Source organism: Cololabis saira, chromosome 23, assembly GCF_033807715.1.
Source record: "Cololabis saira isolate AMF1-May2022 chromosome 23, fColSai1.1, whole genome shotgun sequence".
Lineage (NCBI taxonomy): Eukaryota > Metazoa > Chordata > Actinopteri > Beloniformes > Belonidae > Cololabis > Cololabis saira.
This window is the reverse complement of record NC_084609.1, coordinates 22,995,465-23,067,553: the sequence shown is the minus strand read 5'-3', so window position 1 is coordinate 23,067,553 and position 72,089 is coordinate 22,995,465. Positions and strand designations below refer to the sequence as shown.

The window sequence follows — 72,089 nt, the reverse complement described above, 5'->3', positions numbered from 1 at the left end:
ATTCACATCTCCAATTAGAGTTACTGTATCAGATATAAGTATAAAGTCTGGAAATACTTATGCAAAAAAATATATAATTCAAATATACCAGCTTTTTCTACTTGTTCAGCTTCAAGAAAATGTTCATGGGATTGTGAGTGTGCACCAACTGTTGACAATGCATGAAAGGGGGAAAGTTTCAAACCCCAGCAGTTGAAAAGGAAAACGGGATTGCCCTAACGAACCCACTGCACCTCGAAGACAGCCAAACTGTCTCTCTTTGGGCAGTGAAATAGGCTGTAATCACCCTAAAAATCTAACTGTCCAGTCAGGTTTAAACATTTGCGCTCCATCTTTTTCTCAATGTTCTTATTTTCCTCTTAATTGTGTAAAAACATATAAATCTTCTGATTGTAGTGGGTATTATTATTAAGTAACTACAACATCAGTACAGTTTATGAAACAAAAATTAAACCAAATAAATGAAAAAATCATGTGGGCAATATAAGCACCCCCCCACTGCCCCGATAGGATTTAAGAGGGTAAGCTACAGCCAGTTGCTGCTGAACAGAAGCCTTTGATGAACTGATCACCAGTAGTTTGATCTCTAGACCTTTTAAGATGGTTAACACAATGTCAAAGGGGGAAAACATAAAAACATAAGCAACGGTCTTAAATAAATAATTATTGAAGCACTTCAATCTGGAAAGGGTTCTAAACCATTTCTAAACCATTCAGGGTGCAGGGTTCCTCAGTAAGAAAGATCATTGGGAAGAAGAAGTGTATATGAGTATGTGCACTGTATATGGGTGTAGATGCATGAATGTATCAATGTGTATGTGTGCGTACTGTATGTATGCTATATATGATTTGCTGGTATAAAGGTTAGGGCATCTATAAGCTCGTTAGCTTCAGCCCTAACCCTTTCGGTAAGACTTATGTACCCTTTCTTGTTTTGTTGGATGGACATTTTTCAATGATTGCTGATCGAAATAAACTCAAACTCAAACTCAAGCTCAAACTCAAAGAAAGCTCTCAAGAGATCTGCCGTTCTCAAAATAGATACCTACTCTCTGGGACATCCCAGAAATAAAAAACGAGACGCTTCGCAGTCATTGAGTCAAACATGAACTCTCTTATTAACAGATATCAAGCCTGATAGAATTTACTGCACTGTTGTTTAAAGCAGTGATTCTTAACCATAGGGCCGCGGCCCACACTTGGGCCGCGAGCGCCATCTAGTGGGCCGCGAAAAAAATTCAGTTTTGTACGTGTGGGCCGCGGGGGCCGCGGGACTGCATAGCAACTCCCGACCAAATGAGGAGAAGAAGACCCTCAGCTAGCTGTACGTGTAATAGTAAGAGAAATGGTGTGTATTTACAGAGAAAATCCTTCATTTTGCACAGAGTAGGTTTAGATCCGCCAGGATCAGGGATCGATTAATTGGGTCTGCGCCCAGAGCGAGCGAGCAGGGCGTGCTCATTTATCCCGGCGCGTCCCCGCGGCCGGGGAGGTCGGCTGAGGCTGCCGCTCGGGCGGCGGCTCCGTCGTTACTGCTGAAGGATGGTAGATGTAGATGCGTGGGCTGTCGTGTCTGCTGGACTGGACTGTTCGGGCTTTCGAAAAAGCATCGGAAAGTAACTGCTGCAGCGCGACCAGAGAGCTGCGGTGCTGGCTCTGCCCGCTCAGGCTCGCATGAAACCCGACACGCGCAGTCCTGACAACTTATTAATGTAAATAAAACGTAGTAAGTTACTTAGTAAGTAATTAGCTTGACTCTTACAGAGATGAGAAACGTAACAGGTGGGAAGGAAAGTTCAACCCGGAATGGACAAATTCATCCTGTTCAGTCTTCCCACTGGGACAAAACCAGTGTCTCATACGTTCAGAGACCGAGGCGTTCAAAGTGCGAAAGTGAAACGCCACTGAAACAAAACACACAAGTTTTTCATCAAACATATCCACTCAAGTCTGAACTGAAGTCACAGAAAATAAACTGACCATCTTAAACATGTTTGGGTCCAGATACAGCTGTGAAGCAGCTTTCTCCACAGTGAACAGAATTAAAACTAAATATCGTTCCAGGTTCATCAATGAGCACCTTCTTATGTGCATGAGAACCTGACACCATCCAGCCCAGATTTAAAGTCCTGGCAGGAGAAATTAGAGCTCAGTTCTCTCACTGAACGACAGAAAGTGAGGGCATAAGATTAAGGGGAAGAAAGAAAAACTGCAAAACTGTTCAATTGTTAAGATGTGTTTATATTAATTTATTATACAAATGTGTTGAGACAATTAACAAAGAAAAGGGGAAATTCAAACTGCTGGTAAAGAAATAAAATAAGATAGCATTTGAAAAATAAAAAATCTATTTTATTTTTAAGAGAAAGAAATATGTGTAATTGAAGTTACACATGTTAATGGGCAAATATGTACTTTTTTAATATAACAGTCAGATGCAGATGTTGATACAACTATGAGGCTACTTGAATATATATATATATATATATATATATATATATATATATATATATATATATATATATATGATGTTCTGGACCTTCGCTTGAGTACATTTTCTCTAAATGGACCTCTTAAAGTTGAATACCCCTGCTATACAGTGTTAATATTTAACGGGCCCCGGGCCACTCTGTACTGAAAAAATTGGGCCCCGAGGTCAGAAAGGTTAAGAACCCCTGGTTTAAAGTGTATCATTTTTTTTTTAAAGATACCGAATACAGGGGGCTCTTACTCCTGCACACATGATTGATTGATTGATTGATTGATTGATTGATTGATTGATTGATTGATTGATTGATTGATTGATTGATTGACTTACTTAGCTTCATGTTTGTTAAATAAATAATGACAACGTGAAAAACATTTAATGTTGTTCAAATAAAGCTGTTTTTGATCAATACTATTAAGGTTGATAATGTTTTGTTTAATAGTTAAATCTACTGAACAACTTTCTTTTTTCTCATCAAACAGAACAACATAGGTATTAAGCTGGTTTGCACATTGGCTTTATAAACACACATGATGTGTGCAAATACCTTTGAAGACCAGCTGCGTTTCCCACACATGACCTCCTTGAGTGAGCTCCTCTGTTTTATTCTGACCAACACGGGCTCCAATCAAAGGCAGCCGTGACTCTTTTTCTTGTTTCTTGAGGACATTTCACCTATCATCCAGGAACCCTCCATCTATCCTCCAAGACTGAAGGTGAAACGTCCTCAAGAACAAAGAAAAATACTGCAATACCGTTGATTCAAGCCCTCGAGGATGACCTGGATGACCGAGCATCTGCATCAGCCAAAACACTAACAGATTTATGAAAGATTTTTCTCTTGAAATCAGATGCTGGCAGCTAAAGGGAATAAAGATCCGATGAAAGCAGTGATCGTGAACAGTAAGTGAAAGATGCCGAACTTAAAACAGATACAGCATTGCTCGGTATATGTAAATGAATGAACCACCTAATATATCGGGTTTCATCATTATGAACAACTCTCCTCATACTACAAGACCCTTCCAGCATTGTTAAAATCAAAATATTAATTACTGGAGCTTTAAAATCTCAGCTCTAACCAAAAAAATCCAGGTTAAAGTGAACTTTCTTCATATAACGCTGTTCTCTATTGAACTCTAACACAGGAACTGTACCAGTAGCTGGTTCTCTTTTTCACAGCAGTTTTTTTAACTAGATTTGTATTTGAAAGCAATGAAATGAGACGACAGCAAAAACATGAGTACCGTCTTTCATTTCTGATATATCAGATCAATATAATCTAATCGTCTGCATGAAGGCATGAATGGTTCCCGTCAACACTCCCTTCATTCATCGTTTCATAAGTGAGGAAGTGACTTTTCACAACACACGAGCAGATGTTTACACGTGTTTCAATGGAGATGCTAAAATGAACAAATGATCCACTATTATCTGTTTCATGCATCGCATTTTTTTCTGTTTGCGTTGCAGAAACATTGAGTTTGTGATCGTGGGAAACAAAAGCTCCTGTCGGGGAGGATCTGGGGGAACATCCTGCACGAGCTGCGCGCTCTTATCTGAGCTCAGCAAAAGTTCCCATCGATCGGCCCGTTGATTGTGCGTCCGTCAGCCTACCTGTCCGGCCCTCCCTCCACCACTGCCCCCGTACCGCCTACTCTCCCACCGCCGGCCTCACCCCCTCCATCCATCCTCCTCCGCCCAAGGCCTCATTGATCAGCTGCGGCCTGGCTCCTGCCCCGCTGATCAGTCAGCTTGATGCCTTTTGTGTCTGGGTGAAGTGAATAAACTATTGGGCCAATCGAACAGGAAGCGAGGGGCCAGGAGAGCTGATGCTTAGCCCTTGAATGCGAGATGGAGTAGAACGGACGGGATGAGGGGAAAGATGAAAAAGAAGGCTCGGCAGGGAAAGACAAGAGGATGAGGGCATCCAACTGGCTGTCAGCGAGATCAGAAAGGGCACATAAAAGGGTAGAAAATGAACAAAATGAAGGACATGAGACAAAGGGGTGGAGGGTGGTTGCATGCACACACACACACCCACACAGACACAGACACACATTCAACACTCAGCTCGTCTCAGCAGGCCTTTCCCACCAGGCTCAGATCACAGCAATGACAAGCTCCTCAGATAAACACCAATCAAACCGCCATCCAATCCGTGTTGAGACTGTCAGCGTCCCCGCGGTTCCTCACAACTGTGAACGTTGGGAATAATTGCATCCATGAGACTGCATAAATTAGCCAGCAGTTGTAGCAAATTCACAGAGCAAGTGGATGAGGCCCAGGCACAAGGATCAGCGCCTCTCAAATGTTTCAGCAGAGCCTCCAAGTCTCAAATGGGCCAGATTGATGAGCAGGCCCCGGATAAAACCGTCATTTCCATTTTCAGCCCCTGTCAATAAGCGTTTAATAACTGGGGGGAATACAACGGGAAGAGGGAATTTGTCGTTATCATGAGTGACGCTTTTATGATGCTATTTTGGAGCAAGGTGACAGAAAATTGCACTGATGGATGCACAGATTGATGATGCATTTGGAGGATAATGTGGACACTTGGTGGAGAGAAATAAGTGGATGGTCGCTCTGAGTAGTATCACTTGAATGCATTTATTCACACCCAGACAATTTCAAGAAAGAGTGATGGCTGTGAAAAAGAGCCTTTGATTTAGTACTGCCGTGTGAGATTAAAAAGAAAAGAACACATGTCTACAAATTGAAAATACTTAAGACTCACAAATATTTTCAGTCACGTAAAAGGTAAATCATACCTTGATGTGACAGTGCGTGCATTTCTAATCATTCTTATAAAAAAAACTTAACACATAAACAAACATTTAGCCAGTTTGGAGGCACCTGGTTTGATTGGGGATTGGTGCATTTTATTTCTGTCCTCCATGTTTTCAGTCAATCGGTCCTTAGATAAAAAGAGCTTAGAAAGATTATCCCCCTGGCTTGCATGCTATTATCATTAATCAGTGTGTTATTGAGTGCTCTGTCCTTTCCTGTTTCAAGTTCAGGCCTCCCTTAATCCACAGATTTTGCCCAGAAGACACACACTCGACTCTGGGAGGCTCAGTGCGGCTTGAACCGTGTCCACCCTCACAGGCATGAATCGATTTTCCAGCGAGGCCTCACCCATCTCCCGATCAAAATGCCCAAACATTGTGACTGGCGGTGTAAATTCCCCCGTACGGTATCTGGAGATGCATCGTGACAAGTTGTTACAAAGGCCGGAAGGATTTACAGCCTATGATGTGTCAATATTCATATAATAATACTACTGAAAGCAAAGGCCCATCGTCCAATCAGAGGTCACCGTGTGTTACACATGAATACCGCTTATACTTTGCTAATAAGATCAATAACAGGAAGAAAGATGTATTAAGAAGTGAATGAGTGGTAATATTTGTGAATATATAGTACCAGAAAGGGGCCTGAGTAGGAAGCTGAGGACATTTTCCTCTCCCATTAGCTGGCTAATCACAGGAAGTTTTCCCACCTATAAAAATGCAGGTTACAAAAGTGTTGTAAACTATAAAAAGATGTCTTGAAGTTGTAATAAGAAAAAAATCTGTTTTCTGTTTCTTTTTAATTTAATTATCATCCACTTCAAAGGCGTGCTGATTCATTGCTTTCTGAAATAGCTTTTCTTGCTTACTTGATCTTTTTAAAACACAGTTCAAAGACTTTTGTTTTTCTTCTCTAGCTTTTAGATGCTGAACACGATGTCTTGACTTTTGTTGTGCAGCTCATCGATTTGTTTACTTTTATCTGTGTGTCACTTTTTTCTGTGTGTTGATGTTTTATTTCCATGAGGCAGTCCCAAATGCAAAAGACAGGGAGGCAAGAGTAGCGAACAGTGACGTTATTAATAACTCGGGGTGCTGCATGTGCAGGGAAGTCCAATAGAAACTCAGGAACGCTGGCAAGGAGTAACCAGGATATGTATAATATAAAATATAGGCTAGAGGCTTGGCTACAAATTCTGCCAACAGTTGTATTAGTTTGCCGTCCAGATCATCAACCCCACTAGGCTTGTCTGTTTTAAGGAAGAGTCTTTTTAATTCCAGCAGCATTAAAATCAAAATTACATTGTTTGTCAAACATGATGTATTTCCTTATTAAGGCACCTGACAGCTCTCCATCCTTCTGATTACATCCACCTTACATTTGAAATAATTATTGAAATGATTTGCAATATCAACAGGTTTTGTGATACATTTTCCTTCAACTTCAATAAAAGAGGGGGTTTTACTCCATGACATGTGAAGCTAGTTTCACATTGGTGCGTCTCTGTGTGGGAAACATCAGAAGAGCTTGGTTTTCTTGGTTTTCTTGGTTTTCTTGGTTTACCACGTGACTTTGTCAGCCATCCATCTTTCTTTTCATGCGCATGAACAGCCATTGTGACACACACACTCACTAACGCACGCACACACACACATACACTAACATAGATGAATGTATCCCAAGTGTTGTTTCATTGTCTATTAACACTTGTGTAAATAAATTGAATCATTTGAATGAGAGAAGTTGTTTTTGTTTGTTTTATACATATTTGTCACAGCTGCTGGTTGCAAAGGCCTGTGCTCGGACTCCTTCCTTCACTGTTATTCTGTAACGCCCCCCCCCCCCCCGGAAACAGACTGGCACATAGGTAATACTTTACTTCACTAACTTTGAGACTGATTTAGCTGTTTAGTTATTATTTCCCTGTTAAAGTCAGGTGGTGCCCCATTTTGATTGATTCATTTTGATAAGTCAGCTTCTTCATTAATTATTAATAAATATCGTAGGACAATTATTAATAATTATCTACTAATTGAACCAGCACCCCCTTTGTGGCACAACAGTATGCAAAACTTTTGTAACAGTGAAGAAAACGGATGGACTGGGAAGGGGAGGAGAAAGCAATCTAAACATGCACACAGGCTGACAAGAGACAGGTGGCAACATTTAAGTGAAACATGCAGGGAAACATCGGGCCCCTGTACAACATTGTGTCCCCTATGTAAAAGTTAAGTGTGATGGAGGAATTTGAACCCTTTCACGTGACCTGTTGCAGTGCATTAATCTGTTACACTTTAAGAGAAAAACCAGCAATATTTCTAGATCTGAATTTTTAAATTGAAGTTGAGCTAATAAAATCAACCCAGTTAGGGCAGGGAGAGGGGGCCAAAGAAAGCCCAAAGGAAAAAAAAAAATCTAAATGAGGAATGGGAAAAAACCAACAACTCTGACAGCAACACAGAAGGTGTTGCTTCACAGCTCTTAAATTGAGCCCCCTCTAGTGGCTACAGGGCCCCATGCAACAGGTCTGTTTATGGGAAGAAATCACTCTCAAGACGGGCCAGTTTTGAAAATTCATAGTGCGTACGTTGTATATAAAGCAGAATTAAATATATACATGTACTTACAGTGGTTTCCGTTGGTGAGAAATATGTCACCTTAAAATCAAGTCATGCATATTATATAATATGCAATGTGAATAGTTCCACGCTAACCGTGGGCTCTCCCGTATGCACTGGACGCATCCCTAGAGACGGCGTCCGTCCTCTCTGAAAGGAGGGACGTCAAGTGTCCCTGAACTGGGTTGTGGTTCTGTGCATTGCAGAGGAGCCAAACAAATCGGGCTAGCTATTGAAATCGGACATTGGAGACGGGACAGTTTCAAAGTGCAGGGCCTGTTTCTGTAGCAAGCAGGAAGAAATTTGATTGGCTGTTTCTGATGTGATGAAGGCATGTCAGAAGCACCACCTGTTGAGCCTTGATGCAACCCTGCTGCACAGTAAAGTCTCACTGTGTTATGGGATATAGTATGCAAGATAATCTTGTCAGGTGCACATCAAACACTTTTTCTGGAAGTAGCCCACCATTCAGGTATTTCTCACATACTTCACATTGTGCATTTGCTTGCATACTGCATATTACATTTTAGCAACTAGCAATACAGTGGATAAATATTATATATATATATATATATATATATATATATATATATATATATATATATATATATATATATATATATATAGTGTGGACTGAACTGAAAAACACAAAAAAATGTTTTTTAAGAAAAAAGGTAAAGAACATATACAAAAATTCTAAATCATGGCATAGCAATAGAGGAGCGTTAGGTTTTATGAAATGACTCATACAGGCGCGTCTAAGAGCCACTATTAAAAAACCACCCAGATGACATTCCTTCACACAATCATTACATCTTGTATCCCTGTCCAATGGTGTCCAGAAGCAGTTTATTTTACATCCATTGGTACTTCCACCTGCAAATCAAAGTTAGATCAAGTAGAGCCAGACTGATCCTTCATATCGCAGAGGAAAAGAATTAGTGAGGCAGGCCAGGCTAAGCTGAACCAACAAGAAAGGACAGGAGCTTATACACAGGGGAATAAACCAAGTGATAATCTGTATCCACACCAAACAAAAGTGCTCATGAGGGAGGTGTTGAACCCGCAGCAGCTCCCCAGCTGCGCGCTGTTATGCAGTTCAACCCGAAGCTGGGAAATACGCAATCACATGCAATCCCAGGCGTTTCCCGGGCGTACCGCGGGGAATTGATGTTGCTAGGCGTGTTTGTGCCGGGGTACAAATCATGCTGTCGGTTTCAGCACACCTGTCAAGGAGGCAAGACATCAATGCAGCGAGACGCAGGCGCACCGACCTAGCCTGAGTGGGGGTGGGGGGGCGTTAGGATGGCGTTAGGATGGAGACGCGTGTGTGTTGTCTGCCCGTGAATAAATATGACCTGTGGGTGATCAATAATCTCCATCAAAGAGAAGCTTAAAGCTTTATCACATTAACTCTACACTGTCAGAAGGCAGGAAACAAAAGCCCACAGCCCCCTGGGCGTGCTTTATGTGCACAAACATACCTGCACGAAGATGCTTGCAGCCGTGTTTGCTTACAGGTAAAGAATGAAAGCTTAAACCGTGTTTGTGTGGGCCGCTGTTTACGTTGTTTAGCATACTTCAGGCGAGGCTGTGTGCCTGACTGTTGACTTCACTTATTTACATGCTGTGATTTACTCACACATACAGCCTGGTCAAATAGATAGAGATAATCTATGCAAATGTAGCTCAGTGTTTCCTCAATCAAAAGCTATTTAGCAGCCTGTGTATCCTCCAGTACGTGTTCATTGAGACAGTTCCCACTGGGCCTCCAGTAGCGTTGGTTTGGTGATATGAGACTGATTAAAAACATTGCAAAGTGGTTTGTTAAGCTTCAAGAACACCAGGAAAAAAAAGTGTTTTTTTTTTGTTGTTTTTTTAGTGTGGAGTGAATGCAAATATCACCAGGGTGTAGAAGGCTTGTTTCATTTGTAGTTGTTGTTAGACATGGAGTACTGTGTGTACCTGTGAAGGAATGTTTTCCCGTTGGGAGGGAGATGAAGTACGGCAGTGCAATCAATATTTGGAAGAGTCATATAATACGTGTGATTTTATCCCTGATGTCAAACCATCAGCTTGAGCCGATGCAGTCTGACAAAGCACTTGGCAATTTGTTTCTCAATTACCAGTTCACAGAAATACTTAGTGTGTAGAAACTTGAAAAATAAATCATCTGATCTCTGTGGGTCTTGGTATTGTGCAAATGCAATCTCCAAAAACAGCACCATGTCATTATTGAAGCAAAAATCAAAAATAGGGGGAAAAAATGAGGTGGACAATATCAAATACCCCCTTGAGTCAACAGCTTGTAGAGGCATCTTTAGCAGCAATTAACTATATGACTTTAATCTAAGCAGTTCTTTATTCTTTGGAGCATAACCTCAGTTTATTTAACTTTTTGGACATTCACTCATGAATATAGCACTTTTAAGTTAAGTTGAATTCAGATCAAAGCATAGAATCTATAACAAAGAAATAAAAAACATCTTTAACTGAGAGTGGAACCATTTTTCTCAGTTGCACTTTTCTTGTCATCATTTCTAATACCATCTCTGTTTCCCAGCCATCTTTCTTATGTCCGCGTTTCTTCCTTTTGGGCGGTGCAGTTCTGAAATTCTAGTCAAGTCAGCAGCGCGTCAATCTACTGTGGTCAGGCAGGACATGGTGGAGATGAATATACTGTATATACCGGTGAATTAATGCCATAATAATTTCACTTGATTTTCCATGAAACATGTTTAGTGAAACAAAAGTCAGCAGCGGTTTAATGTTGCAAGTTACGTATCAAACTTCATGTCTCTGCTGTCCATGAGCCGTCTCCAACAGGGGATAACACTGCTGATTCAATTCAGCTTTATTCATATAGCATCGATTATAACAGAAGTTGTCTTTAGGTGCTTTTCAGAGACCAGAACATGACCCCCGAGCAATTATTACATAAACATAACATAAACAGTGGCAGGTAAAAACTCCCTTAGTTGGGAAAAAAAAACGTAAGCCAAACAGTGGCAAGGAAAAACTCCCCTTTAGGAGGGAAGAAACCTGGACCGGGACCTGGATCATAAGGGGGGACCCTCACGCCGGAGGCCAGACTGGGCAGAGGAGGAAAAGAGGAAACAGACAGAGAGAATGAAGAACAGAGAAAGGAGAGACACAGACACAATGGTAAGTTGATAATTACTTTGTTTATAAGCCTGTTCTGCCCTTTTTTCGCTTCCAAACGAGACTTTTTCCCCGTACCGGGTGGTTGAGGTGCTGGTAAAGTTCTCTTCCTGTCACCGTCTGTTTCGGTTCCTGTTTTATTTTGAAACCTTTCTTTGTGTTTCAGTTTTGTCTTGACTTCCCTTGTTTCCATCTGCCCTGTTCGTCTGCACCTGTGTCTCACAACCCTTCTGTGTATATCTGGTCTTGTTTTTCCCTTGCTCCCTGCTGGTCCGTACTGTTTGACCCCTCCATGTTTCAGATATGGTTTTTGGCTAAAGCACTTGTGTTTTTGTTAACCCTGCTCTGCAGTGTTTTTGGTTTGTTTTTCATAATAAATCACCTTTTTGGAACTCCTTCCTCCTGGAGTCTCTCCTGCATTTGGGTCCTTAATCAACCACAACCTGACACTTCCTGAGAGCTTCAGCCGTCCTTGCTGTTTCTGTTCTATCCTAAAATGGTAACTTGAGGGCAGTACCTACATGATGGACCGCAAGTTCAAGTTTGCTAACAAACCGTGCAACCAGGGCCACCCTTCCCTAAACGCAGGATACGCGTTGTGCGTAGGGTCTCATCCTCCAACGGGGGCCACATTTTGCGCAAGGGGACGCATTTGCACGGTTGCGCATATGCGCAATGGATGATTTCCTCCCCCTCCGTGAGGTGGAGGAAAGAAAAGAGACCTCTAAACTGACCGCGCAATGATTGGCAGCACTCGACATCTGACCAATCAGAGGGGTGCGCGTGCAGGCAGGCTCCCACAGAGCTACAGATGGTGAGATTTCAACATGTCCTCCAAAAGACATCACAAATCAGGAGCGAGCGAAAGAATAAAAAAAGGCAAAACACGAGGAAACTCGTGCTTCACTTGAAACTGGGTATGTTGTTGAAATAAAAGTTTTCAGCACAAACACCTGATCTGCCTCTCATTGACAGGAATCAGCCTCCAGTCTCGGTCTAGACTGGAGATTTTTGTTTTTCTCTGATAAACACTTTGAACACTTTGTTAACGTCCCATGCATTCACATTCCCATGCAGTTGGTCATCTATAAACTATAAACTTTAGCCAAATTGGCTATATTTTCATGTCAATTTAGATTGTTAAGAAGTTTGACTATTTTTGAGGAGATAAGCGTGCATCTGTAAAAGGCACACGTGCATGATTAGTTCAGATGTCAGACCTGCTAGACCTGCTTTCAGTTTTTTATGGCAGATTGATGTGGTGGAAGTTACTTTCTTTTGATGAGTAATTGATCACTATTTGTGACTTAGATTTTTTTATTTCAGTTTTCAGTTTTTTTTCATATTTATTCATTTATTTCAGGTTAAATTTTTGAATTCAATATTTTTTTTTTAATATGAATTTTATTTGACTCATACAGTCAAACTACTTTATCTAAATTTGTTATTATTGATACTGTAGGTTGTCAAGTTAAATGGCATGTTATACGGTCATTTTGTACCAATGATACATTTGGGATGGGGAGAGGTTTGAGGGCGGGGGGGCCTCCAAATAATATTTCACTTAGGGCCCCAATTTGGTCAGGGGCGGCCCTGCATGCAACGTCTTTGTGCCATCATGTTGTACTGAGCTGCTATGTTGTTCGTTAACACCACACATGGCAGAAACTGGTATTACGAGACTGGATGGACCAAAGCTAGTAATTTAGCATGCTCAGTAGTTATCTCACCAGCCAAACGCATTATTTTTGTGAGATTTGTGCCGTACTTGCAAGTGAGTATGAGATGTTTATGCTGAATTTCTGTGTTTCTTGCCAAACATGGTGCTGGGCATCAATTCAATTTTTCAATTCAATTTTATTTATCAAGGCCAAAGGACTCCACTTTGGTCTCATATGTCAATAGGAAATTGTGCCAGAAGTCTTGTGGTCTGTTCAAAAGCAGTTTTGTGAACCTCAGTTGTATTTCCATGTTCTTAAACAGAAGAGGCTTCCTCCTGCCAACCTTTGAAAACAAAACATTCTTTTTGGTATTTCTCATAAACTTCAACATTTAAGATGCTCAGTGTTAAATCTCTAAAGGTTCTAAAATGTAGTTCTTGGTTTTTGTTTCTCTGAGCACTGAAAGGTCTGGATTTTGGCTAAATGCGATTGATCATCCATTCCTGGGAAGATCTGCTGTGAATGTTTTCTCTCTGTGAATAATCCTTCTTACCGTAGAATGTTGAATTGAAAATTGTTTGGAAATCGTTCTATAATCCTTTCGAGATTGATGTGCATCACATTTTAAAACATTTGGCATTGGGTTATAAAACACGTGGAGCAGTGAACTACCAAAACATTTGTTTTTTTAGAAGTCTATACACCTGCTAAATAGATCATCGAAGAGGCTGATGATTACCAGCAGTAAGCAGTAAAGGGGTATTTAGGATTTTTTTGCATTCATGAATAATGTTGAATAAAAAATGGCACAGTTACAAAGTGTGGATATTCATCAGAGGTTGTGTTTACTTCACAGCAGGACCGTTTACCATCAGATGATTTTTTTTTCTATGGTTTAGCACTTACACACGAAACATACAAAGCTTAAAAGAGAATGTACCAACTTTTGCACATGATTGTTAGTTGTTTTCCTCCTGTTATTCCAATATCTCAGGTATAATCTGTGGGGAATTACAAGGTTAAAGCCTAGATGGCAATTTATTGGTAAACATTGATTATATGTTCATCAGTAAGTGAAATCACTGACTGAACTATGTAAAACTGAGCATTTTCAGCTTTGTGTGATTTAATCCTTTGAACTTCCTGTAAAAATAAGGTGATTTTATGCAGGAAAACACGTCGATGAGTCACTGTTTTATTCAAACGTTAGTCCATGGTCAGCATTTTGAAAACAAACCTTATATAGCGGTTTTCACAGCTCTACACTACCTCAAGGATGCATGTTGGTTATGTTGGGATCAAAATAATCTAAAATGTGTCCTTCTGCTTCCAGGACGCCCTGCCACATGCCCACACCTCGTCACACCTTCATGGTGGTATCTTCTTTCAGAAATCTTATCAACACCCTTCCTTTGTGTGAGCCAAAAAATAATTTGCGTCCGCGTTGCTTTCGATGCACTTCCCCTCTCCTCAACATACGGCTGAGCTCAGAGCCAAAAATCTGCCTCTCCTAACCAACCACACACCTCCCCCTGTTCTCGCCAACCTCTCCTCTCCCTCTTTCCCTCTTCTATCTCACCCTCTCCTCCTTAGACGAGGTCTCCCAATTCCTGTCATGCTAATTGGAGCTGACAGACACAGCTAATTATACGCAGATAATCTGCTGCATCTGACTAATTATAATTCCCATTAGCTGCCGATAATGCTCATTAGATTAACTTTCACTAGAAGAAAATTGGAAATAATAGGTCGGGCTCAGCACGGCATCTTCTTGGTAATCATGGAAAGGATCGGGGGAGGGGGTTGGCTGGAGGCAGGTTGGTTATCCTCGCTGGCCGCGGTGGAAATAGATACAACATCTGATCCAAATGTCTGATACACCTCCACTTCTGCTGTTCTGTTGAGGGGGACAACGCAGAAGGGACACCTGTGGGTTTTTTTCAGGGAAGATGGGAAAACTTTGTAGGACCGCTCCCCCTGATTGGCTGACCACTCATCCTGCAGTCAGCTCAGATACTGCTGGAGTTGCCTGTGAGCTAAAATCAGGCAACTTGTACAGATACCTCTAATGAGCCATGAACCCCCAAGAAGGGAAACCCAAGCTGGCTGCAGCCCATGAGCCCACCCTGGAGCTGGATGGTTATAAACCACCAATCACACGCTCCTATTTTACTATTTATTCGTGACCCACTCGTTCTGCTGCCGAGCGATCTGATCTCACTTTTGCTGCTTGACAGCTCTGCTGCTTTGGTTCAGCGCCACTGCCAGCTACCAGCTGCTTAGATGTGCTTTTACATATTGCAGAGAAGGATGTTATTTAACCTCTGATGTGTATGCACCAACAAGTGCAGGGAGGTCATAGAAGCCGGCGTATTCACTGCTATAACCTATAAAGCCGTTCCACCATGTCATCTTACCCAGCAGTTTCTGTAACTGAAAACATGAGCTTCGTAGAAGCTGCTAAAGTATAATGACATAAGTTCACAGCAGTTCATGCAGTTGATGTTTTTTGTGCACTATTACGGTGGCCCACAAGGGCCAAACGCACTGCAACGGCCTAATGCGTCTCAGTTAAGGAAAACGGCTTCAAGTACAGAAACGATTCAAATTCACAAACTCAAAACGAGGTACAAATAGAGGAACGTGGTGCAAATGAAAAAACATGCTGCAAAAAACAAAGACAAATGCAGCATCATCAAACGTGCTGCAAATAGAGAAACGATGCAAAGCACAAAACGATATAAAACCAGAAACCTTCTTCAAAAGAAACTATAGACTCAAATTGCATTAAAGGAATCTCAATTTAGGATCTCAAAATAAAGCAAGAATTATTACATATGATAAAATTAAATTCAGTTTGCTTGAAGGACTTCTCAAAAGTTAACAGTTTCCCAAGGTCTCGATGAAATATTGCTGACATGCTTTAGATAAATTACAGCAGAAGTCCCTAACATTTGTTCGACCACTTAATTGCACTACTGTTCCACCTTGGGAGGAAATTAACACGTGCAAAAGGGAAAAAAAGACTCCACAATTCTGGGATTTCAGTGTAAAAACAAATAGCAATACAGTCTATGTTTGTACACTGCTGTTCACGCCCTCCACCCCACCATGCTTTTACTGCTTGTGTCACGTTAATAATTAGTTTTCTGTTACCAACTTCCACCTGTCTGACATCTGAGATGGCTCAGGAACGTTTTGGCGCCTCTCTGAGGCGTTTTTGAGTAGTTAAGAAAAAACATTTTAGTTAATAGTCCTTTCATGCACCCAAATATATGCTCTTTAAGCCCTGAAAAGTTTATTTATTGGGCAAATGACTGGCAATTTCCTTAATCGGCAGTGGCCAGTCAACAGGCAGGCATATGTGCGGGCGGCCTCATGTTGTTAAACACACGACACCGTCTCTTGGGTTTTAACGGCAGACCTCAGTGCTTCATTAACATTTGGAAGTAGGAAGAAAAAGGTCTTATCTCCCAGGGAGAATTAGGTAAGGAGTAAATACTTATCTTTAACAGCCCAATGTATTTAATTTGTTAGACAGGGAGAAGATACTGCAGCCAGATACTGTATGTTGGCCAATAAAAAAAAGAAAAAAAAAGAGTCATAAATATGCCGTTGGCTCTAAACCTCTATATCTGAGTACATGAAATGGCAAGATCCAGTGATATGACTGCCAAAGCTTAAAGAGCAAACGGACACAGAAACGGCATGTTATTTATTGATGCAGTGGGGCTCCAATGAGCCCACCGCCCGGGGAACACAGGTCTTAAAGCACACAAATAAGATATTGATCGCATTGAGGGGTATGAAGACAAAAAAAAAAGTAAAGTTGTATTTAACCATAAAGTACCTTACTAGTTCTACAGAGTGGTAATATTCTCTTTATCACCACCCAGCTTTTACTGCAGATGCCCCCAACACACACACACACACACACACACAAACACACACACACACATACAACATTCAACATGCTGGATGTTCCCATGACAACCATTCAAATCACCTGTTGGGAGCATGGCCGGTATCACTTCAGGGTGTTAAATTGAAAATACTGATCTAAATGATCAGCCATTCTATTTTCATTAGGCTCTGTGCGATATTGTATTGCTCCCTGAGAGGACCAAAAGGACTTCAGTATCTTTCGCTTCACTTGCGTGGCGACATCTTTTTATCCAGCCCCGTGAGGCCGCACATAATCCACGGCTAGTGTGCAGCACGTGTGCCTGCTTCTGCTTCTGCACGTGCCTATTATTTGCAATTTCCTAAATTTGATCATCTTAACCGGAAAAAAGGTAAATATCGTCAGAGGGGATAAAAATGACGCTCTCAGCATTTGTTGGAGCCAGCCACACACGAACTATGTCGATTAACACAAGAGCAGAAGTGATAACAATATCCAGTCCCTTGCGTTTTAAACTACAAGTTATAACAATAGTTTGGCAAAGAGGGAAATAAAAGCAGGTAGCGTTTGCATGAAATGATTCAAGCCCACTTCCCATTGGTTGTTTCACTTTTCAGGAAAACGCCCTGAAGTAAAAGTGTCAAAGAAATAAATAAAGAAAAGAAAAGAAAAATTACAACAATATGATAATTTTGCTCAGTCACTGCTGAAAAAAGATGAATTAATAAATAAATAAAAGTGAGCTTGACATGATTCTGCATCTCATATATGGGTACCTTCAGGCTGTCCAACTTTCTGTCACAAAATAAAAAGTCTGATTGTGCACGTCTGTGCAGAACAGCTGAGCTGGGAGTTCGTCTTTTGAGGTGGAAAAAGAAAAAACTTCAATGAAATTACTCACCAAAACATGTCTGTCAGTTAGAAAATGCTATTTTTCCAAAACCGATTCTGTCAAAGATTCAAACTTTTGTTCTTTCAAGCTGCGCTCATTGAAGCTGACTCTGCAGCTGAGGGGATACTGGGAAAGGCAGAACGTCGTTCTCTGCACTGCATGTCGAATGTTTATTAAAATAAGGGTTTAGAACGTTTAAAAAAAAAGTCAAGTCAAAGGACTAATTTCTAACAGTTATCAATGCCCTTTTAAAAGATCTTCTTCAACAATTGTATCTCTTCTGACATGACAGGGGCACGAAAACCTACCATGGTCTTAAGATTGGTCGGGGTGCAGCTGTGGGCCTTTTATCTTCCTTCATTGATTATGGAATTATGAATATGTTAATCTGGCCTCGCCGACCCCTCGGCCTGCCGGCAGATGACTCTGGCCGGCCACATCTCTGTCTGTGGATTCTGTGAGGTGGACACTTCTAATATTGGGGTAATTCATCTGTAAATGTTTGAGCCACAGAGCAAATCTCAGGCAGAGGAGGAGGAAGGTACATTTACTAGACGCGGTGCCAGTGGGAGGATCATAATAGGAATATATTTACTGTTTATTGATTTCAGCTACTTTAGGAGTTTAATAATGGATAATATGAGCTGACTATTATTGGCTGATAGACACAAGCTAACTTCTATGATTGAACATTGTTCAGTGGTTAAATCTGTTACATACATTCTCCTGTGAAGATGATGAATGGATGGATGGATGGATGGATGGATGGATGGATGGATGGATGGATGGATGGATGGATGGATGGATGGATGGATGGATGGATGGATGGATGGATGGATGGATGGATGGATGGATGGATGGATGGATGGATGTTAGATGGACAGATTGAGGACTGATGGATGGATGGATGTTGGATGGCGACTGCTTGGCGACTGCTTGGCGACCGCTTTCCAAAGTTGGAAACTTCTACAATGAGAAATTAAAGTAATATGTAGATACTGAGAGGAAAATAAAGGAATTAACTTGTAAAATGGTAGGTTGGCCTATAATCGGGAACCTACGAAAACAGTTTCATTGAGAATTTAAGAAGTTATGATGGTGCTGGTTTGCTCATCAACGTGATGGTGAATCTTCTGTCTTCTTTGAGACAGTTTTCTGTTATCATACAAGAACAGCGATTATAGTTTGGCTTAGCCGACTGAAGAGTGTGTAACTGTACTTCCAGCCCTTTTCTATTCATTTCAGGATCAACTGCTAACTATTTTAAGCTTTCCAAAATATTCCAATTGCTAGCTTTATATCGGTGCCTGGAACAGAACTATAGTTTGCTGGGTTTTAGGAGAGGCCAAAGTGAGTTGATGGCTACTCTTTTCCTACTAAACGAAGCCTGAGCATATTTTTCTAAGCGTTAAACTTTACATAAAAATACACTGAATAAGATTGTATGTTATTGCAGCCATATGTTTTTGAAAAAAAATTCCAAGTAACTTCTGCTCTTTGCTTCTACTGTCTGCTCCACTTCTTGTAAGGTGCACTTCCTTCTCATGTCCTCATTTTCTCGCATTGAATGCAAATAAGATGCAAGTACAAACAATCATGCCACAGCAAAAGCTCTCATCATTTGTATATGAGCAATATATTCACGACACCACCAAGAATCAAGCAAGGGTCCACCTCTGACCACCTGTAAAGGTCCAGGTGGGTCAACCCATCTTCTCACCTCTCCTTCTTTGAATAGGCAGCGTGATATGTGTTACAATTTCAGCGCTTGTCCTCACATTCAAATAGGATTTTGCAAACTGTTCTCTGAAATGATGGACAGATGGACAAATGCCCACATACACACACATAAAGGTCCAATAGGGCATCCAAAAAAAGAGATATAAACTTTAAAAAAAAGAGTAATGTACTATTCTCCTATTTTATGCATTTGCACAGAAAAAAGGGCATAAAAATAAAGAAATAAAAACAAACAAACCACCTCAACCAATCTAACAGTAGCAACGGTAGTAATTGCGTTTTTTCATTACCATCCAGCTTGTGAGCTGTTTTTTTTTTCCCTCCATGTGGAAAATATAACTCCTCATTATATAAAAAATAAAGAAACACATTAAGCCCAGCATGTTTCAGACAGCGCTGTGGATGCCGGATGCAGGAAGCCACTTTTTTATATTAATTGTGCTGTATTTTCACCAGTGGCATTAGCGGATAAAGTTATTCTTTAAAGTTTTGATATAATGACACAGAAATAAAGATGCATTGTGTTATTGATTCGTGAGGTGATTAAAGAAAATGTAACACTGACATGTGTTGATTTAGAAGTGATTTTTACTTTGTCATAAGTATAAGTATATGTTGAATATGCCGAGAGTATTACAGTGTTTAAGAAGTGCATCAATACGTTTTTAACCAAGCATGCCAACTAGAGAAGAAACATTTGCTTTGAAAATGTTTTCCACATCAAAGAAACATTTTAAAGTTAGAACAATTGAAGAGGTGCAAACCTTTGTCCGGGGTCTCTGCTTCTAATTATTTTGTCATATGCAAGTCCTGGCGCAGTTTTGTGGAAGCAGTGGCCATGAGCTCTGCTTTTGCATCAACTGACATATTCAGTTATCAGCTTATACAGAATTAGAGCAAGTTGCAGGAAACGGGAAGTAGATTCCTGTCAGTCCTTTTTATACACCTGTTCTAAACGTTTAAAGTGTAAGTGACCCTGGTTTGTCTGCAGGAACCCTAATCCACCCTATCATGTAACTGGAACGTAACTCATCAGAGCCGGAAAATATTAATCCATAAACATTAATTGCCATTTTACTGCAAAGATGCCCCATTCAAAATGGCTTTGGTACACATTGTTTTGGTCCGTAATCAAAGTTTACATCCCTTACCAAACAAACCCAGGGTTAGTTCAACTCTTGCATGTTCCAAGAGGAATATTTTCAGAAAATAGTTTGACATCCAAAAATCAGCAGTAACAGCTATCTACATGCTGTGAAATGGGGCAAATCTCCGTCTAATGGTAAATTATTACGAGATGTGGGATGCCGGCAGCTGGTAAACTGTGCTCATGTTTTAATTAAAGTGTTCAGAATGGACTTTAATTACTTAAATATGACCTCTAAGGAAGTAAATCTCATTTTTGAATTCCAACAAATGTAGGCTTGTGTGTCTCTCTGTGGCTTTTTGATGGACCAGTGATCACGATCATAACAAGACTCAAGCTGCTTTAGAAAGCAGATGGATGTCTTAACTTCCTAACTCACCAAATAAGTTTTAATTATTCTTGGATGAAGCTAAGTAGCATTCAACACGCTGGATTATCACCGTTCACTGAAAACAATCTGCAAGGTGTCATCAAGTCTCACAGCTTTCAATTAGAGTAAGAAGAGAACGTTTTTAAAGAGTACAAATAAATAACAAAAGAAAACAAGTGTGAGTGCAACAAGTTGAAACTTCATTTCAGGTCCTATCTGATACTTATACACAAAATAGCCCCGGTGGTGCCCAAGCAGGTGTGAAAACCATCTTCTTGTACATGGTGAATCCCTTTACTGTTGCATTGCAATGATTAATATGCAGATTGATTGCAGAAAACGAAATAAAATCCTTGATCGTCACAGAAATCTTGTAGCATCTAGTTAACATGTACTGTACTGAAATGGAAATTTGCTTGTTAATTTTTTTTGGCTGAAATGGCTGAAACACTGGCTGAAATTTTTAAAATAGCAATAGAAATTTTTAAATGGCGTTGGCGTTGGCATTGGCGTTGGAGGTACAATGACAAAGCACATGTGTTTACCAGAAGACCTGAGGACAGCTGAAAGTCTGGATGATTTTAAAAGGCAACTCGAGACTCAGATTTATAATTTAGCTTTTAATTAAGCTTTTATGATTCTTAATTTATAATTTAACAATATTTTAGAGATTTATTCGATATGTTTAAACTACATACTGTATATACATATTTTATTTGTAAATAAATGTATACATATTTTAACTCCACCCACATTTTAACTTTTATTAATTTGTTAAATTGAATATTATGTTACATTAATTTATATGTATATATATATATATATATATATATATATATATATATATATATATATATATATATATATATATATATATGTATATGTGTGTATATATATATATATATATATATATATATATATATATATATATATATATATATCACTGTTTCTTCAGAGTCGGGACAAAATGCATTCTGAAATTGTTTTTTTGAAAATTGTCCTTATGTTCATATGAGTTGTATATTCAGGAAGATCAAGATGTGAGCTATTTAACCAAATAAAGGTGCAGGCTGTAGGTATTTATGTATTTTTGACAAATTCACATATATACCACAATGCCTTGATTTTTATCAACTCCGTCACTGACACTAAAAAGTGTTTAATTACTATTATTCCATCCCAACAAGAATCTAACATTCTGATTTGTGTTCTTATAGTGTTAAGTCACTGAAATAGGCAGGAAAATACAATATAAATACTTCTGGCTTAATTACACAGGGTTCTTCGTACAGGAATTCCCAAATATTTGCATTTTCATACTTCATATTTGATTTTAATAGTATTTGAAAACATTCTAAAAGTAAATAAGACAAAACAACATGTTTATCTGATGATACTTTATTACTGTACCAACAAAAATCTGAAAAGCGAATTTGATTCCCGCCAAAAAATAACAAAAATATACATTTCATTGTGCTGATTTCGTGATGACGGAGTTGACAAAAAATGACGGAGTTGACAAAGGAGAACAATTTATCTTTTAAAATTTATTGAGGATATGCTACCTACTTTACTGAACAGAGTATTACTCCTCCTGCTTGAACATACATCTTGAGTCATAACAACTGTCATTAACGTTACAATAAAATGATATGTCAACTCAGTCATCGATAAAAAGTGACGGAGTTGACGATGACGGAGTTGACGAAATGGCATGTTTTTTTCCTCTGCGCAAAAATACACTGCAGCTAGCTAGCTACTTTTTTGTCAGTTGCTAGCTGTCAACATGTCTTCACTAAAATACTTAAATTTAATCCACTAATGTTTTTTAAAACTTTCACAATGGATACACGGAGTTGATATTTTCTGGCTGTGACCATAGAAAAATTAACATTGTTTGTTTAAAATATCAAAAAATGTAAAACTTACCAGAGCATGTGTGCTACTGCTGCATTCACCACAGCCAGGAGAATGAAAAGGGGTCCTCAGGGAAATAGCTGACCATGCTATTATCTGATTTAAATGAGGTTAATGAAAACGATGATGGAGTTGACAAAAAGTGTGACACAACTTCGATGGCCATATTTTTATGGAAAATCTTTTTTTATGTTAAAACTCTATGTTGTCTTAAATACTTTTAACCCTTATCTTTAACTTAATATGAATTTTCTCACAATTTAAGAGGTTTTTGAAGTTTTTTTTAATAATTGAATACTGAGACCCCTTGACTGTGACAAAATAATTAACATGGGTGAGCTTACTACTAGTCATACATTTGAACAAATACCCTCAAAAATTTTTTTTTTTAAGGCTTAAACTTATCATCAGCATTCAGAATTCCTCTTGATCTAACTTTGTAAGCATGCCAATTGTTACACATTTCTTTACTTTTTATTTGAATTAGACTTTTCTACAGTGCACATGTTTTGTCCCGACTCTGAAGAAACAGTGATATATATGTGTGTATATATATATATATATATATGTGTGTATATATATATATATAATATATATATATATATATATATATATATATATATATATATATATATATATATATATATATATATATATATATATATATATATATATTATATATATAGTAAGTGTTTTCTCGAAAGACTGAAGATGGTGTTTCCTCTATTATTGCTGTATTTTTAGCAACGTTTATATGCATGTTGTTGTTTTTATGTGTGCAATTGTAATATGTCGTGGGGGGGTAGTTATGTAAAGCACTTTGTGTCGCACCAGTTGTATGAAAAGTTCAATACAAATAAAGTTTGATTGATTGTCCAGCTCTGTTCATACCAGTCAGTTTAAGGGAGAGGAGCTAAGTCTACCTCTCCCCCTCTCTTCTGCAGGTCTGTGTCAGGTCTCCTTTTGAAATCAGCGTAACAACTTTGAGCTTCCAATACATTGCAGATGTACAACAAATACTGGAAGATGTAAAAAAAAAAAGGTGGTGAAGTTAACGATGCGGATGCCTGATAATGCTCCCCTGATGTGGTTCTGTGATGTCACCGTGCCCTACAAATGCAAACAGCTCATTGAATGACAATGCTATTTTATCACAACATTATTAAGTTGGTCGTCACTTTATACATGCAAACATAAAGTATCAAACACACCCCTACACCCCATAAAAAGTCCCCTATAAATGAGAAAAAAAGTTGCTTATAAGCTAACTGGCAATACAGTTAAATCTGCAGAAGCTAAGCACCAAATCATTCTTCATCATTTAACAGGAAATGGTGACGAGGGCACGCCAGCAGAAGCTAAAAAGGCTGTGATACTGGGTGAGAGGATGAACAGACACGTTTCAACCACATTTATGAAGCATTTCCATTCCCATCCTCACTAGATTAAAGGCCTTTAACAACCATCTCTCTCATATCCCGTGCTGTAAAAAGCAACACAGTAACACTTAAAAGCGCAGCTGTCAATTTTATGTGTCCTCGCAGAGCCCAGAATGAATACGGTTTTTATGTGCAGCCCCACAAGCCCTCATCATTGGTCATTGCAGGGGTGGGGTTTGGGCTAATGGCAGTTGTGGTGGTGGAGAAAGAGCTCTCAGTTTATCGGCCAGCGGAGCCCTGTGAGATTCACGTCTAATGATTACTGTCGTCCCTGGCTGGCTCTCGTCCACCGCCGCTGCCCCGTCGACATCCAGCGCTGATGAGAGCTACAATAACCACCTTGAGAGGTGCTTAGCTGCTCTAATGATGAGGCTGCGAGAGCGCCGGAAGAGGAGGATAGGGAACTAGACCGTGGGAGTGAAAAGCTCCAGCCATCAAAACTAAGTACAACCCTGACCTCTTTGAGTTTTACAGTCAAACACACAAACACGCGAATAAGTGCACTTCATCAGGAAGCTTTATTTCAATCTTGACGTTCAGTCTGCTCTCTCTTGACTCTTAAAGTTTTCCTTTTCTCACACATTTTCTCCCTTATTATCAAGAAAAATGTGACAATAACTCGCACTGCAGTTATTGTCAATGCGTTGCTCCTGTCCCGCTTTTCGCCCCATTTGCATTCGCTCCGGATCCCAGCTGAATGCGACCGGGATTTCTTTAAGGGGAAACAACACAAAGACATTTTCAAAAGGGAGCTCAAGTGTCTAAAACGAGCTTCCACCAGGAGAAAAAGGACTGTAGCATCCTATTTGCATGAGCAGACAGAAGGTTAATAACACACAGCCCTGCTGTGACGAAGGAGGAAAAAAGAACATGGTGTTGGTAGGAGGGATGGAAAGTGCTGATCCTCCACTTCAGGCTCCTGAGAATCCATCTAAGACACAAGGGAGGAGTGTGGAAGTAATTACAGGCCTGGATATGTGATAGCTTTCATGTACGGCACCGCCTCCCTTCTTTTTCACTGCAGAACTTCATGTGCCAAAATCCATGTTGAGGTGAAGTGGCAACAGCAGCCGCAAAAATGAGAATATCTGTGATTTTCAAGCGTGTTTGGTCCGACAATAAAGGATAGTCAGTGATATTTAAATATTTCAAATATGTATCACTCCCATCAGATGGTGGCAAATACGCACCGTGCTGACATTAAACAACTAAAGAAGAGCTCAGACCAGTTCCAGGTGTTTTGTAAAACCAACCATCCTAGTTCTGCAAAGTGTTATAAGGAAATAAGATTTGTTTCAGTTCCTTGACTGGCCACTAGAGGCTGGCTCAATCTCCATTGACTCTCAAGTTAAAATGTTCAACTTTAGAGTAGAAATAAACATATTTACAGCCTGGTCCAAAAAACGGTTTTGGTCTCAATCATTTGATTTTACACCTATGACAACTTTGAGGGGGGGGATATTTTGTTGTTACACGCCAGGAGAGTTTCAATCAAGCAAGAAATGTATTTGATTGACAGCCGACTGAGCCAATGGCTCGCCATTATCACTTCCTTATCCGCTTAGTTAAGATACTACGGTACAAAAACCTCGAGAATTAGGTCAAGGTTCAACGTTCAAGGTTTACTTTATTAATCTCCCACGGGAGAAATTGATCTCGGAGTAGAGGCCACAATGCTGCAGTACAGACAGACACAGACGGCACACTAACATCATCAAAAGCACCATCATCATTAACGGAGGCATGTGCAACACTTGCAACAGCACTGTACAAATCAACAAACTAGTGCAAAATGTTAAAAGATGATGCTAGCATCATCAGTCTTTTTAAGTTTACTAATTATTCTCAGGTCCAGTGCAGACTTGAGTCAGCTTTTGTCTGGAGTCAACCATGCACCATGTCATTTGAGAGCAAAACGCCCCAGATGTGAGCACGGCTAAGAGATGGCCCCGTCGCTGAACCCAATGGACAAACACAAGAGATCCACAAGTGATGAAGTTAATTTTGCTGTGCAAGAAAATCTCTGAATATATATTCAAGCATTCAACTGTTATTTTAACACAATAAAAGTCCTGGGTGTCACTTTAAGAGATGAGTATCGGTGCTGCACAAAATCCAGGAGAAGCTTTAATTAAAAAAAAAATATAAGAGTAATGGGGAGCTGGTTGTGTGGTAAATCACATCAAATATGAAAGATACCAAGTTGTTTGCTAACAAGGAGGTTTTTCAGAGCCAAGGAGAAGAACAGGCATTAAAGTAAAGTCAAAAGAAAAGAAGATAACATCTGAAATCCCTTTAGCCGAGCCGTGAATGCAGCTCCTTCACAAAACTATTCAGCCACAATACAGGAACAGAAAGGATGTCGACAAAAAGAGTGCAGTTCAGTGGTCACCAGAGAGAGCTGGTCAACAGCCAGAGGCTCCGGATTAATTAAACTCTCTATTTCAGGTATTTCTGCTGTTATTTTTTTTTTAGGCTGCTACACCTAGGCTCTCTCGCTTCTTTTTTGTTCCTTTGGATTGCACCAGCCCAGATACAAGTGCACTGGGAATAAGGTATGAATAGTTCTTCTTCTTCTTTCTTTTTTCAAGTCTGACTCAAAGTTACAGCTTCCAATAATGAGATGCAACTAAATCTACACTGGAATAGTTTGGCAAAGATGGTTTTTCAACTGCATGATGAAAACAAAAGGGGGGGGGGCTATCCAAACACATACACAAGTATCTACAATACACACACACACACACACACACACACCCACAGGTGCATCAGCAACAAAACCGCACAAGCACACACAAACAGCCTATAAATAGCAAAGATCCATGGCAACCTGAGATTTGTTGTTTGCTGCTGAAAGCAAGACAAGAGTGGGGACTTAAATAACGCCGGGAGATTGGTTTGTGTGAGAGGCAAAGTCAAAACAAATTAGGGCTTTTCCATCACCACGGGCCTGCTGGTAAAGCATCTGAAATAGCTTTGTGCCGGGGGACATTTTACCAATGAAAGAATATGGGGGCAATATCCTCAGAGGACCTTAAAAAAAAAAAACCAAAGGGATGAGGGGCGGAGAAGAGGATGGGGAATGAGAGGGTTTCGTTTTCATGCAGATCACAGGTGGTGACTCTGGACCCCCTAACTAACCCTCCTCCCTTTGCCTGCCTCATCCCATCTCAAACCAGAACTGAGACATTGTACGTGTCGAAAAATGAGAAATTCTATCAGATTTTTAGGTGGGTCCAATAAGGGGGGGGTTAAATAAGAACACTGTTCAAACATAATGAATATGGAACCCTCTCGCGGGGCAACCGTGGATGGTTTTATCCAATTTCCATCAACTTCGGCTTGTTGATTTAACTTGTTTTTCAGGCAAACAAGTTAAAGAGATGCATTTCTACTGACCTCCAGCAAAGCTATTCCTGCTTTGCTTTCTAAAGCAAGGAACTCTTTCAAAACAACATTTTTTTTTTAAATTCATATCATTTCATTTTCATTCTGGACCTCAGGGCTATATCATCAGATGTTTGTATTTTTTTTTTCCCAGATAAAGTAATCTAGTGCAGTTGTTTCACTTTTGGCTGCATATCTACACTCGCTCCCATAGGCTGTTCATTAATTTGTAGCTAGTGGGTAATTTATCAACCTATTATATGTGGGCTAGCAGTCTGGCCACACACAGGCACACATGCACGATTCCCCGGTCTTGCAGCTTGTTCCCCCAGGTCTGTGGAGGAGGCGTTCATGTGGCACCGCTCTGGTGCCTGGTGCTGTAATGGCTGTGCTAAAGGGTTGGGAGGCAGCCAGGTGTTGTCAAACAGCAGATGGATGGACCCACTGGCAGCACACACAAGGTGATGGCCCTCACCCAAACCTGTCTGGACTGGACAGTACTTGCCTGGCCTATTTGGGAGGAACAGCAAGGATAAGTGGGGCAAAGGACTTAACTAGGACTTAATCGAAATGCTAATTTCACAAGATGAAAGTGTAATTGCTGTTTTTGGGTTGCAGTATCTGGTGTTGTACTAATAAACTTTGGAAAGGGAAGATTCATGACTTCAAGTTTAAAGATGTCGGGATACAGCTGGAAGCAATGATTCACGGTGGATGGGGGTCGCAGCATGATCTCTCAAGGTTATCAGATGTTTGTAGAGTAAGAATAAGCTTTTTATTCTATTAAAACGCAGATTTTTGGACCTTTTACCCTCACTGTTTTGGATGGTCATCTGTTTAAAGGGGACCTATTATGGCATCTAATATCTATTTTAAACAGGCCTTGAATGTCTTAAAAACAAGCTTTTGATTTTTTTGCTAAATAAATCAGAAAAACCAGGGGTCGGCAACCCAAAATGTTGAAAGAGCCATATTGGACCAAAAACACAAAAATCAAATATATCTGGAGCTGCAAAAAATGAAAAGTCTTGTATAAGCCTTAGAATGAAGGCAAATTGCGAAAGGCGAAATGTTGAGAAAAAAGTGGAAATGTTGAGAAAAAAGTGGAAATGTTGAGAAAAAAGTGGAAATTTCTAGATTAATGTTGAAGTACAATTTCAAGAAAAAAGTCTAAATGTCGAGAAAATGTCGGGTTGCCGACCCCTGCTCTAAACCATGTCTTTATCTTCCCATTCTCTAACCTCATTCTCTATGTGGGATTCTGAGTGGGCGGGGCTATGATAAGGAGGCTCTGTGCTGATTGGCTGCCTGAATGACGCGATACACCGCTACGAAAAAATGGCGGAAGCTCCGGCCGGCGGAGTTAGTTGTTGTTGTTGTTCCGGCCAGAGTTAGTTGTGGGTGTGGTTTCACGCATCGCTCCCGTCGTTACGTAACGACGAGAGCAGAATCTGAACGGCTCGTAGAAGCCACATCACACTGGATGGCTCATCCAGGCGGCTGTACAGACACTGCAGAATTTGGTTGCTTTCCTCCTTCTCTGAGTTGGCAGGCTGAGGAGAGACCACTTTATATATGTTAAAGCAAGAGAAAACGTGTTTTTCATAATAGGTCCCCTTTAATAGATTTCTGCTGGTAATTCCAGTACTTTAAACCTTCCTTATGATGAGAAGACATGGCAACCAGCATGACGATTAAGCCGAATCCAGATGAGCTGAAGAGGAGACATCAAACCCGTAAAGGTTGAAGGGACTTCAAACCTTGAGCGCCTTGGGTAAAATGAGTTTCTTAGGAAATAATGTGGATGAGCTTGAAGCACTGAAGAGAGAGGACTTACAGGAAATAGGCTGCAGGAGCATCTCTCCAATATTTCCAATATCTCTCCATACAAAGGTCTGATTATACAGGAGAGACTGAGTGCAGAGAGATCGCTAAGACAAAAAGAGGAAGGACTGCAGCCACGTTGCTACTGTGAAGGAGCATCTCTGCAACAGGAATATTGTTGCATGTGATGTCATCAGCACAGTTGTTACAAAGCAACAAACAGCACCAATCAATTTGTGGTCAGCTCTGGAAGTTTCATCCGCATCCTTCTCTCGACTACACTTCCAACTTTCTAAAGGTTTTTATAAAAGTTTGGTAGGCTATCTGTTCCTTTTTTATTCCAGTCATTTTTTGTTTTGTTCCCTCGTTGAAAACCACATCAACGTTTTCATCTCTCTATGCATAAATATGAGGCAGAGAAAAGGGGAAAAAAATTGCTTTTATGCGCCAACAAAAGTGAGGTCCATTTATTGAAACTGGAAGAAACAGCTCAATAACAGAAGTATCTCAATATGGCAAAAAAAAAAATCTTCTTGTATTTCTTCTGTCATCACCACTGATGTGTAAAGCCTTATATCGTCCTATCTACTGTGTTAAATTTAATGCTGTTTACAAGAAGCAGTGATATGTGAGGGAAAACATTTCTGTTATGAGTACTATAGGGACCTGTCAAATGGATTTTTAGTTTTATTGCTTTAAAGCCAGTGGCACTTATCATATTACAAACTGAATAATAAAATTCTCTGTATTTTTCATTATTATTCTCATTTTCTTTTAGTGTTCACAAACAGTGAATTTGTAAAAGTTCATCCCACCTCAGATGTGTTCCTTATACTGTATTAAAAACTACCTGCAAATGGTTCTCAATAAGTTCGTGGCAGATCAAGAAAGTCAGCGTGTGTTGGAAATGTTGACTCCTGCACTGCTGCTTTTGGCCTCAGGGGGCGCCAGCACTCTCTCTTTGAGTTTGCTGATATATCCGCATGTGCGCTGTTTTTTTCCCCATGCACGAGGCAGAGAAGGCACAAAGCCACCAAAAGTCACTTTTTTCCATCAAAAACATTCACTTTCCTCATAATTTCCATGCAGTCAGGAAACAAGATGGGTTGGATGAGCTTGTTATTGTTATTATACAAAGACATGAAAAAGTTTTGATTCTTATCATTATTTCTATGTTTCATGGTTTCAAAATGTCAGTTACGGTGAAATTCTGTTCTCTTGAGATTTTCATCCCCTCTTCCTTGTAGGTTTGTGGGACTGCAGCGATGTTTTGAATCAGAAGAGCATGGCAAACCTTTCAGCTTGCACATTTTGATTGTGACTTTAAAGGGCATTTCTGGTGTCTGTCCTCTTTTTTTAAGCAAGTGTGGTGTTTTCCTCCATCATCTATGAAGATTTAACTGGATCCATTATTTTTGCTATACCAGGGAATTTCCCCATACTAGTGGATTCAAAAGTCATGATTGATCCATCCCTATAGTTAAAAGGTGGAGACAAAATACTCCCTATTTTGCCCCCCAGACATACTTTTGCTTAATACTGGCAACCAAACAAAAAATACAACTTAATCTGAGCACATGGTTCCCAAATTTCCACAGTCTTGTTCAGATCCTCATTGGGAAATGTTGATTTTAAAGGCACCAACGATGCAGGAAATGTTTCCCTTTCATAACCCTTACGAAACTCTCGAGTCTACTAAAGCATCCTCAAATGTTCTGCAGAGGTTTTATTTTGCTTTTCTTTGTTGATATCTTATGTGGTTTCTTGATAACGTTTTCTTGGCCATGAAGACCTCAGCTCGACCTCCACCGTTCTTCTCAACTGTGGTTAGAAACGGAGGAAACAGCCACCTTAAAAACTGAGATCTCTGTATGAGCTTTTGCTGTTGAGCATCAGTTATTTTGGAGTGCTGGGAAGCTGCTTGGCGGGGATTCAGTTTTGCAGATTGTTGTGACAAAGGTTGAGGATGTCAGAGTAATTTATGAAGATTTGAAATATGCATCACCTGACCTTCATTAACAAGGACTAAACGAGATATGGCCCTAACAAGCTCATTAAGACGGAGACCTTGAGTTATCCAAGAGCTAAAATCTCTTGGGGCCACCAAACTTTTGCATGGTGCATCTTTATTTTTCCTCATTATAAAGTTATGAAAACAATTATACACTGATCTGCTTAATAAAGAGTTGGGAAGGAGGTTTCACCTTTAACTGTGTGCTTTTTGAAAAAACCACAGAGAGTGAATGTATAAAAGAGCACTGCACCAATCTGATCTTTCATAAATGTGGACGCATTTGAAACAAAATCATAATTATAATTTTTTTTATATATATATTTTAAGCCCCCCCTCGTTGCCAGCGGCAACAGAGCAGCCCCTGGAGTATACAACTACCCTAGGATGTGAATCACAAAAGAGACAAAAAGTGGAGTAGACAAATTGTAATTATGTGCTTTGAGAAGAAATCACCACATAATGGTGCAAAAATGTTTCAGGAACCAAACGGGGATTTTCATGTGCACCAGATGTCTGAAATTCGACTCAAATTCAGTAAATCAGACAGAAACCGCAGGCTCCGATTTGCTGCTTTCCTGTATATTAACTGTGGCAGCTTTTCCTCAAGTGACTGGACAGCGAGATAAAACACAACAAGAGCCCAGTCTGTGCCACCTTAAGAACGAGAAAAGCAACTCATGCACCACTTCAACCTGTAAATAATCAAAGATGCCTCGGAGCAAGAGTGGGCTTTACTTCTTTTTGTACAAACTGGTTGCGGAAGGTCAATCCATTTTAATTATTTTTATGCATGTAATTCCATTTAATGAGTTACAATGTTCAAAAACTGCCGCTTTACCCCTTTCCCTTCCTCAAATAATCAATATTTTCACTGAAGACTTTTTCTTAACCAATTTCCAGAGCCGTCTTTCATTAGGCTTTCAAAACAATTAAATGAAGGATAATGTCAGTGAACTCACAGGATCGTTCAACCTGCTTCCTGCAGGTTTGATACCTTCTCCACTTTACAGAGGAAGCGTGCACGCACACACATACGAAGACGCAGTAGCAGTATGCAGATTAAATCATAGCTGACGTTAATAGGTACACACACCAAAGTAAACAAACTCCATTAAGAAGCTGACATGTTTCATTAGCCTGAGATTTCTTTTTTTTGTCTCATCGATCGAACTGTAAATTTGCTTTAACAGAGGAGGTGTGTGTGGGTGTGTGGAGGTGGGGTAGAGGGATGCTAGGAGAGACCACTGTACATAATTATACTTCATGCACACACTTATAATCCCGGGTCAGTCTGATCAATAGTCTCAGAAGAGAGATATTAAGGCCAGGAGGGGAGGTGGAAAGTAGTTGCAGGAAAGAAACAGAGCGAGAAGACTGGTGAGTTCTTATGATCAGTATTAATTATTTAATGAGTGCAAGAGTAAGACCGAACCCAAAAACATAAGTCTGGTGCAGAAGGTAAAGTATCTGTTGGTCCCGAGTGGAGATACTGAGGTTAGATTCTGCAGATTCACCGGCTGGAGGGGCGAAGAACAAGCTAGAGAGAGAACGAAAAAGCACATCCTGCAAAATAACCATGCAAACAGAGTCTGATCAGGAGATCAAAAAAAGCTTACCCCTGTTTCTCTACCAACCTGTCAGATACAGCATCCTTTATTTTTTAACATCTGACCTGAGAATCCCATTCCCTTACAGCTGTGGCCAGAACATAAACCGTCAGTGAAAGTCAGAGGACTCACTGCCTTTCCAAAATAAGGGCATCATCATGAGGAACTGACAGTAAAGTCCATTAAATAGTACCAGACTAACCCCCAGGACATCTCTGCTGTGGCTTTCTGAAAAAATCTGGAAAAATAATAATAATACTATTAAATACTTAAAGTGCAGCGACAACACCTGAGGGTAGAAGTTAAAGGTTCGTTTTGCATGTGGATTATAATGCTGGATTTCTTGGAACAGATTTTTCCAGAAACCACAATCTTTTTCATGATGAACAAAACTGGCTCAGAGGACCTCTAGACCCAAATCATCAGCTGATCTTACAAACTTAAATCAGTAAATGTTGGAAGAATATGTCCGCAAATGAAGCCATTTACTTATTTCTTCACAGGCGATACGAACAAAAGTGAATTCATGTTTTTATTTATCAGCTTCTTTCCATTTAATAATGTGCAGCCAGTGTTGCATTTCAGACCTGAGAGCAGTGAAAGACGTTGAAAGGATCTGTACATTTCTCCTTCTCTGGTGCACGAGATCATCAGATGGAATCTGGAGGAATTTCTGTGCAGAAAGAGAACGGGGGCCAGAAAAGAGCAACATTCACAAATGCCACTTCAAACTTTATTGTACCAAAAAGAAGCCCTGTGTCGACTCTGTCCGGAGGTGGCGTCAACATCCTTGGTCATCAAAAGCGTGAGAGGCAGTGGCCGAACGTCATGGTGATAGGCCACGGTGCAAATACTCTTTTTGGCCCCCACCCATGCCCTGAAGAAAAGCAAACACCGCATTCACACACACATGCACAATAACTATAGAAAACTGCTATTGTCGCCATGTAGGCTAACGTTGTGCCTGGCAACATTCCTCCTGTCTCCTCCCGGCCCCCCGATGGTCGGGTCAATGCCGTTTCATTTATAGAGCTGGCTTTTTCCACAGTTGCCGTAAAAAAACGTATCTAATTTAGTCATTTTTGCTTTAACATCCCCCTTGCTCTTTTTCTCTTTTGTGGACTGCTTTTTTGTTTGGGCTTGCTAAACATGATGCTATGCTATTTTTGGTGTCTATTTTCTTTTATTTCTATTTTTTCTTGCTGAAAACTCACGTCACGTCGACATGTCATCATGCACATAATATGACTGACATGTAGCCTATTAAGGTGATTGGACTATTCCATTCACAAAAACCTTTTTGTTTCTCCCTCCTTCACGAGCCCCTGACGGCGTCTGGGCCCCGGTTGCGCCACCGATATTTACGCCAGTGGGAAGAGGGTACAGGTACTGGACTGCCCCACCTGCAGTTCTGATCCAACCACCATTTAGAGAACATAAAAAACTGAAATTTAACTCAAACTGGCACAAACAATGTGAGAAAACACAGGAAAGGTAATGTTTCACTCTTAAAGACAAAATAACAACTTAAAAGCTTCATTGTTTGGTAGAAGGTCTGGCAACATTAAAAAGTGATCAAATGTTTTCTCTACGCGTTTTTTAAAGAATGTGTTGTGGGCTTGAAATGCAAAAATTGATGCTTACGAACAATGAAGTGCAGAACCTTGGATTCATAAGTGCAAAACATCAAACCCAAGTACAGAAGCTGCATTTTCAATGTTGTTCCAGGTTTTTCTGAAATGAATCTGAGGATAAGAAATGGTCAAGTGTCAGGTATATTATAGCTTAAAGGAAATAGTTTCTGTTGCTGGTTTTGGAGATGTGTCCAACCTGACAGCGAGCACTACCTGAGCACACTGTTGTCCTGTAAAATAACAGCTTTGTTCGTGGAGACTGAAGGATTTCCTTTAGATCTTGTTTGTACAAGTTACACCACCTCAATGGAGTGACCCAGCTTGAATCCAAAAGCGGAGGGGAACAAAACTGCAAGGCCTGGTGTCAGTCCAAGCTTCTTGTCCATGCCAGGCTTCAGGTCAGACTCAAACATGGCCATTTTCAAAGGAAACGTAAGATTTTCTGTCAACCTGTCCTGCTATGATGCATGTCTGATGTGACAAATATTCGATACTTACAATGTTCTTTACTGAATATAAAAGTTTCTCTGGAAAAGAAAAAAGAAGATTCTTCTGCAACCAGTCTAATAGTGATCCGCCAATTGTCTTTGAAGCACCTGTATAAAATAAGAGTTGGTAACAAACAGTCTCTACACGGCATAAGTGCTGATAAAAAAACCGGAGGAAATGGTATTGTGTTCACGCGGATGGATGAAGGATGCCACTTCAGCGGTGCCTCCACATGAATTAGAGATAGAAAGACATTGTTTCTCCTCTCGGCTGAAACAGTAATCTGTCTTGGGCTGCATGTGCTTTCTCAGCCTCACAAACAGATAAAGATAAGGGGGGTTGGGGGGGGGGATGCTATTGCGGTGATGTCAGTCTTCAGCCAAATGGATAAACCTGGTTGGCAGGCTTTTTGCAAGCGATAAGGATGTTACCGCTGCAGATCTACAGGAGACAAAAGTCGGCTATCTAAAAGCAGGGGAGAGGGAGGCCCTGCTGGTGTCCCCGCAGCTCCACGAGCCAGAGTGACTGACTGATGCTGCAAAGATTTGCATGCTATCAGTGCCGCAGCATCAAAGGAATCTTATTCTGGCTGGATTCTGGGTTGATACTCTTGCTTTATGGAGAGCCTGATAGCCAGTGCCACTTATAAGTCCTCCATGTTCAAGCCCAGTTTCTATTTCAGGGATGATACCGATTGATGCGATTAGGCCTTGATACGTGCAGGATGGGAAAAGTTTTGCCTTTTTTTTTCCATAACTAGGAGTTGCCAGTCACCTCAGCCCCAAACTGAGCGGGGTGTGGTGTACCTGACAAGCCCGCCACAAAACATTGGTGTGTTTCATCTCATCGGTGCTTTGAAGCGAGAGGCGCCAGCAGGGGAAGTGTGATTATTCAGCTAAATTCTGCACAGAAAATTACAGCTCTGTGGCTGCAGGTGCATTGGAAATTACCCCCTCCCATCCTGGAGTTCAAACGGGCACATGGCCACGGAAATGCACACACCTGTGCATAAAATACATAGGATGCATCGCAGAATAAAGCTCACACTATCACCCCGTATTGTCTTTGAAACGCACAAATCCTTCCATAACACCATCCTTGGAAAAAACAAAAAGAAGACAAACAACTAAAGTCACTGAGCAGCACGGATCTACACACCATCTCACCACAATGCAACCAGCGAGCGTGCGAGAAGCTGCTCCGGAGGAGGTAATTCCGTCTCTGTTTGTTCGACAGAGAGAAAAAGAGGGGAAGATGGAAGTATAAGGCGGGGGGGGTGGGGGGGGTTGCAAATCTTACATAGACGTGGTGTGGCAGATCCCCCAGGATCAAATTCAATTCTGGCAAGATACACATTAAGCCCCGTCAATCACAAGAGTGTCCTTGGAATGTGGCAGAGCGGTGATGAGAACGGCGGGAGAGTCTCTTTTCCACGAGAGCCGGGATGAACTCTCTTAAATCTGTCCGGGCGCGGAGGAAAACTCCCATCCGCCCGTCGGGGTCCCGGCGTAGAAAAGTCCACGCGTAGACGCAGACGCCTATGTAACCTCGGGGGGCCGGTCCACGCGCAGCACCGTCCAACTCCACCAGCGTGGGAATGTTTGCTTATCCGCGGGAATTTACTTTGAGCACCAATAAACCACACAAACAAAACCAATTTGAGAGAAATATGATATATATTGCAGTTAAAGTGAAGGCTGGGACTTGTCAGTTGAATAGCTCTTTTACTAATAACGTAGCAGCGTTTCGCTCCAGAGATACTCACATTCACATGCAGCCATTCTGCACACTTTGTTCAAAACATGACACCTACATTACCCATAATGCAACTCCACAGCCCATATTTCAGCTAGTGGGATGTGTGTGATGCACTCGTGGCTGCTGAGACAATCAGTCTCAACGTTTACCTCATCAGCCCACAGATTTTGAATCAGAAGAACCAGAGAAACGGATAGCGGCTCTCTGGGACGACAATGACACATGTGTAGTTTTTGTTAGAAAAAAAAGATAAAAGAAAGTAAAGTTCTTAAGGAAATCAGAGCCAGCAAGATTGTCACACGTGCTAGAAAACCGGGTATTGGAATCATCTCTCCTCAAGAGAACTGCCGTTGTTTGACCATATCAATGTCACAGATGAAGCTCCTCTCTCCAGAGCAACGGTGTTTAAATCCCTCCAGGCCGCCACACAGGACCGGTCAAAAGTTGTTGCCAAAGCTAAGGTTGACACCCCTTCCCCCCAGTCAGGTATTTTATCTCCTAATCTTCCTCAAATAAAGGATTTCCCACATTCTCATCTTATCTAGTCAACTTTTACAACACGTGAGGTCACATTTAAGCAGGAATATATTCATACTGTACATAAAACATGAACTTTCCGGCTCTATTGTATATTATTCTTCACCACACATAGCCAAAAATGCGGACTCGAAATCCAATTTCACTTTCAGCAGAGAGGAAAATGACACGCTGTTTGACTCGCAGTGTGAGTTCATTCAGGCTGCAGTGGAAGTGACAGTTAGCCTATTTACTTTTATTCTGGACTTGTGCTAATTATCTTAACTACACAAGTAATTATCTCTCACATCAAAGGGCCTTGCTCTGAGCCCCGCTGATACCCCACAACCAAGCAGGCCCGCCCCCCCGACACGCGCCACCGCCGTCACGTTTCCGGAGCCAGCTGAATCACGACATTAGTGGATAATTAGACGGTCGCCTGAGTGGGTTTGATGGGGCAACATGTGACGAGCAGCCGTCTGCCAGTCGAGCTACGGGAGGAGAATCGAGAGAGAAATCAGACCCCGACTAGAAGTAGCTGCTGGACCTCGGGTGTTAAGCTGCAGCCACAGTTCAAGCCGGCCCGCCGAGCATTTTTTGAAAATTAGCCGTGAATAATTTTTCCACCCTTGTGCTCCATCCGTGCGGAGCAGCTCTTTCCTCCATGAATAACGTCGCTGCTGGTTTGATTGCTGCCCAAAAAACCCCGTCTTTGCGACTCAGAAATATATGGTTCGTATTTGTGCCGATTAGTTTTTTCCTCACTTCTTTCAGCTTCGTCCGTCGGTGCCTCCGAGCTGCAGTTTCTGCAAACACACAATAATCAGGTCATCCGGCATCAGGCGTTAGTCCTTCATTATCACTAAAATGATAATCTCTGCAGAAAACATGTGACTGTAGGAGGATCATTTACATGCATTTAAATTCCTTTGAAGTTGTTTGTTTTGCTCACCTTGGAAACATACTATTTCTACTTCTCCTCTGTGGTAAGAAATAAATGCACCCCATAAATATTTATCTACCTTGGGCCTGTTCTATTCTGGCCCAGTGTTTTCAACGTAGCCACTGGAGATTAGGCCTATCAGGGACCCGCCGAGGAAGGGGGAAAAGATGGAAAAAAGGGAGGAGGTGGAAGAGAGCTGCGCGAGATGGCGTGAAGAGTGAGCGGTTTGCAACACGCAAACCTCCAAGCACAGACCTCCAAACTTTTCAGTCCCATGATTCTCAGCTGCAAGCTGAAGTTTCACGAAATGTAAGAAGCTCTTTTCTGTTTCAGTTAAAGATAAAAATATGAAAGCGAGAGCAGACGTAATGTTCTTCGATACTATTCAGTCTTGACTTCGATCCGGAGGACTTAAGAACACCGACTCATGGGTTTGAATCACTTATGAAAAAGAAAAAGCTGGAACAAGCTGAAGCGTGTTAAGAATGGTTCAGAAACTGTTTACAAAAACATACTTGAGTAGAAAGATTGTGAATATAAAGTGGAACTCCTGAGCTTTTATATATTTGGGTAGATTTTTTTTTGAGATTCAGTTTTATTATCATTTATCAAGACAAACAGCAAGGATCAACATCACACTAACAGAAAGAGCAACCCCTTAGGAAAGTACATCAGCTCAATTCTAAATCCAATGAAAGATAGAATGAAGAAAGATTATAATTAAGTTAGGAATATGTGAAAACAAACAAAAAAAATAAAAGTAAAACGGATTAAAAAAAAAAAAGATAATAATAAAATAATAATAAAAAAATGAATAAAAAAATAAAATTGAGATGGTTAACATATATGACAATGGTACACAAGGTTGAGGGGTTATGTATGAATTGGACTTCTGTCTAATCTCTCAATATAGGTTATCCACTTATTCCATATACCGTATTTTCTGGACTATAAGCCGCATCTGCTCTATTTAAAAAAAAATAATAAAAAAAAGATATACAAGCCGCATCCACTCTATTTACAAAAAAAAGGTATGCAAGGCGCAGATATTTATGTTGTTAGATTAGATATTTACTACATGTACAGAACCATTTTGAACTGTAAATGATGTACATGTTTGTACCTAAATAGATCCTTTCCTAACAGTGTCTTTTAACATGGCAGCAACTTTGCTGATTAAAACGGGACAGAACCAAGAGAAAATAACCAGTATTTATTTATCTATCTGTTTGAAATCTGCTTCTACCTACTTCTATCTGCTAAAGAAGAAGTAGCGTATTCTTCTTTTCATTTATTTTGTCTTAGTTTTGATTCTAATTCTGGTTATAGCGCCCCGAGCGGTGGAAGAAAAATCCACAGAATAGCCGCACCTTTGTATAAGCTGCATGATTGAAAACCTATGAAAAAAGTAGTGGCTTATAGTCCAGAAAATACGGTATTTGGGTAGATTAATATAACTGTATTATTTCCCAGCACCAAAGAATGTGGATCATCTTTTTTTCAGCTTCGCTCCAGCTGTGTGCAGCTGTGGGCCGTTCAGTGTCACTCTCAGCTTCACCGTGTCGAGGTCAGATGACATACGCGACCATCGCCGTATATATTCCACCGGGTTTCTTTGCAGACTTTGAGTCCCAGTCCATCTCAACCTTGAAACACCATCTCATCACCTTCATCGCATTTGTCTGAATCTGAGCAGATGGTATAATACGAACTACACGCGTCAGAAAGTATCCGACTGTTCCCATCCTTTGTCATTTCGGTGGCCAACACTAATGACTCAGTGTCGTATGAAAGGCGAGCACGTCCATGCCACCGTACCGCCTCTGTAGGCGCCAGAGATGATTTATGTTCATTTTAAGCTCGCTCCCATTCTTCCTCCCATCATGGCGGTTCAGGTGGATGTCAGATTCATCTCGCCAAAGAATGCTGCTACAAAGCTGCTCTGATCTGATCTGCCCTTTCTATTCGCTGCGCTTACGAATAGTTTGAACTCCGAGATCACTCCATATTTGCTCTGCTGAAGTCTTTTCTTTCAAGGCAGAGTTGGATGGTGATGTAACCACCTGGTGACGGCTTCTCACTTGGCTGGATGTTTAGAAAGGCTCTTTTTTTTTTCCCACCGTCTTTTATCGTGGAAAGTATCCAAGCTTTCTTAAGATGCCACGCTCATTAATGCGCTCTCTTTTTTCCTGACAAATTCACCAAAAAGTGTTGATTTTCCCCGTCTTGATCCTCGTGCTGCCTGGTTACCTGGTTTCTGAGGCCCAATGATGCTTTGTTTTACTCAGAATTGAAGCCCGACTGGCTTTATGTTCACAGGAAAAACTTCCAGATGCAAATGCTACGAAATAAACCCCAGATCCTAGAAACAAATCTTGACTGGACTCTCTAGGAACAGATTTGAATCAGCATTTAACAACAACAAAAATAAAATACAAAAAGAATAGGAGGTGTATCGTAGTTGTGTTGGCGCTTCATGTATGGGATTAGTGATACTACTGGGGGAAAAACTGTTGAAGATAAAGTATAAAAAATATAATTCAGAAAAATAACTTAAACATAACAGGGTCATTGGGTCAAACAAGGAATAATTCAAGTCGCCTTTATGGGAATATGGCTGCCATCAATTCATCCAATCACACTGAGAAATCAAAGATTTTAGTTTTTTTTTAGATGCATTTAACTAATGCTAATCCTTAGCTAACACTAATGCTCTAACCAAATATCTTGGGTATACCAATCAATACATTCAGGGTCTTGAGATCCTTACAGGACTCAAATGCAGCTCCATTCTAACCTTCGTCGATGGGTTCATCAATGAAATGGAATAACATTGTTTACAGGAGTCTCCAAAGTCTGGAGCCTTATCCCAACCAGGTTAGATGGTAACCATGGTAACTGACTCCAGGTATAAGGTACCTTACTTTCCGGATAGGGGTTGAGTTAACCCTCTTACTCTGGCTATAGTTAGCCTAGCCAGCTCACTCCATAAAACATCTGTCCTGGGAAATGGGTCTGGTACCTCTTCCATTTTACCTACTTCTACAGAACATACTGAACCAATCGCAGTAGGGCGGGGGCAACCTTGGACCAAAACGGTGTTACTACGAAAACCAACCACCCGTTCCTACTCAGCTGCAGGCCATTGCGGAGGTCTTTTGATGACAATAGTCTGGCAATCATTTTGCCTGTGTCACATTTCTCCGGGTTGGTTACATGCCTATCCTTCTAGGTCAGGGGTCGGCAACCCAAAATGTTGAAAGAGCCATATTGGACCAAAAACACAAAAAACAAATATGTCTGGAGCCGCAAAAAATGAAAAGTCTCGTATAAGCCTTAGAATGAAGGCAACACATGCTGCATGTTTCTATATTAGTTAGTAAGTTTTCATTATGCATTTCGAGAAAGTCGAAATGTTGAGAAAAAAGTCGAAATGTTGAGAATAAAGTCGAAATGTCGAGATTAATGTTGAAGTACAATCTTGAGAAAAAAGTCGAAATGTTGAGAAAAAAGTTGAAATAAAAAGGAAAGGAAAAAGGAAGAAAAAAGAGTAAAAGGAAAAAAGAAGAAAAAAGAAAAAAAGGAAAAAAGAAGGAAAAAAAAAAAGAAAAAAGAAGAAAAAAAGGAAAAAAAGAGAAAAAGAGAAAAAAAAGGAAAAAAAGAAAAAAAGAAAAGAAGAAAAAAAGATTTAAAAAAAAAGGTCAAACATTTTTGAAAAAGCTCCAGGAGCCACTAGGGCGGCGCTAAAGAGCCGCATGCGGCTCTAGAGCCGCGGGTTGCCGACCCCTGGTCTAGGTCAATTGGTTTTGTCTCAAAGTAAGATCTAGAGCACACAATTTTATACTTTGATTTGAAGAAGAAAAGAATTAAGATATCTGGCCACGCTACGTTCAAGATAGCTCACTATCTGAAATGGAAAACCCAGAGTTTTATTCATTTAGGGGTTAACATCCTCAAAGATTGCACAAAACCTGCTTCCTGAAATACACCCGGATAAACGCACAAATGGATGGATGGATGGATGGGTGGATGGATGGATGGAACTTGTGTGGTTGCTCATGCCTCAGCAGCATAGATCTGTGTTTTCTTCCAGAACCATAGTGACTCCTGTGCGGAGGCCGGTTGGATCCTCCATCCAGTCTCAAGCGCACCCCAAGTCACCTGTTACTTGCCCTGCAGGCCCCCATAACTTCCGGACCCTCCACCTGGATGTTAATGGGGCCTGTAACGCCCTAATGAGCCGCCTCAACTCAGTCAAAGTCATCTGATGACACTGATGTGGGGAGATTGATATTCACGCTTGACTTGAAGTCCTCTCCACTTGGCTGCTGTGTTTACCTCCCTGCACAATTAGTATCTGTTGAAGACAGACTGACAGAGAGAGGAGAGAAGGATGGAGACGGTGTTTGTGTGACTACATTAGCTCCAATTGTTTTTTAAGATGGGAGATGTCTTTCAACGAGGTTTGAAGGTGGCTTTCTATATCACAAGGCCATTACTAGCTCATTTAATCCCCATAAAACTACTTTACCTCTCTGAATGCGAGAAGCTTGAAATAAGAAAAGCTGTATTGGCTTAAGTAAAATGCATATTTCAGCAGATATGAGGTAAATTTGCATCTGAGACGCGGCTCGCTCTGGCCTGTTAGGGTGCACTTAGAAAAACGAAACAACAGAGTTAAACTCCACCACTGCGGCGGTCCAAGTTCAACCCCCGCAACCAACTTTTACCTGAACATTAGCATATAAACAAATAAAACACTTAGAAAGGACAATTGCCTGCCCACTCTCTGTGGAAAATAAACAACAAAAATGAATGCAGGAGGCCCGTGACAGCCAGGCATAAGCAGACTGCTAAGGCTGAGGAGGCAGAGAAAGGCCCCGGACCAGCCGGACCCGTCTTCCAACTGATTTAGTATTAACTGACATCATCTGTAATCGGTCAATTCGCCATTTCAACAGTGGTTGAGGAAGAAGGGGAAAAAAAGGAAAAAGAAAAGTTTCTCTGCTCAAGTCCATCTAAAAGGATGAATGCTTGGCCTGAAAACAGCAGGTGTGCGGAGTTTGTCAACGTTTGGGCAAACGGACTATTTTCATGTGGAGCCACAGCGCCCCCCTGAGGACGGAAACTAAACTGCCGCCTCTCCTTTTTAAAAAAGAAAATCATTTTTAAGCTTAATTTTTAGCTTCCTGTACTATCTTAAACTTATTTTGTGTGCGTCTGAGTTTTTTTCACCAAGATAAAGAAGTATACAACCCAAAGTATTTTTAGCTACGTTTAGCTAAGTGTAGGTCCCATTTATAATGCTGATTGTTAGATGCTAATTTTTCTCAAATAAGTAGGTTTCCCAGTAAAATGCTCATGTAGTTCAACTTGATTAAAAGTTAAGTCTTAGGGTGTCAAATTACAAACATATTACCTAAAATGTGGCGAGAATGCCCCAAACCTGGACACAAAACTGCTCTTTGTATTGTTTATGTCAGGGCTTTATATTTCAGCAGTGAAACTACTCAAGTGTAAGGAGTGAACTTACCTTCACGATGACATAAGTGGTTATGATCAACCACTAAATGCTAAATGATGAAAGTAGATATTATTAAAATGACTAAAAAACAGATTAAAAATATTACAGAGCAACTCAGCAACTACTTTAGAGATACTTTTTAGGATCCCTTCTTCTCACGATTGATTTTAAGGGCATTTGATGATAACTTCTTAACTTGATTTCAAATTTGCAGGACTTGTCCTTGCAATCAAGCAGCTTTAAAGCTTCCAAGTGTCTTCTTACACAAAGTATTTTATTATAGCCTGGCAAGCCATACCCAGTAATTTTGTGAAAATTCTCACACAACGTGGGTCCGATACCCTTCTATTTACAGCCATTTCCACCGGTAAAAACCAATGCAATGGGCAGGGAGGCCGGGTTTATATAATGAGTCATCCAGGAGCTGCTATACAAAACCACCACGACGGCTGCAGAGCTGCTAACACCTTTTTACTGCAAAAACTGACGTCAGTCATTCACCAGCTGTCCTACTCCACTATATTTTCTGATTTGTCAGATATTCTTAATTTCTCTGATTGGTTTTATGTCTATTTACGTCAACTGATACCATAATCTGAAAAAATCCAAGGTGAAGCCAGAGGAACCAGTCTAATCCTTTGATTTCGGATGGTTGGTCAGGCTCACGTTATTACCTAAAACATTTTGTAGATTTACAAAAATATTTCTGGAGACAAAAAAGGATTTAGACCTGGAGAAAAAAATAAATACATAAAAAAAAGGGGGGCAGGGGTTAAATAATGTAATTGATGCAGCTATTAAATCCAACCTTTAATATTAAGGAGTAAATAAGGGGTTTTATACTGCATCCTAATTGAAAAATTCTCATTCTTACACACAGAAGGAAATTTGTTGTTTTTTTTTATTTGTATTTTTACTTTTGATTTACTTAAAAAAAAAGTCCCAGAAATATTTTTAGACCGATTTAAAAAAAAAAAAAGAAGAAAAAAAAAAAAACTTACTGTAAGTACAAAATGAAGTATACAAAAAAACAGCTCAATGCTACCCCAGAGAAAACAGGTGGCTGCATTAAAAAAAACTAAACAGAAAAGAAAACAAAAAACAAACAAAAAAATGAAATGCGTTAAAGTCTACTACTACAAAAAAGTTAGAAAAAGGTTACTTAAAAAGAAGGCAGGTATCCACCACTAAATGTGACACTATCACAACCAATCTGGATTTCTCTCTTCGAGTATAAAGTAATGCAAATACTTTACAATAAGTTAACGCAGGCACATCTTCTTACAATTACAGCAAAACCAAGTAACAGTCAAATGCATCACATAAAAAATACACTTCAATTTTTTCCTCTTTTTTTTTTTTGGCAACCGTTTCTTACGACAAAAACTTGATCATGAAAAAATTTCTGGGTAGCAACATTTTTGGTTTCTTGAGAACTTTATGTTCCATGTCCACAACATCCGACTGCCTGTATGAGCTTCAGAGACGTACATACCGTATACCATGTCTTCAAATCATATAAATATATATATATATATTTATATATGTATATATGGACAAAAATATACTAAAACTATTCTTAATACAAATGATTAATATATAAACTTCAATAACTTAAACAATGAAAAAAGGAAAATGTCATACTTTTCAAAAATAAACAAAAAAAACAACAAAATAACAACTAACATCCTTATTACTAAGGACTTTGCGCTTTATTTTTTTTCTCCCTCTATTTTTATCATACAGCATCGGAAAGAAAGCACTCGTGTCTTAGTTCCAAGACGTATAAATACTAAGAAAACACCTGTACAGTACCCATGTATGTCCAAACTACAAAATAAGTTAGCGTCGAGCATCTTATACAGATTATTTACAGTTTAAATACAGAAGGGATCTGCAAATGGAGCTGACATGAGTGTAGCTTAAATTGTATTTATTCCAAAACAGACCAAAAAAAAAAATGGCTGCAGTTTGACTTTCGTCCACTCCGACACATTTGGTAAGGCTACCAACACTTGAAATCGGTCCTTTTGCTTTGAAATAATAAATAAAAAGTAGCAGTAGCAGTGGTGGGAGGGAGGCTGGCAGAGACAAAAAGAGGCTCTCGCATCACGGTCACAAGCCTGGAGGTGCAGAGATACGACACATTCATCCCTGACGCCACCTGTTACAGCAGGTGCCCAGTAAACATTTCAGTCTCCTGCAGAGACGGAGGGGGGTGAGGGGCCGCTGTGGCATTGTGGGAAGCTATTTGGTACGGGAACCTAATTTGTGTGTGAGGGGGGCCAGAGAGCCGGTGGCATCGTCGGTCATCAGTCCACATCACTGAGGTCGCTGACTGGCTCGTCCTGCACGATGCTCAGGTGGTTCATGGCGCGGCTGAAAGCGACCTGCACGGCCTTCCGGATGCTGGATGTGCGTCCTTCCATCATTTTAATCTTGTCGATGGTCTTGTCTATCCCCAGAGGAACCATCTTGGATCTAGGAAGCCACTGCCTGAAGGGAGGAAAACATTCACATTATATCACCAAAGTATGGGGAAATATTCATAAAAATATCACTCTTTTTGAAAGAAAAAGGGAACATGCTGCCATAATTGTCATTAAATCACATTAACTAATTGCAAAAAGGGGCAATTACCGTGATCCTGTGTGCCAGAACCACCACTTTGCCAGATTTTGAGCTCAGCTTTGTTTTTACTACATAAAAAGCTTCAACCATTTGTTTGGAAGGCGATTTTTTTCCCCCAGACTTTGGCAGCTGCTTTATCTTTAAATGTCAGCATTTTCAGGTATCATCTAAGTATACTGCTGGCACAGTTAATTGGATTTTTAATGAGATGTAAGGTAGGGGTGTGTGGACTAAATAATGGGTTTGTGAATATTTCAGATAATTAATTGTTAAGTCTATAAACAACTGAGGTGTTGGCCATGAGGAGACGGGGAAAGACTGCACATACAGCTGAACGTTTGAACAACAGGGCAGAATATACCGGAGTCAGTTCTCCTCCTTCTGGCTGGATCAACAGACTATCGGTCGCCTCTTCAGAAAAAAGTCAAATGACTCCAATTGCAAATTGCATTCAGTGCTTGTAGTTATCAAAAAATCAAACGCACAACCTGCTCTGACTCGTGCATGGACTGGTACAAAATGGATCTGTGCTTATTTTTGTCAGAAATCATATGCATATCCTGCTCAGGATATTAATTATGATCACATACTTCGCTAAGAAATGCATACTTTTACTTTGGAAAGATGATTCCCCTCCAACTTTCAAGGTTTTTTTGGATCAAATTTCAGTTTTTTTACCACTGGAAAAATTAACTTTAGAAAAATACAACCGTGCTCATATTTTTCAAGAATTTTGGTTCCCATTACTCTCAAAACTGGATAATTTTTCCAAAGGGGACCAATGAGTATCTTTATTTTTTTTTTTCCGAACTTGTGCCTTATAGGTATGTATGTTTGTATGTATATATGGATATATATATATAGTTTGATATCGCTGTTGCTGCCATTATATATTTTTTTATTTTTATTTATTTATTTTTTTAATATATTTATTTAATTTTGTTCTCCCTTAATGTATGTTTTTTTTTTTTTTTCCCCTAGGGTAATTATGGGGAGGGTAGGAATGTGGGTATAATAGAAATCATTTGTGAAAATTATTGTGAAATAAAAAGATATTAAAAAAAAAAAGAAATCATATGCATAGAAAAAAAAACCCACAGAAATGCAAACATCTGTCTACAAATGCAGTCTTTTCCTAAGCAGACTCTGTGATAGCCATCTTCCGGAGCAATCGGATACAACCTCAAATAGGAAAAACGCAGGGTGTTTTGTTTTTGTTTTTTTTTGTGGGGGGGGATAAAAAAAATTGGTCATGTCATGTGTAAGGATTTGTTTTACAAAAGAAAAAAAACAGTTTTTAAGAGAGGGGAACGGTGATGCAAGTAAGTTTGAACGGTTTCCCAAGCTGAACTTAAAAAGCAAGAGCAAAAGTTTTTAGTAAGTGGTCTTTTCAGCTATTAATATACATCCAGTTCTGTACTCAAAGCCTGTAACACATCACAAAAACTGAGTTGAGAAGAAGGAATTTAGATCTGGTAAATGAGGGATTTGAAAAAAAAAAAAAAGGAAGAACATAATAATTTCACAAAAATGTCAACAAGAGGTAATTGTTAGCCTTTGGGCAGTAAAAATGGACAGAAATGTGTCGACCAATGTGTGGGAAAAAACAAACAAACATATTCCTCCTTGTAACGTCCGTCCTTAAACCCTCTAAGGAATGTGGAGGAATGTCAGGACAATGGAGGGAGGTGACTCCTCTGGACTCTGATGCATGTGAGACGGTAGAAAAGTGTACTGTGGTCAGACGAATCACAAGTTTCTCTCTTTGTGGAGGAAATAGGCTCTGGACCAAAACCAAAAACAACCATTCAGAGCAGCATCGCGTCCAAAAGCAGTTTCTGTGACAGTCTGAGGATTCATCACTCGATGAAAGGCTGCCCCCTGGAGGATGACCTGAACACTCTACATCCCAACTTTTACTTCAGCTCATTAATTGTCGCCATAAAACTGATCCGTCTATAAAGATGACAGCTTTATTCCTATTCATTAAATCATCAATAGTATTATTCTTTGTTTCATAAACGGCAACCAACCCACACGGACCCAAAACTACACAAATTAAATCACGAGGGAAAGTTCTCCCAAAGATACTGTGACAAATATATTTGGCAAAGAAAGAGTGCTAACATTTATAAGTCACTCTATATTAATTATGTACAGAGGAATGAGCTCAGGTGGAAAGATCCCTGCCTTTTGGGGGCGACAGCCATTTGTTGTCTCTCGACAATTTATGTCACGTAGCCACGAGAGAATAATGATCAGCTGACGGGGAGGTTGACGGGTTTACCCTTGCAGAAAACTGTGTCAGCTTAAATCAGTCAGGCAGACGGCGGCACTCACCAGCTGCGCTTGTTGTCGAAGAAGAGGACGAGGAAGAGCTTCTCTTCGGCCTTGTACTGCATCTGCTCTCCGATGCGCAGCACGTCCATGGGGGGAATGGGGATGGAGACCCCGTTGTGCTGGCATCCAACGCGCGGCATGTGGGGGTCGATGATCTACCCGCAGCGGAGGGAGGGAAAAGAGGGGCGTTACATGCACGGGCCTGAATAGACCATTATAATGCATTTACATATAGTAAACAAGTGTGAAGTGTCTTCACGCACAAATGCCTGCACACTACAAGCTCGTGGTTATATCAAGTGTCCTTTCATGCAAAGACTATACTGCTGGTTTACAATGAAACACTGCCACCTAGAGGATTATACTCGCCACTGTAGAAAAACTGTCATAATTAAGATTTAGTGTCTCCAACCTATAAAAGAAAACGTGTCACTAAAAACAGTAGATTTAAAACAAGGACAGTCATGCTTTCAATGCCGCACACACTCACCAAGGCGGGGTAGGAAGGGTATCCACTACATTTGGCCCAAACTAGCTTTAAGGGTTCCAACGCAACTGTTGCAGCACTAGCAGGCATCCAAATATTGCTGTTGCCAACCTCTATGGAAGCGGGAAGAACACCAAACAAGTTATATGTGTGTTGGCACCCAAAAGAAAACACATTTCAAAAGCCATGCTGTAAGCGCAGGAAAGGCACTGCGGAGATCGGGGCGAGAGACGTTTGCTCGAGCGACAATGAAAGACAGATATTAAGATTTGCCAGCCACTTTTCGCTGCGTAATTGGCCAAATGCGAGGTCTTCGACCGGAGGAGCGTCTGCAGATGTTGGGCTGGTTCGATGCCACGGTGGCGAGCCGAGGTCCAAAGACTCGCCGGTCGCTGCCAAATACCCCAACAACTTGGCTTGTAGCTGCTGTTCATTTCTGACCCTGCTTCTTGTGTGTGTGTGTGTGTGAACCCAGATGTCTGCAAGTCCTATCAAGTTAAACCTTTATGATTCATTTAAGAGGCAGAAGAAGAGTCTTTAAAATTTACAGGACCTGCTGGCATTTCAGACAGAAGAAAGCGATTACTCCCGGCCTATTTGGTTAATAAAACCGGCAAGAATCTGTATTGTACTTCACTCACACCAGTTATAAATGTACACTTTCTTCTCTTCACTGGCTCGGTTACATCCGGACTCTTGTATAAAACCGTAACGATCAAGCTCCATAGTATCGTAAAGACAAGTTTTTTTTGTCATATTTTCCCATCAGAGCACTTTCCTCTCAGGCCGCAGGCCGAGTTTTCAAACACGCTTCAGATCGGGAGGCAGAGCCTTCATCAGTGAGGCTCCTCTCTTGTGGAACGAGGTTTTAGTTTGGATCCACATCGCAGATACCCACTCTACCATTAAGATTACACTTAAAGAAATGTCCTATTTGGTCCAGCTTACAGCTCAGGCTGCCTCAGGTGACCTTGAGTCATCCTTCAGTTATTCCGCTACAGGCCTAGACTGCTGAAAAATGTCCCATGATGCACTAAAGACCCTCCTACTCTAGTGTTCCTATATGTACATCTTTATTGCTGTCATAAAATGTGTGTTTTCCTTTTGTGGTTGCCTGGTTCTGCAGGAGGTTTCTTTAGTGTCTCCAATCACCCTGTGCATACTGAGGACGGGAGACTGAATCAAACACCTAGGAGTGTTTTTATTTTAAAATACCAGTTTTTATTTCATTTGAGGGGATATTTGATTATTTTCAAGTAGCGCCATCTGGCTACAAGGTTTCCTGTCCGTACTCTCTAAAAGCTTTGGACACCCTTCCTTGGTCGTCGCTTTACCGAACTATGTCACAATTTCACAACAACAACGCTAGTTTACTACAAATCCCAGGAAAGTAATGATGGAAAAAAAAACTGAAAGACTGACCGAGGAAAAGATGGAACCAGAGTAACTCTCTTATCTCTTCTTGGAGGAAACAACCCAGATGGGAGTCCAAAGTTTGGCTGTTTTTGTGCTGATAGCAGCTATGGCAGGTTATGAAAGATAACGCTTCCTGAAACTTATTCAATATTCCTTTAAATCAAATAGAAAGTGATACTTTAATAACAAAGTTGTTTTTTTTGTGCAGCTTTAAGATTCTTTGGTTTCCTTAGCTGGGACTGAACTGCCCTGGATTATTTAGACTTGGATTGGCTTTATTTACCATCTCTGTGATTCATTTTGGTTTGATTTGGTGCAATACAAAAAAAACAAAAAAAAGGAATTGGGTCTAGGCTTCTGAACGTGTTAGTGAGCTTTTTATTCACATTTAAACCCATTACCATCAACTTGAAGACTTCACACTCACTCATGTGTACTTTAGTCAAACAGTGTGGCCATGTTACCTGCAGCTATTCGTGCAGCTTTTGCAAAGTTCCCAGTTTCGATGCAAGCAATGAGCTCACTCTTATCATCCACAGTGTTTCTACGAACCAGAGCCGGTTTCCCTTTTCCACATTTCGGCAGACTGGGAATTGTGCTGAAAACAAAACACACAGAAGTTCAGAGTGAAGTTATCTGGCGCCGGGGTTTGCAAGAACAAGAGGTCTGGCCATTAAAAATCGGCTGACAAATAAACCAGGTGGCATGCAAGTCTTTTTTAAGATTTTTTGGGGATTACCTGGCGTTTCCCGGCAAACTGTTACATGACGATAGTGAGGACTCTGATGCGCACCGCCGTCGGGGCTCCACGGGTCGACCGGTTCTGCTGTTCTGGCCAAGCTGCTTCTTTTCCTCGGCCACCTCCAGAAACCCCCTCGGCGGGCCTGAGAGAGGCCGGGGCAGACATTCTCAGCCAACACAAACACAAAACTCTGATCCAAAAGCTGCCATCTGAGCTGGAGGTCCTTGTGTCAAATAAAACCATCATGATAATGCCGCTACGGCCTGATGAGCCAATTTCTAATCTCGTTCCCGAACACGAATGCAAAAGAGTAAACAAGTGTCTGTTTGCTTGGGTTTGGGCTCGTCTGAATTTCAGAGTGATGACTTGTAAACAGTCTAACAGCTGGCTGAGCTGTTACACCTGCCAACTCCAGCAGTTGGCAGTATAACTACGATACATGCGACCCTACTTCCAAAAACGCTGGGAAGAGTGTGTAACATGCAACTAAAAACAGCATGCAAGCATGTGCAAATCTCAAAAACTTGTTTTATTAAAACAGTAGAACAAATAAAACAGGCCAAGTGTCCATGAGAAACAAACGCTCATTTTGAATTAGATGGCTGTGACATGTCAAAAAATTGGGACAAGAGCAATAAAAGGCTGGAAAAGTAATTGGGACTACAAACAAACATCTGGCACAACATCCTGGTTAATTGGGGGATGAAAATTAAAAAGGAACATGTAAAATATAGGAACTATGTTCACAAACTGTGAAATAACTTATCAACCATATTCCTCGGTGTGAAATCGTCTTCTACGGCATGAAATATCAAAAGATTCAGAGAATCTGTGTGAACTGGACAGCAATGAAAACTCACTACTGAATGTAGGATGGCCATTGTCAATTCAATTCTTCATTAACTGCAAAATGAGATTCAATCAATTCCCCTACAATTCACAACTGCTTACTGTGTCAAAATACAAAAATGATGCAGAGACAAGGTCAGTTTCATAACACCATTGCATCTAACTGTTGGATCTTCCCTTAAGCTACAGCTACAATGCAGCTCCACAAACCACTGCAAGTCAAAATAAAAGTATCATCCCATGTCTTGTTTCTCTGCCACGTACATTGGCAGAACTTGCTGGCATTGATAACAGAAATTATCAGATTTAGAGGCATGCGGTTCTGATCCTTTATGACACTTGGAACTGGTTCTTGTTCGTGAGCTTCTTTCCATTTAAACCGAACTCAAGCTGAGTGATGAGTGGATGCATGGCAGTGGTAAACGTGTCCCAACTCTTTTGAGATGTGCTGCTGCCATCAACTCACAACGAACCCCCTTAATCTTTTTATGAAGATGTAACTTCATCATTCTCAACATTTGACGAGCTTTCTATGTTCTTTCATGAGTAAAATTTGTGTTTATGAGATTTGCAAATGATTGCTTTCTGTTTATTCACATTTTAACCAGCATCTCCAATTCAAAATTGGAGTTATAGGTATTAATCAAATTTCGTTTCATTAATTTCCACCGGCAGGAATCTGTGTGCAACGCTGTTAATGAAATGGAAAAACGGCACTCTGAAGATTTCTCTCTGTGCTCCTCTTACCAGTGTCAGGCCTTTTCACGGGAGGCTCTCCCTCCTCCTGATGCTCTGCCTCTCCTCCCTCCTCCTCCCTCTCCCTGCCGTCAGCGTGCTTCCTCTTCTTGCTGTGAAGTAGCGTCTCCAGTCGGGGTATGACCACCGACAGGAAGGATTTAGAGCCCATCTGCGTGCCGTCTTCGTCCTCTTCCTCCTCGCTGTCTTTTCTGTCCGCTCTGTCCGACTCCTCGTCGGCGATCCTCGGGGGCTTGTGTGGGCTGGCCGTCTTTGATTTGCGGAAGAGGACGGCCGTGCGGCGGTTCACCGTGCCCGTGGGCTCGGCCAGGGTGGAGGTGGCCACCACGCTCACGTCTCCGTCCAGCAGAGCGCACTGGAGGCTGTCGTGGGAGTGGCCGTTGAGGCGCGGGGGGAAGGAGAACAGGTCTGGTATTTCCCCGTCCAACCTCCCTCGCTTGCCGTTGGTCTGATCTTCACAGTCTGGGGAAGCTTCGATGGGTTTGAGGGTCGGGGGCCCCGGGTCGGCGTCCGAGTGGATGAGGAGAGGGATGGAATCTGACGGCTCCAGCTTGGGAGGAAGGGACTTGTCGACTGTGAAAACAACACAAGTATTGACCTTCTTTATACACCCAACATGTATTAATCATCAGTATGAAACATGAGCCTGCTTTTAAGAATCGTGCTTTTTTTCCCCCAAAGTAAAAGCATATGTTTTTGTTTCTTTTGAATTGACCTTTAAGCTCAATTATTTGAATTAACTGGTTTTCTGCATTAATTTGCCAAAAAATGTGATCTCATCTTCATCTAAGCCACCAAAATAGACAAACAAAATCTGCTTTATCTCATATCACACAAACTATTTCTTATGTTTTTATCAAATACATATATTAAAACAGTTGTGGAAGAAAACGTGGGCAATTGTCAATTTAATTGACGAAAGGTTATCATGGTCCGAAAATATTAATATTGTCAACAACAAAGTATTGAAATCAATTGGTATCATCAGAAAAATTAGTGCTTTTATATCGCAGAATTCTTTAAACATACTTAATTACAGTTTAATTTATCCAAATCTCAGTTATTGTAATATTGTTTGGGCCAGTACTTATTCTTCTAATTTACAGAAATTATTAATCACTCAGAAGAAATTTGTTAGATTAGCCACCTTCTCTAATTATTTGTCTCCATCTGCCCCTCTGTTTAGGAAACTTATATATAAACATACTTCAATCGTGCATATTTATAAAGTAAAGTAAAAGTAAACCCCACCCACCCATCGCTACACTCAAAAACTAATTTGAAGTTAGTAGTTAACACATTTGGAGTCCAATTAGTAATACGTGTTTGGAGGTGTGGTTTACAGTTGATTTGATAAAACTTCAGACCTTAAAACCCCCAAAAGATGCTGTTCAATCACCTCAAGAGAACCATTCCCCCTAAACGTCTTACACTGGTGTCTACGTTTAAGTTAAGTATCCAACTTGATCAGGAGACCTGAGCTCAGTGCAGGGCCCTCCCGGGGTTGGTAGAGGATGGCAATGCCCAGGACTGTCAGTAGGTAGGAGCACGGGGTGGTAAAAAAAATGGGGAAAAAAACCGGGATAAAAATATAAAAAAAAAAAAAAAAAAAAAAAAGTATCCAACTTGATCTCATTGATGCAGAAAGAGGGTCAACGATCTAGTCCAAGGGTTCACTCGCCTTTTCCTCAGACGCTGCAAATGTTTGATGAGTGTACTCAATTAAACCACGATAAACTATAAAGTTTGTGTCATTGACATTTGTTAGTGTCACTTGGATGAAGATCAGATCACATTTTGGGCAAAATCATCATCATTTCCAATTTTCATGGTTCTATAAAATAAAATGCACTAACATAAAATGGTACATGAACGAGAAGATGGTGGAAAAAGTCATTAAAAAAAAACAGCCATTACTTATATGCTACAATTCCCCCACTTGTGTTTGCATAAATGCTGACACTGCTTGTGATCATATAGCCTTGTGTGCATCACATGTGTAAAGCTAAGCACTATTTAGTATACACCAGGGGAGGTTTATAAATATATAAACAGCAGAGAGACCCTTGCCTTATTTTCCCCCCGTGTGCTCATTTTAAACCACTATCTTCACATGACTCAGCAAGTGCACAAACGCCCCTGCTCTGTTCGATGACAGGTTTGCAAATGTTAGCCAGGACTGGTAAGTGATAATTTGTTGATGATAGTGTTGGTTTTTTAGGACCCGCTCGGGGATGAAAGGGAGTACTGAGGATTTCCCAACAGCACTTATCACTCCATTTTCCAGCCTTAGAAGAAAAGACTTCACAGAAGCTTCTGTACATCAGTAAACCCTTTTGAACAGTCCTTCTTTACAAGAAGTGTTTCCTGTAGAAATCTATTTTTCCTCTTCTTTCCCTTCTAAAGTTCTGTGAATTGAAGAAAAATTCATCTATGATAAGGTTTTTTTTAAATATTTTTCTAACTTACATACTGGTTGATCCCTTGCATTAAGTAAGTATTAATATAAGCATTTGGTTGAAACAAAAGACACACCCCTTCTAATGTGATCGATATCTGTGGTTGTATTCTCTAAATTACAATGTGCAGGAGGCAATTCAGAGTCTAGAGTAATAGCACATATTAAAATACCACAATCAATCATTTCATTCAAAGTTATCTATAAAGTTGGGCCGTATTTCCCATAGGCCTGTGTTGAAAAAAATCGATTTCCCAATTCCAAATCGATTCTCATATTTTTTTTTTATTTATGTATTTTTTTTATTTATTTGTTTTTTTATGTATTTTTTTTTTCATCATTACATTACAACTTTTGGTTATTTTTTTGTTTATCCCCAAAAAAGGAATGTTTTGTTGGACACGAGAATAACTGGTGCCATGTTTTTGCCTTTAAATATGTTTAAAGGTATGAAAACATTCAAGTGTTAGGTTATAATTGCATAAATTGTCTATATTTCATTACTTTATATACTGTCTTGGGGTTACATTTGCAAAAAATGCTAAAAACCAAATGCTCAAAAATTAAAAACCAAAATAGACCGAAAATGGAACCAATAAAAACGGAATGTGGGAAAAAATAAAACAGATTTCATCCGTCTCCGTTTCCTCCCTGGATCTGTTTGGTAATTCTGACCCACATGATGTTTCTGAAAGCAGTTCTATCAGCATTCTGGGAGCTGATTGGTCCTTACAGCATCATTAGCTGACAATACTTGCTGTTTAATCTCAATATAATACTAGTAGTAATATGTTGCATAACTACAGTCATATAATTCATGCAACAGCTCAAAAAACTGTTTTAATAACACTAACCCAAATCAATATCGGAATCGAATCGAATCTTGATAAATCGATTCTGAATCTTAAGAATCGGAATCGAATCTTGACATTTGAATCGATCCCCAGCCCTAATTTCCCATATGTAGAGTGTATACATGTTTAGAATTGGTCAATAACTGAGCATGAGCACTGTGCATGCCAAACATAAATACTGCCAACTACCTTTAAAGGAAAAAGGAGCAAAGCCAGAATGCAAACGTACCCTCATCTTCGGGAAAGTGGCCGTTCAGCTTGGGCCTCTCTTCTTTAGGTCTGCTCAGCTCCGGCATGGAGGGGGCTGACGAAGAGGACGCCGACGTTGGAGCCGATGAAGAACAGTGATGGTGAGCGGGGAGAACTTTCTTGAGGCTTATTTCACTGCGCACGTCGTTGATGGTCTTTTTGAGCAGTTTGAGGCGTTTGCTGCGGGACGGGCTGGACTTCATGCCACAGGTCAGATCCAGCTTCTCCAGGAGCTGCTGCAGCTGCCGGTCCAGCGGGAGGTGCTGCCGACTGGCTGGAGCCAGTAATCGGTCCACTGGAGAGACATTCAAAGTGAGGATACCAGAAGATTTGAGACATGGCTGTGCTGTTAAGACCGTATTTTCCGCACTATAAAAGGTGCCCCTAAAAGCCTTTAATTTTCTCAAAAACCGGCAGTGCGCCTAATATATATGATCATTACGGTGCTTTCTGTTTCTCCAGTCAGGGGGATTGTAGCTACTGTAGTTGGTGTCGCCGAACTAACGGCGCTAAAATCGGCAGGAATCGCCACAGACGTTCAAGACAACATCAGCGACGGTGACTCGCATAATGTCGACTGTGGTGAGATGGAGCCGGGACCATCGGATGCCGCACTCGCCCAGCTGTTTTATCCGACACGGAGGGGGAGGATTTCGAGGGATTCGGGGATGGGGAATGAACTGGAAAACTTCCCCTACGCGTTTGTTTTGGGAGTGAACCAAGTTTTCAGAAAGCTGGTTTTTATTTTGTTTATAAAGTTTGACTTACAGTACTTTTCTTCTTGTAACTCAACCCCAGCCACTATAGTACGGTATCTTATCATATATTCAGTGTGCCTTATATATGAAGAGGGTTTTAAAATAGGCCATTTATTGTAGGTGTGCCTTATAATACGATGCGCCTCAGGCCTGTGTTGAAAAGATTGATTCTCCGATTTTAAATCGATTCTCATATTAATTCCTAAAAATCGATTTGTATGTCTAAAGATCGATTTAAAAAAAAAAAAAAAAAATTTTTTTTTGTTTTTTTTCATCATTACATTACAACTTTTGGTACTTTTTTGTTTATGCCCAAAAAAGGAATGTTTTGTTGGACACGAGAATAACTGGTGCCATGTTTTGGACTTTAAATATGTTTAAAGGTATGAAAACATTAAAGTTTTCAGTTATAATTGCAATAAATTGTCTATATTTCTTGGCTTTATATACTGTCTTGGGGTCACATTTGCATAAATGTTAAAAACCAAATTCTCATAAATGCGTGATAATCGATTCTGAATCGAATCGATTCTTGATATTTGAATCGATCCCCAGCCCTAATGCGCCTTATGGTGTGGAAAATACAGTACTTTCAAATTGTGACTCATTATCATTATTACATGCATCTGCTTTTGGTCAGTTCTCACCATCTTCCCAAGAAAACGTAGGCGCCGCTTTGGTTTCAGGGACTTCTGCCAGGTGCATGCCGCTCTCTTTGTCGAAGCCGATTTTCTCCACGTCTCGCCGCGCCTTCCTGAGCAACACTCCGCCCTGATCTCTGAGTCGAACGGCGGCCCGGTAAAAATAGGTGTCCTTCGAGTTGTACTTCATGCAGTTGTCGATAATGAGGTTGAAGTCGGCTTCAAACTGGTCAAAGTTGTTATAGCCCTGGGCGTCGATGCGCTGCCGCATGGCGGAGAAATCCATGGGGCGCTTAATGTGATCAAGATAATCAGGCACCTGCAAGAGGACACAATGATAGTTATATATTGTTTAAGACCACAAGAGTCATATCACTCTTTCACTTTCACTCAAGGATAGAAAGTATCCGTTAAACTAAAGAACCTAGTCAACCAAGCTCAAGTCAAAACATGCGCCCAACGTGGGGCTCGAACCCACGACCCTGAGATTAAGAGTCTCATGCTCTACCGACTGAGCTAGCCGGGCCTGCTGGGGAGGTTCCAACTGCCTGTCAAACCCCCGCCCCCTCCCCCGGACCCTGCTCTCGGGTGACACATTCCTCTCGACAGGAAACTACATTGTGCAACACGACTGCATCCGACGTTAAACCCGAGTCACTGCGATCGGAGCACGTGACTGAAACTGCAGGCTGTTCACTCTGCTGAGCTCCAGTGTCAGTTCAAACAGACGCGGGTGGAGTGCGGGAGAAGGAAAGGCAGCGGATTAACTTACATTTAAAGGTTTAGTTGGAGTATTAGGAATTAGCCATTGTGACAATCTTGTTTTGCCCCTAGATACCCTGAAATAAAATGCTTTAGTCTAATACAAAAGAATTTATAACTAAATTGTAAGTTTCATATGGATATAAAAATTGTAATTTTATATTTTTCCCTTTTCCTTTTGTCAGTAAAAAAAAATAAGGGTTGAAACAGACTCACTGTAACGCTGCTCATCTTTAAAAGGTGTGTTTACATACAAACAAGTCGGGCCAGTTTGGAGCCTTATCAGCAGTATATCACCGTGTGGCGGTTTCATTCCTTATATATCGTTAAAACTAATGTTTACTTGTGGTTTTTTTTCCAACCGACTCCGCCTGCAGTTATTTTCCTGTCACACTCACTGTCTAACGGCCACCGACATAATGCTACAAGCCCCTTGATGATGATACCCTGTTATTTAAATCAATCATACAGTTAGGTGAAGAAGTATTTGGACGAGTATTTAGGACTTTGCTTCTACACACCACCATAAATGATTTGTGGAAAAAAAGAAAAATGTGTCAAAGGGTAATGTTATGGGATGGGAATGAATGGTTGTGAACAGAAGGGCCTTCAAGTGTTTATTGATGATGCTGACAGAAGTTTACATGTGAATTCAAGGGTGTACGGAGTTATAAACTCCGCTCACATTCAGGTAAATGCTGCTTCACAGTGCGGTTGGGAACATCCCAAAACCTACTGCGAAAGTAAATCAAGACTTTGTGACGGAAAAGAAATGAAAGATCCTTCAGTTGCATGATCTCAACCCAAAAGAGCACGCTTGTTATGTCACCTCGTCTTCCTTCCACTCTGAAAACTGAGTCACTCTGCTTAAAATTGCGGTAATTCTTGAATAATGAATGTCATATTTTATGAAAAGTCTAATATTAAAAGCTGAAAGTCTACACTTTGATCACATGTTGATGGTTTTATTTCAACATTTATTTTGGAAGGGCATAAAAAGGAAAATCATTAAAGTCTGTTATTGACTTAACTGCACTGAGCTTGTAACAAACACATTAGAAACAAACATAATACTAAAATGTAACTTTAAATTAAAAAGGCAAAAATCATATATATCCACAAAGCAGCAACAAAAACCCCAAATTCTCTCATATGAAAATAGAAAAATGTGGTCAGAGAAAAAAAAATAACACGTTATTATACACAGTCTTCTTGAAGGAAAAGCAATCAGCGGTTCTTTGGCGATAGGTATGATAAATAAAGAAGAGAACATGTTAAAGTGTCTGCTGTAGATCACCTCAGTCACATCGACAGGCTGCGTGAAGATCCTGGCCTGGTCTTTCGCCTGGAGCTGATCCAAGAGGGCTCGGAGCAAAATGCTAAATGGTGTCAACTGCATCTCCAGAAGGGATTCCTCTAGTTTAATCTATAACAGCACAGGAGAAAACCAATACATTATTTTATATTAATTCACCATCGTTCCTTTTGTTACTGCTCAAATACTAAGACAATCAGGACTACCCAGCATGCACCGGTTTCCCCTCCCCTACCTCTTCCCTCTTTAGCTTCTCTCTCTTGCGAATCAGCTCCAGCAGCAGCCGCGCTCTCTCCAGGTCGTGTCGGAGCCGGTGCCATTCCTTCAGCTGCTCCTTCAACGACCTGCTTTCCTCCTCGTTCTGCCTCTGGAGACACATTTAAAATTAAAAACACGCATGCATAACCCAAATGAGCAATTGAGGGGAAAATGTTGAGATCCATAACAGGAATTCATCTTGATAAGCTTTATTTTCATGTCCATTTAGTTCTACTAAATTGAAGCAACCAGACTCGCGTTTAGCGGTGGAGTCACCTGTAAAAATCAGTTATAACACAAACAAAATAGCTACAATGCAAGAGTCTGCAAACATAAGATACAAAGCGATGAACACACCGGCTGCGAGTTCTTCTGCCCCTGCGAGCTCGTCTGAAGACGTCTGATGAGAGGGAGGCCGTTCCGGGATTGTCTTTTCAGTGTCCAATAATTCAGAACCAGCTCCACAAAAGCTTTCTTCTTCTGTATCGACACCTGGTTCAAAATGGTTTGTAATCTAAAAAAGGACCAGCAGGAAACGTATTAGAAGACAAGAAACAAAGAGACACACCGACATCGCTGGAAGATCCCATGTGTTAGCGTATTAAACCTCCGAGCCGAAGACAGACTAAACCAACCATACTCCATTTTAATGAGGATGGAAACATAACAGGTGTCCAGGAGACCAAACAACTATGCATTTCCTGTGAGGACAGGAACCTTTCAATGCCACCACTCATTCACAAAGCAGAGCAGATCAAAACATAGGTTTCACTGAGGATGTCAATCCTGCCCTCTATAATTCCTAAGCGCTTTCTTTCTTTCTTTGATACAAAGAATTAGTGTGGTTCCTCTGGATGAGACTTTGATTTTCAACAGATGCAGAAGAAACTGCCTCTGGATGCCAATGCACAGGTAATCAGAGAAATTAATCATGGACCAGAGGTTGTTGCCAGTAGAAAACCAGACCGGTGGCGTGAGGTGCAGGAATGACTGCTGTCAGTTTTGCAGGACAAAGTTTTGATCCAGTGTTTTCAGGAATTCTGCAAATATTTGGCTGTTGTACACTCCAGCATGAGTCACTGCCACCCTGTTGAGACGGCTTCAGCACCGGTGGAAGTGGCTGTCAATAAGAGGGAAACCTGGCTAATTTTACAAGATCATTTTCCCCCAAAGTGAACATGTCAGACCGGTCCAAGCTTTTTCATAATCAGACAAAACCTGAGAATATCTAGCTGATTAACAGGCGGTGGACCCCACTGTGTTTCCAGCAACACGATATACCATATGTGTTTTATTTACATTTAAATAGAAGCAAAATCTTACTATGAACACAACTCTATAAATCATTAAGTCAGACTACATATTTTTTAATCTTGAACACCTGATAAATGCTTAGTGCAGGAATACTTTTTAAATCTAAAATGACTATAATAATCGAGTATCTTTAAAGCAGCACAAAGAAACATTTGCTATTTTCAACTTGAAGCTGTCTATACTGGCATGGAGGTTATGTTGCTTTTACGATACTGTCCAAGATAAACTCTTGCTCGATCTCTTACGCAGTTGTCTTAATAGATGACCATGATGGGAGTCCCAAGTTAATTCTGGTGATTTTCGCCTCGTAATCAAATAATCCTCCAAACAAATTGAAATCTAATATTTTTAAATCAAAAATTCCATCATGCTGCTTCAAGTTAAGAAAATGTGTCACTTTTAAACAATACATGTACAGGGAGAAAGTTCCCCCTCCAAGAAAAAAACAGGGAAAAAAAATCTAAATAAAAAATATAAATAAAAAAATAAAAAATAAAAAAAAATAAAATAAAAAATCAAAGAAAACCTTTCCAATAATTGCGTACCTATTCGCAGGAAAAGTTGGCACAACAGCAGGAACCACAGCCTCACTTTCCTCTTCGGGCTCAGGCTTCTTGCCCTTACTCTTCTTTTTCTGTTTCCCTTTCGAATGTCCTTTACCAACTCTCCTTCCCTTATCTGCTTTCTTAGATAGTCCATTTTTGGATTTGCAATCATCATAGACGGAAATAGGTCTCTTCACGCACCCATTAGGTGTGTGAGCTCCACAGTAGGCCGTCTTTCTAACGGAGAGGATGGGCTCGCCCGTTTCTCCTACCTCTTTTATCGGCTCCATTTTCATAAAGAGGCCAGTCTTTTGGGCACACGTGACGTGAAATGCAGTGTAACAGTTCGCTTTGTGGCACTGGATGCATGCACCGACACCTTTCTCCTTGCAGATGTAACAGGTGAGCTTCCAGCGCGCTGGAGGAATGTGGCTGACGCCGTCGATGGGTTCGATGAAGGTGGTGTTGGAGAAGCCGACCTCCGGGACCCAGAGGGCGCACACTACGTGGCCCCAGCGGTCATCGTCTGTCTTTTTCACCGCTCCACCTTTGTTAGGACAAAGAATACAGTCTGCGGGCTGAGTTGGTAACTGTAGACAATGTCTGCAATGCCACTGGCCCTCTGGAATGTAGGGCACGCCGTAACATTCTTGGTGCACGGCCATGTTGCACATGTCACAAAAGAGGATAGCGTTGCTGTTGTGACAGTCCCCATCCATGCAGATGCAGCAAACCGCATCCTCATCAATGGGAGCCTGCCTTTCACTGGCTTGATCCAGACTCTCCAGATGTAATTCTTTCTCGAAGCGGTCAATGAGGAACTCGAAGACGTTGTGCGACACCTGACTGACGCCTTCGCTCCGTCGTTTTTCGTTGATTAACTCAAGCCAGGCGTAATCTTCCTCATCCATGTCATATTCCGTTTCCTCGTCTAGCTCTTCCTCTGTCTTCTCTTCGAACTTGAAATAGGAAGCTGAGCGTTTGGGGACCGCTGGGAGGTTATATTCCACAGTACGGAATTTAGGCTCGGGAAGTTTGGGGCCCGGATGCCCTCCAGCTTGATGCCCGCCTCCCTCTCCAGGCGCAGTGATGCCCAGTGCAGCGTTTCTCTTCTCTCTGTTCTTTTTAAGCCTGACCGACCTCACGAGGACCTGCTGTTGTGGTTTGTCTGCATTCTCCTTATTGCTGGTGCACTCCATCATCTCTTGGACCATCGGGTCGTCATCCGAGATCACGTCCAGCTTGTCGTAAATGCTGAGCCGTTGGATGCGGCCATCCAGCTCAAACTCCACCATCCGCTGCGCCTGAGCGTAAGTCAGGATCTGCTTGTTTGGAGAAGGCTTGATAGGAGACGGTGGCCTCTGCTGCACCGTTACCCGGTGCTGCCGAGCTTTCTTCTTCATCTTGATGCTCCGTGTTGCTGTGGAGGCAGAGAGCAGGGGAAAAACGGTTACTAGACATCATAAATGTTTAACCGAGACCAGACAGGGCTAATGTATGTTGCAGGTGGAGCTCCCTTTAACCCCAACTGATGCAGCTTCAAATTCCTTAAAAACAACCACGTCTGAAGATACCGAAGATCCTACAGTCATGGAAAAGATGGGACTCTGATTCAGAAAGCTCAAATCAAAAGGTCTGCATCACGCAAGCAAAACTACCCAGAAGACGAATGAAACTATTAACATAGGTTTAAGAACTGGCCAATGGATTTTTTAAACCTGGGAGGATATTGAAGAAGACTCATCTTCATAAAAGAAAGGGGGTCGGGAAAAAAGCAAATGATTAATATTGGAAATTGGAACTTCTGCTGAAATCTGATCAGAGAACGTCAACAGTAGAAGTCATGAAAAATGTCTACTAGTGCAGTTAGGAACCTTTCTACAGACAATATGCAACAAGCTCTTATTTATTTTTTTTTTTGAAAAAGAGCTTTGCAGCATTTATTTCTGCGTATTAAACTACAATCAATAAAAAAAAAGGTTACAGTTTGGAAGAGAATAAGCGATGGAATAAGCCTCTTTGATGACCCCAGTTTTATGCTGAACAAGGTGAAAAGGAGCAGTGCATGAGATGATGCATCCCTCATATCTACTTACTGAGCAGCCTGTGGAGGTGGTATTATGATGTGGGGTTACTTAATTTGGTCAGGTCTTGGTTCAGCAACATTATGTCCTCAAAAACTGAGGTTGGCCTACTAGACAAATAAACCCACATATCATAATTTCCAATGTGCTCACCCTGCCCAGGAGCACAAGCATGTCCTGGGATGTCCAATAGTGGAAGGAGACATGAAGCATCATTGTTTTCTGAGACAGTACATCATAACTCATTGCAAATCCATAATTATAAGCTAACAAATAAGGCCAATCAATCTAAAGCCCTCGCATTGTGGTTTGCACCCTTGGTGCGGTGTTTTAATTCAGGATTTGAATAACAACGAGAGCAAAACAGCGTTAATAAAAGACAGGGTCCAGATCCATGGTAAGTTTGAGCAAAAGAGCTTTGTAGCATTTATTGGTGCGTATTAAACTACAAATCAATAAAAAAAGGTTTCAGTTTGCAAGGGAATGAGCGATTATTTGATGACGCCAGTTTTACACTGAACCAGGTGAAAAGGAGCAGAGCATGAGGTGATGCATCCCTCATATCTCCCTACTGAGCAGCCTGTGGAGGTGGTATTATGATATGGGGTTACTTCATTTGGTCAGGTCCCGGTTCAGCAACATTATGTCCTCAAAAACTGAGGTTTGCCTACTAGACAAATATACCCACATACCATAATTCCCAATGTGCTCTCCTGCCCAGGAGCACAAGCATGTCATGGGATGTCCATGCCAGGATATGCTCAAATAGTGGAAGGAGACATGAGGCATTATTGTTTTCTGAGACAGTACATCATAACTCATTGCAAATCCATAATTTCAACCTAACAAATCAGGCCAATCAATCTAAAGCCCTCGCATTGTGGTTTGCACCCTTGGTGCGGTGTTTTAATTCACGAACCGTGCAGCAAAACAGCGTTAATAAAAGCCAGACCCCAGTGAACAGTACCATAGCAACCAGCCAGTCGTGCCAATGACCGACACATTTAAACATGGTGGCAGGGGCTGTTGCAGGATGAGTGTGCAGAAGTTAAACCCTGTTTATCTGCAGGAGAAAACAGCTCTTTCCGTCCAAAGCGGTGCAGCTGCTAACAATAACATTAGCACGCCGCTAGCTGGCTAGGCGCCCCTGGTCGGGGCTAATGGCGTCAATCCCTTTAAAACCGCCCTAAAAAAACACCCAAATGCGCCACAAACTCACAACACGCATTCTGCATTGTGCAATTGTGTAAAAACCCATATTAATAAGGCGTTAGCACCCACCTGGGGAGGACACGGACGGTTCCCCTGCTGGCCTGCAGCCGCACAAAGCAACGGCCCGCTACGGGAGGACGCGGGTTCCGAGCTCGATCCGAACATCCGACGGGCCTATTGGTCCTATATCTGCTGCCAGTGACGCGGGGGGAGAGCTGCTCGGGTGCTGGTTAGGTTTGGGGATCAGATTGGGCTGTGAACGTGTTTGTTTTGCAGCGGCATTAGGGTGCAGCAGCAGCAGCAGCAGCAGCAGGATCATCCCCCAACACAACAATGCAGCAGCAGACAACTCCCACACGCAGCTCTGCTGTGACGCTGGAGGTCATGTCGGAGAGGTGCACACAAAAGACTCACATCCCCATCTGGCCCCGCAATAACAGCCCTGCTCGGACCCGGGTATCCTGCAGACAAAGCTCGGGGCGCATTAACCCTGCAGGAGCAAAACGGGGTGGCGGTGTCACACTCTCGTCCTGCAAGGGACTATTTCCCTTCTTTTTCTTTTTTTTTTAAAGGGGGTTTGTCTTTAAGAACAAGAGGAAACTCAAAAACGACAACAAACCACAGCCAGGACCCACCCTAGTTAAAGCCTGAATTGTGGTTCCGCGTTAAATCGACGCAGAGCCTACAGGCTGATTTGTGGTTCCGCGTTACACCAACGCAGAGCCTACGCCGTAGGGTACGCGGCACGGCGTAGGCTACGCGTCGATTTATCGCGGAACCATAATTCAGGTTGTCGCCGTAGGGTACGCCGTAGGGTATGGCGTAGGGTACGCGGCGACGCGCACCGTACGGTGCGCTTCGCTGCGTATCCTACGGCGTAGGCTCTGCGTCGGTGTAACGCGGACCATAAATCAGCCTTAATAACAGATGCGACTCCCGTGACCGGAGCAGGTAACGCAGTGAAGATGTGGGGGTTCAGACACAGTGACGTGACACGGTGATGGTGCATTCATATGGTGAGGTTTAACGAGAGACCGTACTGGAGTTGTAAATCTAAAGGGTCAACTTTGGGTGATGTAGGAAGATGAATCCGGCTGTTCCAGTAGTTGTATGATTACTGGACGAGCCCTTGAGTGACGTCACCCATAGGGTTTGACACCCCTTTTTCCTCATCCTGCACAGCACCGTGCTGCACACTGGCAGAGGGAAGCCCACCTTACACACCTGTCAAGTTTGGGATTTAAAAATAAGGGACATTTTCCACCGCTGTCCCACCAGCCCAACCGAGGTCCAGTATTACATTTTAAGATAGAATTACGAGACATCCAAAATAACTACCTGTCAACTACTTACAAACAACAATTATGTGCTCAGAATCAGACAGGCCGACCTTTGTTGACACTGAAATCCTGTGGACATTCCTTTGTATGTAATTCCCATAATAGAGCCTCAATGAAAACACAAAAGTGGATTACGCACATGTATTTATTTCAAATATTTTCAGTGTATATACACATTGATTGTCTTCAAGTGAAACATTTACATTTTCTTTTAATTTGTCATTTTCACTCATGTGGCTCTCTGGCATTAATGACTGATGACACAGAGACCCATGTTTCTGAGCCCCATCCTGCCCCTGTTTAGGAAAGTAAATTCGGTATCCCATTTTTACAGATATTTACACAAAGTCTTCGTTTTTTTTGGGCAGAAATGCCTCCTCTTTCGTTTCATCCATCCATCTGATCTGTTGTTCCGAGTTTGTTCCCGTGTTGCCACTAAACTCGTGAGAACTGCTAACAAGGCTACAGCAGGTGGCAGTTCTCGCAAGGTTAGTGACAATTCAGTTTGGAGAGACACATGAATGCTTTTTTTAAATGATTATATTATAAGACGGGAATTTTTCGGGAAAACACTAATACAGGAGGACGGCGGGAAAGAGGGGTGAAATACGGTAGTTTCCAGGCCATAACGGGAGACTTGACAGGTATGCCACCTTAGCTCAACCAAATAGTCGAATTGCTTGTGAATCTTTGCACAGGAAATTCCCAATGCATATGTAGTATTAGAGGCAAAATCAGAAATAACCACTTTGTTTAGTTTAGGCTGGGTTAGAAAAAAACAATTGGCTTCTAAGCTAAACTTGGCAGCACAAGGGGAGATGATGATAGCTAGTCATTGGCTAAGCCCACCATAAATATATTGTTTTCTATAATTTATCTGTAGTGGTATGATAAATTCACCCCCTGTAAAGTTGTCATGCATGTGACATCTAGCTATGGAGACCAAAACAGTTTGTTTTTTTTGTTTTGCTTTTTAACCAGGCTGTAAAAATGTGTATTTCTGCAGCAAAGCTGGATATTTAATCGTGGGGGTCATTCAACATTAACTTGATATTGAAACCGGCTGTTAATGGTCGGTCGAGGAACTGCAACTTTTCTTATTTCCATGTTGGCTTCAGCCTGGAAGTTAGAATGTTGGTGCATCCTACTTCCAGTTCAATGCAGAACTGAGCTGCAGGAGGCTGCCAGCAAAAGCAAGTCAGTCTCCATTGATTCCCGTGTTAAAGTGTCCAACTTTAGAGCAAAAATAAACATATTGACAACCTGGTTCAAAAAACTGTTTTGGTCTCAATCCTTTAATTTCATACCCATGGCAACAGTAATGGAGGTGATATTTATTTTTGTACCATGTCAGGAGAGTCTATATAAAGCAATGAATTTATTTCTAATATGATTGATTGACAGTGGGCTTATCGTCACGCTACCGTGCATAGCGAATCAATCAGCAGTTTGTACTAAACCACCTTTGGCTAAACTTGACAGCAGTTTTTGATATCAAATCAACATGTGAAGCAGCATACTCTGCTGTGAACGTCTACTGGCAGGTCTGCAGCTGTTTCGGCAGCGGTCGGCTGAAGGAGCTGGTAGCCACTGTTAACTTTGTTATATTTTATATATTTTGTTATAATGTAGATTATGTGATGGGATATAAGTCACATATAGTCATGGCAACTATGAGAAATGGGGAGACGGATCTATTTCCAAGAATAAAAAAAATCAAAATTTTGGACTTAAAATTTTTGAAATTGGAAGAAATAAAATTTAAAAGACTGCAAGAAAAAACAACTCACCATCTATGACTTTGTATAATGGCAAATTAGTTGGACAAAAATATCATTTCTGACTTAATAAACTTGTGACTTTGCAAGAGAAAACTCAGAAATTTAGAAGAAAAGAAAATGTTGACTGTCTGCTGTTACATTGTACTTTTTCCAATGAGTAAATTTATGATGTGCTATGGAGCATTTTATTAAACCTGGAAGTCAGAACTTAGAATGACAATGCAATCAAGTTGACTGTTCAAATTGCAAAGTTGGAAAATTTCCAAATGTGGGTCAAGTGTTTCTTTTGCTGGCAGTTGTTAGCGACACTAATTCCTATAAAGCTGTATGCACTATTTAACACATACACACAACACATTCACTCATTAAAAAGCCTGTAAACTGCACTTACAGCTCATAATATTTCCTAACCCGTCCTGTACGTTTTCTGAAGAGAGCTTTTGAAGCCTCTTTTTCACCGCTATGCTGCAAATGGATGGATACACAAGCCTGGGGAACCGGCTGAAACCCCTCCACCTTGTCAGTCACAGTTATCAATCTACTGATATTCTAACTGATATTCATTTGCATTCATTCTCACTAAATCTGTACAGATGTCCTTATGTCAGTGTTGCTACAGTTAAAATGTGCTGAAAGAGTTGGAAGGAGAACTAGAGGAGCTATGCTGGGACCGGGTTGTCCGGCTGGCAGATTGATTAACTGCTGCTTACTGCTTCCACATGACTGTTGTGTGCTGCTGACGTCCCCGACTCCCCCAGTCTGGCCTTCGGCAGGAGGGTCCCCCCTTATGAGCCTGGTCCTGCTCAAGGTTTCTTCCCTCCTGAAGGGGAGTTTTTCCTTGCCACTGTTTGGTTTAAGGCTTTTCTCCCACTGTGGGAGTTTTTACCTGCCATTGTTTATATAATAATTGCTCGGGGGTTTATGTTTATGTTTATGTTCATGTTCTGGATCTCTGGAAAGCGTCTAGAGACAACATCTGTTGTATTAGACGCTATATAAATAAAATTGAATTGAATTGAATTGAATTGAATTAACTTCATGTCCCATCTCTGAATGGTTTAAAGGGTATTTAGTTACAGCTAGGAAGATATACTCAGAAGTGAATACAGTTTTAAGCTCAAAGTAGCAAAAGTGATGATACTTTTGGAGTTTGAATGGTCAAAACGAAAGTTAAAAATTCCCTAACTTTTGGGGAAGCAGCATTTTCTCTGCCGCCCATAATTAAGTTTGGCAACACTTGATGTTACGCCATTGTAAATTAATGCCGGTGCTCAGGACGCTTTCATCATCTGTGAGCGTATGGTAACAAAGTAACAGAAAATGCAGTTCCTCAACTGGCTGCTGGAGACTGCCTGCAAAAATTGGGTTGTTTGGCTCTCCAGTTACATGCAGCGATCATTTCTGATTTTTACACAATAAACTAAATCTGAACTGGTCCTCAAACGTTGATCGGGTGAAGGAGCCGGGAGCTGCAGCTAAATTTGATTGAGATTAGGTGGGCGAGTTCAAGTTGGCTTCCTGTTTGTTCCGCCCATTTGCAACACGTTGCCGTGCAAACCCTTGGTTGATGTCACGGAAAGGTTCTCCAGTGATTTATAACAGTGGATGGTAATCCATTTTCTATACCTGCTTATTCTAATGCAGGGTCATGGTGATCTGCTGGAATGTAATTCAGCTCTCTTTGGGAGAAAGGCAGGGATACACCTTGATCTGGTTGCAACAATAAGCACGCATGCTTTCTCATATGGGCAATTTAAAATCGTCAGTTGATATAAAAAGATTTTCGGACTGTGGGAGGAAGCCAGAGTACCTGGAGAGAATCGACACAATCATGGGGATAAATGCAAACTCAAACGAGATGTTGTTCCCGTACTTTTCTGTTTTATATTTGCAGGAACCTTCTTGATGTGGGATAACAGTACTAACCACTAAGCCACCCTAACTTAATATGAAGTAATAGATGTTTCACCAATGATGTTACTTCAGCAAAGTAACTTCAAAGAGTCCATTGCTAATGAAATCTCATCTGAATCATTAAAATATTACTTTGTAGTAAAACAGTATTGGATTTGGGTTCATCGTTTCTATGTAGTGATCATAATCTAAATACCTGTATTTTGGCTGGTGGTAGTTATGGCTTTCATTGCAGTTGATCATATTGTAATTACTGTTTTTATTTATTGTTCTTTTAACTTTCTTTATTTTTGTTTAATTGTTTTATTTTATATTATGCAACAATGTTTTAATGTCTTTGTAAAGCACTTTGAATCCCCTTGTTGTTCAATTGTGCTATACAAATAAACCTGTCTTGCATAGTTATTATCAGAATCAGAATCAGAAAGAAGTTTATTGCCAAGTAGTTTAACACACACAAGGAATTTGTTGTGGTGAATGGTGCAATACATAAGAACAAATAATATTAAAAGACATTACAGGATTTATTTATAATTATTACAGTAAATACAAAAAGTTATCAAGTCTATGGGCCAATCCTTTATGTGTAAATAAAACCATATTCTTGCTTATAGTGAAACAACATAGTAACGAATAAAACCTGAGTAAAGTCTCATCTCATCTGAATCCTTAAAATATTACTTTGTAGTAAAACAGTATTGGATTTGGCTCTATCGTTTCTATGTAGTGATTTTGGCTGGTGGTATCATATTTTAACTACTGTTTTTATTTATTGTTCTTTTTACTTTATTTTTTTTAATTGTTTCATTTTATATCATGCAATGATGTTTTAATGTCTTTGTAAAGCACTTTGAATCACCTTGTTGTTCAATTGTGCTATACAAATAAACCTGCCTTGCCTAGTTATTATTACAGTAAAAGTGATCAAGTCTATGGGCCAATCCTTTACATGTAAATTAAACCACATTCTTGCTTATAGTGAAACAACATAGTGAAACCTGAGTAAAGTGTGGTGTTGTGTAATTCAATACTCGGATCACTTGAACTCATTTTTTTTTTTAACTTTATTAGCAAATCTTGCTATACAAACATCAACAAGGTATACAAGACTGTGGAACAGCACATACAATGATGGAGTAAATTATAAAAATATCTAGTATGAATAAGAAGTCATAATATAGATAATGAAGGTAACAGTAATAATAATAATAATAATAATAATAATAATAATAATAATAATAATAATAATGACGAGTAAGTAAATAAACAGAGAATAAAATAAATACATAAATAAATAAAACAGGAGAATAAAACAGGTATGAGGAATAGAATCAGATGCATAGAAAACAATAAGTAAAGGTCAAGACAGTTATAAATAAAAGGTTAGTCAGAGGATCCAGGGAAAAACTTTTCATAGTTGATTAAAAATATATTGCTTTTTTTGTTGTTTATCAAATAAAGAGCTTTAATGAGAGAATTTAATTCTAGTAGAAAAGGGGCAAATTTAGGAGTAGCACCAGCAAATTTTTGTTTGTGAATAAAGAATTTAGCGTAAA

At 40.7% G+C, this 72,089-nt stretch overlaps 1 protein-coding gene and 1 non-coding gene across 3 annotated transcripts; both read right to left on the bottom strand.

Moving 5' to 3' along the window:
- Positions 1-44,721: 44,721 nt before the first annotated feature.
- Positions 44,722-66,145, bottom strand: brd1a (bromodomain containing 1a). 2 transcript variants are annotated; one of them, XM_061714140.1, is made up of 13 exons: positions 65,568-66,145; positions 62,203-63,622; positions 60,701-60,857; positions 60,321-60,452; positions 60,068-60,196; positions 58,015-58,327; positions 56,590-56,904; positions 53,040-53,621; positions 51,441-51,585; positions 51,166-51,299; positions 49,289-49,398; positions 48,799-48,953; positions 44,722-46,323 (listed from the first exon to the last, which is right to left on the bottom strand). In XM_061714140.1, exons 2-13 carry the CDS (start codon positions 63,603-63,605, stop codon positions 46,140-46,142), a joined length of 3,759 nt encoding a protein of 1,252 aa, XP_061570124.1. In that variant the 5' UTR covers positions 63,606-63,622; positions 65,568-66,145; the 3' UTR covers positions 44,722-46,139. The 2 variants fall into 2 exon arrangements, with proteins under 2 accessions (XP_061570124.1, XP_061570125.1); XM_061714141.1 differs by lacking the exon at positions 49,289-49,398 and having other exon boundaries at positions 46,157-46,323.
- On the bottom strand, positions 58,462-58,534 carry trnak-cuu (transfer RNA lysine (anticodon CUU)). The gene has a single exon. It is a non-coding gene; the product is annotated as a tRNA-Lys (tRNA).
- Positions 66,146-72,089: the final 5,944 nt, after the last annotated feature.

Excerpts from the sequence above, each read along its gene's own strand:
- brd1a (XM_061714140.1), bottom strand. The coding sequence starts at position 63,605 with ATGAAGAAGAAAGCTCGGCAGCACCGGGTAACGGTGCAGCAGAGGCCA. Across the intron at positions 60,858-62,202 it reads CCAACTTTTCCTGCGAATAG|ATTACAAACCATTTTGAACC; the intron begins GTACGCAATTAT and ends GTCCTTTTTTAG. Across the intron at positions 56,905-58,014 it reads TACGTTTTCTTGGGAAGATG|TGGACCGATTACTGGCTCCA; the intron begins GTGAGAACTGAC and ends ATGTCTCTCCAG.